The sequence below is a fragment of the Apium graveolens genome, chromosome 3 (assembly GCF_009905375.1).
Source record: "Apium graveolens cultivar Ventura chromosome 3, ASM990537v1, whole genome shotgun sequence".
NCBI lineage: Eukaryota > Viridiplantae > Streptophyta > Magnoliopsida > Apiales > Apiaceae > Apium > Apium graveolens.
This window is the reverse complement of record NC_133649.1, coordinates 76,688,630-76,760,718: the sequence shown is the minus strand read 5'-3', so window position 1 is coordinate 76,760,718 and position 72,089 is coordinate 76,688,630. Positions and strand designations below refer to the sequence as shown.

Sequence of the window (72,089 nt, the reverse complement as noted above, 5' to 3'; positions counted from 1 at the left end):
AGTCGTGACTCACTTACACTGAGAAGCCACTGTAAAAAGGAATTTAAAAAGATGCACAAAATTAGCACACAATAGTTGAGGTGGACTCAAGCATGAACTCATTCAACAGTAGGTTTCAGGATAATGACAGCTCTTTAGCAAAGTTTTAGTTATGCCTTATTTCTAAGATGTACTGAAGTGAATCAGACTTTACTCTTTGTCTGATATTTAGCTTAATGCACACACTAACCACTCCATATGAATGATGAAAATCACTGTGGTGATCTATGTTGTTTTAGATAAACAGTCATTGTGTCACATTGCACAAATTCTGAGGACAAGTTTTGATTGCATGTTCTGATGATTATGTTCTGAAGAATATAAATCAGAATTTGTGTGAGGATTTACTAAGATAGGCATTCATTTTTTGAGTTAAGAGATTATGTTCTGATGACTGTTAAGTTCTGATATAAGTCTAAGTTCTGATATTCACGTCTGATTCTTTACTTGACTTATTTGTGGATAAAATTTGACAACAGTCTCAGTTTAAACCTGAATATGTTGAAGTGGAAGATTAATAGTCACTATGGTTAGGGATAGTGGTACTCGTACTTGAATAGTCAACTTTTACTTGCTTCTTGTGCGCATTAAACCATGTTTTCTCTTTCCAATTAATGTTTTTCTTTTTCCAAGTCTGGGGAGACGAGGTAGAATTAATTCCACCTGTAAGCATTAAATTTCTTTACGTCTCCTGACATTCTTTTGCCTATATAAGCAACCACTTCACATCAGCCTTCCCATCAAATCTTTTCTCACAAACTCACCTTCATACTTTTTATATCAAAAACACCATGGTCAGATACAATATGTTTTTGAACTACGAAACTTTCAACATGGAGCTGAGCTGTGCTGATTGGCAGCAGGAATGGCACGTTACTGCCATTCCTGATGAGATATGGGACTCCGTTCCACAGGAGGTACTCACCCACCTCCTGTTCTTCTATATGGATTACCATCGCCATCTGGAGCAATTGGAGGAGGAAAGGCTGGAAGCTCTCCGCCAGCAAGAGCGAATTATTCGACTCGCTATTCTGTTTGTCGAGAGTAGGAAGAAGAAATGATTTATTTTCTTCTTCCTATTTTTCTTCATCATCAGCCTTGCCCTGCTTCTTGAGCTAGGACAAAGGCTGTTGATGTTAGGTTTAGCAGCTTAGGGAAATCTTGTACAAGTTCTGATGTAATTTAAATTTCATGAATGTATTCTCTTGATATATTAATGAAATTTGTTTTTGTTTCAAGATCTTGTCTCTGAGATATTTTGTAATGCATTGATAAATCCTGATATATATTCATATTCTGATGACCATATAAATTCTGTTTTAACTTAAGTTCTGATTTTATTTTATCAGTACTTGCTCATCTGATTTATTATGGTCATTTTCACCTGATTTTTTTTTAATATTGATGTTGCAGTGATAAATAATTAAATAAGTGGGAACGGTTTCAATTTTGAATTAAAACTGTTTCACCTTGATTAATGGAATAACTGGGTAAGTGCAACGGTTTTTCCTTGAAAAACTGCAAGTGGGTAAGTAATGATTACTGTTTTCTCGAGCCCAGTAACTATCCGTTATTACTGCATGTCTGACAGGTGTCCAACGGTTACATTTTTTTTAAAGGTATAAGTAAGATAGAGAGAGGATTTTTTAATCTTTTATTTCCTTTCACACTTTTTCTCTCTATTTGCTTTTCCTCTCTTACTTCTTCTAACGTTGATTTTTCATATAGACATTATATCAAACACCTAACAGGCACTTACACATCTCGATTAATTTCATGGCACCAAAGGATTTAATCATTGATGGAGCTAAATTTGTTCCAAATAATTATGCTGCTATTCTTGATAATGCTGAAGCTCCATCTGAATTGCATTTTGTGCAAGATCTTCTTGCACATAGTGAAATCGGGTATGCGTTGACCCAACCTTCCGTCTTCTCAAGTCAACAAGTTCTGACACTTTGGAGGACTGGAAACTTTGATAATGGTGGTCCAAATGGTACTCCTAGTATTGTTTTCGAAGTGGGTGATTCTTCATATGCAGTCACTCCTGGTACAATACGTAAGGCTCTACATCTCCCAGAAGGGTGTACTTTTTCAATTCCAGAGGAATCAGCTCTTCAGGAGTTAATGGCCAGTTTGGGATATGAACAGAGTTTGGCAAAGCTTGGGTAGTTGAAACGGGCTCATATCAGGAGGGAATGGAGCTTCTTCTTCGACTGCATCACTAAAGCTTTTGGGAACAAGTGTTCGAATTTTGATGCCATCCCCATAATGAGTCAGCACATCGGGTATGCCATTATAAACCAAACTCATTTTGATTTTGCAACGGCTATAATTTGTTTTATTGGGGATAGGATGACAGAGGATAGGAATGTTGTCTACTTTGCTAGATTCTGTCAACTTATATATACTTTTTGTACTGATGAACCTCAACTAATTAGTACCTCAACTCCACCTTTTAAAGTTGCAAAATGATACTTTAATGACCTGGTAAATGCTGACACTAAGAAATCAGTGGTTAGACCTTTACAGATTCCTCAGTCTGTAAAACAGATCTTAGTAAATGTTGATCCTGATACTTATAAATCTGTTTATCCTGATGTCCAATCAACAACAACCTCCCAAACACCACAACAACCATCATCACCTACCACCCATACTACTCAACCTACATCAAGGCAATATCTTAGATCATATCTCTCAACTTCACATACAGTTTAACCCTCATCCTCAGAACCTCCTGTGAACCCTTCATCTTCTAAGCCTAAGAGGACAAAGACTGTTCCTCAAACACCTCAAAAGAAAAGGAGGATTGCTTTGAGAGATGAATCTGATACTGAGGAACAGGTTCCTTCTTCAGGACCTGTTGTTAAAGAAGCTGAGAAACTGACTTCTCAGAAGGCTTCTGGAATTGGGGGATCTAGGCTTCTCAAGAGGCTTAGAAGAATGACTGTTCCTGAAACTCCCAAGGAATCCATATCTACAAAGAGATACAAGAAACAGAGGGCAAAAAGGCCAGTTTCAGATGATGAAAAAGCAGCAGCTAAGGAAGGGGATCAGGAATCTCTGATCTCACAAGAAAAGGAATCTGCTCCAGTCTCTACTTCTCCATCAACTCCAACTCAGGAAGCTGTTACTGAAAAGGCCACCACACCATCTATATCTCCTGTTCAAAAATCTGTATCTCCTGTTGATCCAGGCACAAGTGCTGATATTGATATTCAGACCTTGGTTGTGCCTGAAGTAATTATCTTAGAAGCTCCAACAACAACTAATCCTTCAACAACACCTGTTACTGATGCTGTTCAAACTCCAGAGTTATCTACTCACACTGTTGTTTTATCAGAAGATACTGATTCTGTAAGTTCTGATGCTGCAAATGCTGGAGATACTGGTGATGCTGCTCTACAAGCAGATGCTGATGAAGCAGGTCCTTCAGAACATGCTCCTCAACAAACAGTTCTTAAATCTGAACTTGTTAAGAAGTTTGTTACAAGAGAAGCACCAGTACCTTGGAGTGAAACTCCTGCAGGACAGGAGTGGACTAAGGAATGGAACTCAGTCATCTGTATTGAGTACTAAACATTTACAAGGTCTTCCATGCAGAGTTACATCTCTTAAGGGAAGAACTAATGAAGCAAGAACAAGTTCACAAGATTGATAAGAAAAAGTTCTTCCAACCTACCTTTGACAGGATTGCTTATATTGAGAAGACTCAAGAAACACAACAAGCTCAGATTGATGATATTCTGAAAAATCAAGCTTCTCAGCAATCTCAACTTACTGAAATCCAAGCCTCAGTGGAATTGCTTGTCTCTCTTCTACTACATGCTGATGCCAAAAAAGGGGAGAAAGTAATTAAGTCCAAATGCAAGACTGACAAGACACTGAAAGGGAAGGATGATGAAAAGGATGATCAAGGAAACCCTGGAATGGGTAGAGGTCATAGTCAAGGTAGAGGTTTCTCATCAAAAAAAGCTGAAATCACAAGTCACAGGACAAGTTCTGATGCTGGTAAAAGGATAAGTTCTGATGAACTTTTAGATCTTGATGAAAAAATGTCAAGATAGTTATTTCTTCAGGAAAATCCAGGAATGGACTTGGAGAGTTTAATAAAAGAAGAAGCCAGACTTAAATCAGAAAAAGTCACATCTAAATCTGAAGCTTCTGGTAAAAAGACACTTCCAAAACTCAAAGGCATTGTGATAAAAGAAAGGACATATACTGAAGCAACATTGGCTAAATCACAACCGCAGATAGATCCAAGAACCAAGGGTAAAGAAAAGGTTGGTGAACCTATCAAGGTTTATGTGCCTCCTGAGAATGAAGAAATCACTGATGAAAAGGATGATCTTGCTCTGACTTCAAGAAAAGTTCTTAACACAACCTCTGACATAGCTCAAGTTGTTCAGATTCAAGAGAAAGTAAGTTTTGATATTCCAAAGAAGCAAGTAACCTCTGATATAGCTCAAGTTAATTTGATATCAGAAGATTGTTGGGTCCCAATGTGTTTGTAGAAGGGGGGGTTGAATACAAACAGTACCGAATAATCGAATTAAATGCGGAATAAAAAATGTGAAACAAAATTCAAGTTAAATAAAAATATTATTAAACTTGAAAGGTGTTACAACAACTGTATCGATTACAAGGTATTAATCTCAAATCAATTATCACAAATCTAGAATAAATTCGACATGAACTTTTTCTATTTTTGTAATAATTAGAATCAAATGCTAAACGCGATTTGAGATTAAGTTCTAGGGATTTTGATCCGCTAGATTGTTACACAAGAACAAGATAAATAATTCTAGTGGTTTGGATTTAACATTAACAAACTAGAATTTTGATCTTGATGTAAGCAGATGAAAAATGAAATATTTGCTGCGGCTGCTGTGTTCTTGACTTGTGTATTGGATGGATAAAAAAGAACTGCTGCTTGTCTGCTTCTTTTTAATCAACAGAATAGAATTGAACTGGCAAGACAATCCTGAGCTCAGCAAGACAATCGGTAGGACAATGGATTGAACTAGCAAGACAATCTGAATGAACTAGCATGACAATCAGAATGAACTAGCAAGACAATCCTCCTCCTAGTGTAACTTTCGGTGAGACTATTGAAAATGGCCTAGCATGACAATCGGTATGACAATCCTGATTGTCATGCTAGTTCATTTTCAATTGTCTTGCTGATTTAATGCAGATTTTAATCCAATTAAAATTCTGAAAATTCCTAAAATTAATTCAGAATTAATTAATCAATTAATTCAATTAATAAATAAATTATTCTTCGCAGATATAATTTATTTTCTTAATAAAATTAGATGACTTAATTAATTAATAGAGAATTAATTCTAGTCTTGAGTAGCAACCATTCTTCTGCAGATCTTCTGAAAATCACTGAAAATTATGAATCAATTCCACCACTTCAACGTTGACACTCGATGTACTGTCTGGTTCATGAGTGACTAACTTCCGTGACGTTTCTTCATGTCTTGACTCTGACACTTTGATTTTCTTCAGATTAAATCCTTGTAATTAATTGATACTCTGACGAGATCTCTGTCACTTGATTAAATCCACGATCTTGACTTATATCACTGAGGCATGATCAATTTCTTGAACTTCTTCCAGTGAATTAATTCCTCAAGTCTGTAGATGAACCTTGTCTCTGAATCCTTTGACAGATATTACTTTGCGAGATCTCTCTGATGGTAGTTCCACTATTTACTTATTACATTCTTATTTGAGTTGAGTTGAATCCTCGAATATACAAATAGGCTATGACATATGACTTACAATCTCCCCCTATTTGTTTGTTAGACAATAACACACAAATACCTAGAGGATAACTCAACTAACAAATAAGAAAAAGATATAAACATACATGCAAAGTAAATAGTAGAAAAGTTCTGGACTAGATTTAACATTTTCCAGATTCCAAGTAGATGTTCCTCTAGACTGAACATATCTTCAAGTAGTTCCATCTTCATTTGTACAACCACATTTCCTGTTGAGAAGCCCATATCTCTTGCTTCTCCCCCTATGAGAATCAACTGATTAAAGAAGATCACCTTCATTTTACCACCTCTCCCGTACAATAGGATCCGCAGATAAAAACCAATGGTACTCCCCTAACAGCTTCTTCCCTTATCAGAAAATCACCTTGTGTTTACCACCTCTCCCGTACAATAGGATCCGTAGTTACAAACAACAATGGTGTGGTGTAGTGTACATTTTTAGGATCTTTTTCTTCCTCCCTGCTATTTCTCCCCCTTAGTTGAGGAATCCTCCAAACTATTACTTAAGCTTCTATCTCCCCCTTAAAGAAGGAATGTATGCCGTCGTCTGAAGGAGTTCTCATATTTCACTTGGTTGGAAAAGAAATAACAAGTAGTTTCTCTTTCTACCTCACTGTGAGTGTGTGATTCTGTTTAGTGTACCTCACATGTGTTTCACTCTTCTCTCCACTCGTGTTTACACTCATTCTCACAAGTGTATCACTCTTCTCTCATAGCTCCATAATCCAGCTGTACCTGCAAGGAAAATCACCTTAGCCATCCTTAAAGGAGGTCACAGGTGGTGCAATGGGAGTTCACAAATCCCCATCCTTGTTAAACTCGTCAGATAAATCTGAGTCATAATCTACAAGTTGCTAGTTTCCCTTTTAGGGTTCCAGATTTGAATTCTGGGAAGGTAAACAATGATCCAACGATTTTAGCATAAAGATCAAAGTTCCCTTCTAATGTCTGTGAAGACACTTCCTTGTGACTTATCAGGTAATATCTGTATCATTGTCAACAAGTTGCCGATCTGCACCTATGTCAGATCCACTATCCGCAGATGCATCCAGGGGATTTAAGCCTGGGGAGGTAGATACTGACCACTGACATATGGCTTTTGGATCAGTATCCTCTCCTAACACCTGTAAAGGCAATTGGTCCACTAACGAACCTTGAACAATCGAATCTGACCTTAAAATGGTCGAAACTCTTGTTTCCGTCAACTCATCCTTTGTGTGTGTAACCTCTCCTTGTGCATCAAGAATTGTTTATGTTTGAAGTGGTGACACTACATCGGATACCTTGGCCGACAGGCAAAATTCAATAGACTCACCCTGTTGAGAGAATGAATCTAGTAACTGTTTTTGTGCCTTTTCAGCCATTACATCTTTTTGAGAAGATGTATGGGGGCTAGCAGTTGTCTCGGTTTAAATACTACTCATCTATGTAGGAGACAGAGCTACTGGGTTGACTACAGAACCTTCCTTATGTGGTGCACTAGGCACTATCTCCCTCACGCTCATTCATACTACTTTTAGTGGTAAAAGAGTGTTGGTTGGTTCTGTTTTTGTGTTTGTCTTTACAGTCTGGGATAGATGTTGTGGGTTTTCAACCTCATGACTGTCAATGAAAGAAAGTCATTGGAGACTGAACCTGTAACACAGAACATATGGTGATAGAGAGAAAATGATTTACAATAGTGATTTCAAAAGATTTTACACGAAATAAGAAATCACTAATGTAGAAAGAAGTTTGATTTTGTTTTTCAATATGAATGAGTTTTTGATAAAACATTGATCACTTAGGGTAAAGTCTAAGTAATTCTCATTCATGTCAAAAGCTTACAAATATCTGCAACATAATGTTAACAAGATATCATTGACCGATACTTGTCAAGTACTTTAGATACTAATTGTTATGTTGCATAATCAATATACCACTGCACATATAAAACAATATGATTGTGCTTAGTGATAAAATAGTTATAAATATAACGACTCTACTAGTTCATATGAAATTATAACTTCTGTTAGAGTGCCATACCATGTCGTTGACGATTGCTTGAGCAGTATACTAGTTCATACCAACCTGAATTGAGATTGAAGAAGAGATTGCATAGTCCAATAGATCTACAACTGCAAAGTCCATGAACTGTGGTGCACTGACTTCCTCTTTTAACTCACCAACCAAGAGTACACTTGTACACATCTTACTAGAGTACAATTCCAAGTGTAATGTGCAGCAGGTGTCTGATATGTCGTAATATTCTCAAGTCTAATCACTGGTGCTATATGTTGGATACTGCTTCCTGATAATAACCTAGCACAATATACGAAATTACAATGATAACATTCCCAGCTTGCAAACAGCCATATCCCTCAGATAAACCTTTGCTGTTATCTCCAAAGGTAATCAGGGGGCCAGCTTTCTCAATCACATTTGATAGCAGGGCTCTATCTCCGGTCATATATCTTGATGATCCACTGTCAAGAATCCACACTACCGGTTACACCTGTATACTGCCCTGCACTTCAAATGGATTAGACCTTCTTCGGAACCCAAACTTGGTTGGGCCCGGCATACTTGTAGAACTGTCCTTTGTCAGACAAAACAACATTTTTAATTTTAACGATCTCAACATTTTCAATGACTGAACATTTGACCTTGTAAATAGCCTTAACAAATTTCTGGTTAGGCTTAGGCACAAATGTCTCCTTTCTAGCCTTAGAAGGACTAGCAGTCTTAGACCTATCATGCTTCTTGTTATTCACATGCTGACGAGGAGTAGTCTTATCATTAGACACATGCTTACCATTAAAATAAGCATACATCATATTAAAAGCACAAGACATACAATTAGCAACACCACATGCTTTATGAGAGTGATTAATAGCAGGTAATTTATGCATGGTAGATATGGCATTATTGTTATCCAACTCATGTGTGTCTGAGTTAGTCTCAGTTGCTTTCACAACTTTGACTGGAACTTTCGACTCACTTGACTTGGAAACAATCTTCTCATTAGCATGATCCTCAGCACGTATTTCTTCTTGAATAACAGAAGAGGTCGCATCAAATGGTTCAGCAATTGATGCTTTATAGAGGGGTTCATCAACACCCTTAAGCACATGTGGTACTTCCCTCCCTTTAGCACATACATGAGGAGGGGAGTTTATGCCTAATTCTCCAATAGCAACATTGTAATCATAACCTATTCCAGATGTTTGATTAACAGCTTGCTTACTGTAGAACTCTTTAGCCTTCGAACAAGAATTGAAGTAGGCTCTAACCTTAGTCTCAAGACCGGTGATCTTGTCTTTGAGAATAGTTTCGAGTTTTCTATAACAGTCAACTCTATTCTCTAGGAAAGATACCTGTTCTTTTAATTTGTCTTGATTAATGTGCACAAGTCTTAATTCATTGACCTCTTTCTCAAGGTCTGTGATCTGTAAACTTAACAGTTCATTATCACGACGTGCACAATCTAAGTTACCTCTTAGATGATAAACCATTTCAGCATCAGAAAGTTTTACCTCTATTCTTGACGATGAAGCTTTTCCATCAATAGCCATAAGAGCAAGATTTCCTTCATCTTCATCTTCACTGTCAGTATCATCCCAGCTTCTTCCCTTTGCCAGATAAGCCCTTTCAGAGTTCTTTCTTACTTGCTTTGGCTTCCTACATTCTGTGGCAAAGTGTCCCAACTCATTGCAGTTATAGCATCTAATGGTGCCCCGATCAACCATCCCTGTTTGGTATCCACCACTGCTGGTGTTAGAGGATGAAGATCCACCTTTCTGGAATTTGTTGTAGTTGGACTTGTACTTCAGCTTGGGATTCCTCTTGAATCTGACATGGGAGAATCTCTTGACAATTTGGGCCATTGACTCATCTTCCAATTGCTCCAGCTCTTCCAAGGAATAAAAATCATCACTTGATTGATTTGTAGTAGGAGGATCATATTCTGCTACTAACATATTTTCCTCAGCCTTGGAATACTGTACCATTCTCTCCAATTGTTGAGATTGCTGTTGTTGTTGACCTTCAGCTACAAGTGCAGTAGATGTGCTGACCATTCTATCCTTCCCGTAGACTTCCTTCTATTGAATCTGCTCCAACTCATAAGTTTTTAACACTCCATAGAGCCTGTCCAAAGAAATCTCACTCAGATCTCTAGCTTCTCTAATGGCAGTGATTCTATGTTCAAGATGAGCTGGCAGTGTTAAAAGGAACTTTTTGTTGACCTCCCTGGTTGAATAATACTTTCCATTGATGTTCAGGTTGTTGATCAACGCATTGTACCTCTCAAACACTTCAGTAATTCCTTCTCCTGGATTTGATTTGAAATGTTCATATTCAGAGGTTAGGATTTCCAACTTGTTCTCCCTAACTTCCTCTGTGCCTTCATTAATCACCTCAATAGTTTCCCACATGTGTTTGGAATTTTTACAGTTCATCACATGTCTGTTCATCAAGGGATCAAGGGAATCAATTAATATTAATTGAAGGCTGGCATCCAAGGAGGCTTCTTCCTTCTCAGCAGGAGTAAAATCTTCAGGCTCTTTTGGATAGGTTCTAGCTTCAGTAGTCACCACACCATCTATTATTACCTCCAGTTCAATAACCATCGGAGTTTTTATACCCTTCTTTAACAAGTTTGAATATTTGGGATTTGCAACTTGTAAAAATAATAGCATCTTCTTCTTCCACATGATATAATTCTCTTTATCAAATTGTGGAATTTTAACGGTTCCAACTTTATGTGAAGTCATTATGAATTTTTGAATAAATAAAAATTCAAGGAGTTGAAAAATCACAAAAGTCTAGGATCTTGATTTGTTCGTTAATCAGAAGGCTCTGATACCAATTGTTGGGTCCCAATGTGTTTGTAGAAGGGGGGGTTGAATACAAACAGTACCGAATAATCGAATTAAATGCGGAATAAAAAATGTGAAACAAAATTCAAGTTAAATAAAAATATTATTAAACTTGAAAGGTGTTACAACAACTGTATCGATTACAAGGTATTAATCTCAAATCAATTATCACAAATCTAGAATAAATTCGACATGAACTTTTTCTATTTTTGTAATAATTAGAATCAAATGCTAAACGCGATTTGAGATTAAGTTCTAGGGATTTTGATCCGCTAGATTGTTACACAAGAACAAGATAAATAATTCTAGTGGTTTGGATTTAACATTAACAAACTAGAATTTTGATCTTGATGTAAGCAGATGAAAAATGAAATATTTGCTGCGGCTGCTGTGTTCTTGACTTGTGTATTGGATGGATAAAAAAGAACTGCTGCTTGTCTGCTTCTTTTTAATCAACAGAATAGAATTGAACTGGCAAGACAATCCTGAGCTCAGCAAGACAATCGGTAGGACAATGGATTGAACTAGCAAGACAATCTGAATGAACTAGCATGACAATCAGAATGAACTAGCAAGACAAAGATAGACCAAAGAAATTCCTACCAGGATTTACTAAAGCAAAACAGACTCAACCTCTGAAGACTGCTGCAAGTGGTTTTGAAGCAAGAGTAGTTACTGGAAAGGAAGCAAGAGATAAAACTGGATTGGGAAGTGCTGATGAAAGAAGAATACAGAACACTACCAATGATCCAACTTTCTTGAGTGAACCAAGTATTAGAGCAACTCCTGAGAGATTGAATCAACTGGAATCTGTACAAATGGTTTACCATACCTATTTGAAAGAACACATCTTGTTGTACTTTATGACAGATGGTAGGGTTTATCATATAAGGCAAAATGTCATTCCATTGAAGTATTTTGAAGAACTGGAGCATGTACTATTCTTACTTCAAGTGGATGACAGATTGACAGGAAGTGCTGCAAACTATTTGAAGGATCAGATTCAGAGACAGAAAAGACTTTATTATGTTAAGTCTGACAACACATATGTTCCAAAGTACAGAGATCACAAGGGTGATATAGTTGAAATGAAGCCCAACACTGCTAAAATTATAACTACCTTTCTGGGTTACAGGGCTGTGGAATTTAATCTTGAGTCTGATAAAGCTTATTTGATCAGACTGGATCAGGATATAAGAAAAGCAAAGATTAATGATCTCAGGGCTGCAATCTTTTAAATTGGTGAAGATAATGCAGAGCTTAAAGATGCTAAAAGGAGAATGATTGATGAACTTAGATATGCTGAGAGAAGTTTGTTGAAGAACTATCTCAGAACAACTCCTGACATCAGAGAGATCAGAAAATAAAGCCAAGTCAAGATCTACAACTGCTTAAATTCTGATATTTGTACAGACTGAAGTTTTTATCAGAAGTTAAAAATTGGTAAAGCTTTAAGGACTGTAAGTTGTAGTTATCTAGTCTAATTCTCATGCATTTGTACTTAATGTTTTTGACATCATCAAATATCTGTTAAACTTGTATATTACGCTAATTTAAAAGTTGGGGGAGATTGTTAGATATATTTGATAATGTCATGGCTAATATGATTTATGTTTAGTTTTCAGATCTTACTTAAACAGGATAAATCAGTACTTACTGGAAGTCAGGACTTAAGGATATCAGTACTTATATTATCAGGAGATAATCATCAGAAGATGGATATCAGAACTTAAGTGCTGAAGTATGTTCAGATAAGGATAGTAGCTGATTAAAGGAAAGAAGATCGAGATAAATATAAGAAGAGATATACATGAAGAAGGAGTTCCGTGAAGAATGGAATACTTGGAAGAAAAGATATCTGATTGATATATTTTAGGAAGCAGAATTATATTCCATATCAATTAGAGATTATCTTGTAACTGTGTAGTATATAAACACAGACATAGGGTTTACACAAGAAGTGTTATCATATTCGAAGAGATTATTCATTGTAACCCTAGCAGCTCTCGTGATATTTGTTCATCACTGAGAGGTAACAGTTCTATACTGTAACAGAGTTTATTGTTTCAATAAAGTTTGTTTAAAAGTTCGATTTGATTGTATTTTACACTGTATTCACCCCCTCTACAGTGTGTGTGACCTAACAAGTTTCTTGTTAAACAACCAATAGAATTGGATATTCATTTTAAGTTTATAAAACCAAGGTTAGGCTGCTGATCAGTCACGCACTAACCCCGAGCAAAGCACACAACACTACTCTAATGACTGGATCCAAGGCACACATTGGCCTAACTTGACCATCGATATGGTCTGACCACGAATCTGGTCCACACAAAGATAACTATCCAATTCTAAAGCATTTCAATATGATAAACAATAGGGTTCAATAAAACCAGATCATAATCAATAACAATAAAACATTTGTAAAAGAGCATGGTAAAAATTCATGGTTACCGAAAGGGTATATCAAAGTACATAAAAGAAGTGGCCTTCAGCCGGTAGGATAATCGGGTATTAGATGAATAATGTATTTACAAGGTTTTAGTACTTTGATATCACAAGGTATGGTTGAGTATAAGAGTTTCTGTATGCTCAAACAATTCTGTTTCAGTATTTGGTATTTGATGGATATATATTTGTGGAGTAGTATTGTATTTATATGGTTTAATATCTGGTAAATCAACAAGAAATGGTTCACAAAGAATAAGGCTTGTGGCTTAAAGATCAAATAATGTGGCTCAGGTTCAAGGCTGAAGGATTCAAAGTATTTCCGATATAAAACAGAGCTATTTTGAGTATTAACAGTATGTCACAAGAGAATTTAGAAATATTTGCAATATATCTCGAGAAAAGTTTAGAAGTACTTGCCTTATCATAATCAATTTCAACTTCACTTGTACTTGTCTAATGACCCCATTCAACAATCACTCGTCTGCTTCTCCTATGCCTCGCTTCTATCCTCTGATCACTTGCTGTATTTTCTACATGCCAATTCTATTTTCTGATCACCTGCTTCTCTTTCCTACGCCTTGATTACTCTGCTAGGCATTGTAATTATCTATCAATATTTAACTCATACGATTCTATTCGACACATACTTTTATCTACCCTTCGTTTTACCCAAATCCGATTAACGAATTGAAAGTTATGCAATAATCAAGTAAACACCGAATATATAGACCGATAGTCAATCAACAAGTCACGTCTAACACATATACATCACGTAATCAATGACATATCATTTATAAAGAAGTCTCGGGTCATAAATAGGCTTTCGGATATTTAAAATGATTTTTAAAACATTTTTCGGAATTAAAACGGGTCGTTGGATCAATTTCGGGTAAATAAACAGGGTTCGGTTGGCCAATTCTGATTCCGAAACAATTTTATAATAATTATCGAGCCTTGGAAATAATTTAGAATAATATTTTAAAACTCGAAACTATTTTTCGGAATTTCTAAATCATTTTAAATAATTAAATCTAATTAAATAATTAATTAAAATCAATTAATAATTAATTAAATCAATTAATCAATTAATTTTCGAATTAATTGACCAATTAATCAATTAGAAATTAACTGAAATTAATTAACTAATTAATTCAGATTTATTTTTGAATTAAAAATAATTTTCGGAGTTAAAATAATAATTTTCAGAATTTTCAGAAATTAAAAATGAATTCTTATAATAAAAATAAATAGGAAATATGATTTTTAAACATTTTATAAACAGGAATCCTATTTTTGAAAACTTTTCAAACTACAGGAACTAAACTTCACCATCTTCAAAAATACAGGGACTAAATTGCAATTTTGCAGTTCCAGTCGCCGGAAAATCGGGGGTGGCCGGAGAACTCACTTCCGGCATCCTCCCACCACCATCACCTCCAGAATTAAACTACACAACACCAGGAACCTATATCTGCAATCAAAATTCATCAATAACCCCAGACTTGGCCGGAATTTGATCAAGAAACTCGCCGGTTTCCGGCGGGTTCAACGTAAACTTCAAAACACAACTCCCTTCTCTACAGACCTCGTTGATTGATGAAACTTATACGACTAGATTGCAAATTTCACAGAGAATACAATACACTATACCACAACATCAATCTATTTCAGAATAAGAAACCCCTAAATTTCAATTAAGAACATTCATACCGGTTATAAACCCTAATTTTAAAATTCGAAAATCAAACTCAAATTTGAACATGTTATTGAACTCCAAATCAGACGTATAATATATCAAAATCATCAGGAAAACAAGCTCTACAACATGCAATTATCAAATCATACAAACAATCATCCGAACAAAAATTCATATTTTTAATAAATTTAATTCGAAAATAAATAAAATTATAGAAAATAAACCTTGATTTCTGCAGTAAAACAAAGCTCAGAATCTGGTAGAACACTTCAAATCCTTCGTTTTGGTTACTCAAGCTTTGAAAACAGAGATCGGTAACGCCTTCGTTTTGCTGTTTGATTCTTAGAACAGTTTATGTAATTAGGGTTTTTCTCTGAAAATTATAAAATTAACTATCTGCAAATGATTTTGATACGAAATAAAATACGGTAAAAGGCTATTTATAATTACGGAAAATTAGTATCCCGTTGGATTATTCCGGATATAAAACGGTACGTTTATTTGTAAAAACTGATCCAAACGGTATCGGTTTTCGGGATAATTAGCCAAATCAGTACAATTTGTACTGCGGTCTTGGTCTCAGCGCCTGCTTACACGTATTACGAAGTGATAATTGGGATAGTTTAATAAAAAGCTCCCGTTTATCGAAAATACGGGTTTTATTGATTTATCGGAACAAATATTGTATCAAAAATGTTGCGCCGGGACCCGCGCCGAACAAACCGTACGCCAGATCGAAAAAGTCGAAACATGGAATATGCTCGGAATATTACAATTAGGTTAGGAAGGAGTTCTCGGAAGAGTTTCGGGTTCCAAAAACGTAACAACGGGTGACGTCGGTTGGTTCCCGTTTTTATAAAATAGATTTTAAATACTCGGAAAAAGATTTTAGAAATTTCATATGATTCTTATAAATCCATAAATCATCATAAAATTAATTAGGAAGATATGACAATTATCTATGTTTTATTTTGGACATATAAAAATTAAAACACTCAATTAATATTATTTTTGAATATCCAAGTACAGATAACATTTAACAATTAACTCACAAAATAGATACCGAACACACATAATAATTATTTAACAGCAAAAATAATCACACGATATATCCCGGATATTACACATCTAATTAGAGAAGTTAGACTTGGGGGACCTCAGCACCTTCGAAACATGTTCCCAATAGAGCGTTATCTTGCAAAATTGAAATCATACGTTCGTAATAGAAGTAAGCCGGAAGGTTCTATTGCAGAAGGTTACATAGCCGAAGAATGTGTAACCTTTTGTTCAAGATTTTTGGCTGCTGATAAAACAACAAAAAACAACATGTGCTCAACAGTTTTCGAAAGAGGGCCAACACAAGCTGAATATCATATCGGAACGAGAAGGAATAGAGATGGAACTATTATTCATTTGGAAGATGTTGATTGGAAGGCAAGTCATCGCTATGTTTTGTTCAATACTGGTAACAAAGAAGTAGAAAGGCTCCTCGAGTAAGTTTAATAAGCTCTAACGTAAATAATTTTAATTCATAATTCAAGAACTTTTTCTTTTCTGCAATGTTTTAACTTAGTATAATTTTAGGGAACATCAAGCCTTGGTGGACAGCCACGCAAATACGAATAGATACAAGAGGGCACGAAGACACACGGAAGAATTTTGGGACTGGTTACGAGAAGAGGTTGGGAAAATGGTGGAGGTTTCATCTGACTTGGGGGTGTTTGTGTTGGGGCCTAATCGAACAGCTAGAAGGTTTACTGGTTATGTTATTAATGGCTATCGATTTCACACAAGTGATAGAGATTCTCGATGCACAACACAAAACAGTGGTGTATATTTGACTGTACAAACAACTAGTTTCTCTAGTTCTAGAGACGAGAACCCTATAGTTGGGGATGTCAGCTACTACGGATTGATAGAAGATATCATAGAACTTGATTACTGGGGATTATTTACAGTTGTCCTATTTAAGTGTCGTTGGTACCAACAACAAAAAGATCCACACGGTCACATTCAAGTAAATTTCAATAGGTTATGCCATAAATCCGATCCTCATGTCTTGGCCAAACAAGTGCAACAAGTTTTTTATGTGGAAGATCCAATCGAAAAGAATGTACATTACGTAATTAAGAAACTACCGAGGGAGTGGTATGATAATGCAAACGTGGATGCACATGAAGATGTCAACGATACTGATCTCCGTGAGACTGAATTTGTTTGTGGACTTCAAACTCATGTTGATGAAATGAGTTGGTGCAGAGATGATATCCCCACAACAAGAGTTCCCATTCCCGATAAATGAAGCAACCAAACTGCTAAACATTTATAAGTTTAAAATTAATCACAGCAGTGAACTTCATTTTGTATTTTCTCTGTGTTTGGACTATTTAGATGTAATTGAATATCTTAATTTATTTCTTCCATGAATTATTCAATGAAATCCATCTTTGTAGTTTAAATTTGTTGTCGTCGTCGTCTGATTTGTAGTTTATATTTATTGTCTTGGTAAGTTCAGCATGCCCTAGTTATATTTCGTAGTGTTGGGATTAAATCTCCTTACTGTAATTTAGTTGATTCAGTAGATGCATATGATAACTATTTTTTCTTATTTTTATAATCTTGTATGTTAGCTGCAAATATCCTACACGTGTAATAAAAACAAATATAGGATATGAAGTAGATGCTTAATATCTTTTTGTGATCGAAATTGTGTTTGTTGCATTGCTTGCTGTGATTATTTGTGTCGAGTGCCAATTCATGAATATTTTGCTGTTTATTATTTGATCTAATATGTGTTTACCAATTAATTCGAGATATGTGTTTATGACATACTAGGATTTGGCAGAGATACATTTGAAATATTTTTGTTTAATGGTCAGCCATTGACATCTCTTTGAACTGTGTGCAGGATGGCAGAAAAACACGTTAATATTGGATTGTACCACGGTGGGGAGTTTCGGAGGACAAGTTACTCTGGTGGAGATTGCTTGACTATTTATAATGTAGATGCTGATATGTGGGCTTATAATGATCTAATGGAGGAGGTGAAGAATCTCCTCAAACTCAATGAAATCGGAGGAGTTTATGCAAAAGAAGGAAAACATGGTGGTTGGAAGCTGCTGAGGACTGACCTGGACATCATTCAAGAGATAGAAAAGTGCAACAATGGCGAAGAGGTCAAGCTTTATGTAGACATAGTTGTTGACCCTGGAATTGAGCCGTTGTGTGAGATGCAGCTACACGTGATTGTCAGGCCGAGGAAAAGCCTGTTGGAAGGTATACATTTATGTTGGACCTCTTAACTTGGTCACGTATTTTACAAATTATGTTGTGTATAAATATTTTTAGATTTTGTATTGAAAGGAAAGAAGATCGAGACAAACGTAAGAAGAGATATGCATGAAGAAGGAATTCTATGAAGAATGGAATACTTGGAAGAAAAGATATCTGATTGATATATTTTAGGAAGCAGAATTATATTCCATATCAATTACCGATTATCTTGTAACTGTGTAGTATATAAACACAGACATAGGGTTTACACTATAAGTGTTATCATTATCGAGAATATTATACATTGTAACCCTAGCAGCTCTCGTGATATTTGTTCATCACTGAGAGAGGACAGTTCCATATTGTAACAGAGTTTATTGCATTGAATAAAGTCTGATTTCTATTATTTGTGTTATTTGAATTCGATTTGATTGTGCTATACACTGTATTCAACCCCCTTCTACAGTGTGTGTGACCTAACAAGTGGTATCAGAGCCTATCTGTTAACACACAAATAGTTTAAGATCCAAAAACAATCATGTCTGAAGCAGAAACTCCAACCAAGCCCACCAAAATAGAAGAACCACCAAAGACTCAAATCCATAGTCGATATGAGGCTATTAGAGTTCCCATACTGAAGCCATCTGAATATCCCATATGGAATGTGAGGATGACTATGTTTCTGGAAGCTACTGATCCAGAATATCTTGACAGAATCCCTGAAGGACCTCACAAGCCAACAAAACTCGTTGTTGTAGTTGCAGGTGAAGCAGCAAAGTCTGTACCAAAGGAGAAGAGTGATTACACTGCTGAAGATATCGCATCAATTGCTAATGATGCTAAGGTACGACACTTACTACATAGTGCCATTGATAATGTAATGTCAAACATGGTAATTAACTGCAAGACTGCAAATGAGATATGGGATGCCTTGGAGACAAGGTGCCAGGGAACTGATTCGATTAAGAAGAACAGGAAGACAATACTCACTCAAGAGTATGAACACTTTGACTCAAAGCCTAATGAGTCATTGACTGATTTATATGATAGATTTGTCAAACTCTTGAATGATTTGTCACTAGTTGATAAGGAGTATGATATTGAAGATTCAAACCTTAAATTCTTGTTAGCTCTTCCTGAAAGTTGGGATTTGAAGGCAACAATAATAAGAGACAACTATAATCTTGAGGAAACAACTCTTGATGAAATTTATGGGATGCTCAAGACTCATGAACTTGAGATGGAACAAAGAAGCAAGAGGAAAGGAGGAAAGTCGAGGACAGTTGCTCTTCAGGCTGAAGAAGAATCCCCCAAGGCAGCTACCTCAAGGAAAGGCAAGGGAAAAGCGCTCATCACAAAGTCTGATACTGAGTCATCAAGTTCTGATAGTGATGATGACTCAGAAACTGAAAGCTTGCCTGAGATGGATGCTGATGAAGAGATGATGAAGTTGTGTGCTCTTATGGTGAAAGGAATCACAAGGATTGCATACAGGAAGTTCAGGAAGGGAAAGAGGTTTTCCAGGAAAGGTGCAAGTTCTGATAAGAAGAATTTCAGAAAATCTGAAGGCAAAGGAGGGAAGTCTGACAGAGGAGATCACTCAAATGTCAAATGCTACAACTGTGGTGAGAAAGGCCACATATATCCTGATTGCAATAAAATGAAGAGTGACAAAGGCAAGGCTCTTGTCACAAAGAAGAAAAGCTGGACAGACACTTCAGATTCTGAAAGTGAGGAGAACTATGCCTTGATGGCAAATGCTGATATGGCAAATGCTGATAGCAGTCCTGAAGCTGCTGAGTTAAAGGTACCTCAAACTACTTATGCCTTTCATACTGATGATATTAATGAGTTGAGAAGATATCTTAAAACTATGTTTATTAGTTATAGAGATCAAACTTTAACATGTGAAAGATTAACTTCTGAAAATCTTGCTTGTAAAAAGAGGAATGATTTTTTTAGAAAAAGAGTTAGTCTTGTTCCATCAAACTCAGAAAGATAGAGATGATGCTTTCTATGTTAGGGATGAAGTACTTAAAATGAATGAATCTCTAAAAACTGAGCCAGAAAAGGAAAGAGAGATTATCAGGACTTGGACTAACTCTGGCAGAACAACTCAGAATTTGTTAAGTAGTGGAAACTGGAAAGAGGGCTTAGGTTATGGAGATGATAAGAATGATAAAGGAACTGTAAAAATTAAGCCTATAGTTATTAAACAAAAGCCAAAGTTAAAACCTGTTAAGTTTGTAGCTGTAAAGTCTGAAACTGAAAAATCAGAAGTTAAAGAGGAATTAACTTATGACAAACTAAAACAGGAAAAGACAATTGAAGTAAACGTGGGCTTAATGACAAAGAAGCAGCTTAAGCATAAGCTGAAAGAAGTTAAGAATATAAACAAGGTAAAGTCTCCTAGGAAAAATAGGAATGGAAAGGAAGGTATAAATAAAAGCAATGATTATAAGTCTGTTCCTAATGCTCCTAGAAAAACATGTCATAACTGTGGAAGTTCTAACCATCTGGCTTCTTTTTGCAGGAAGAATAAGAACATAAACTCCTTACCTTCAAAGTCAGGATTTAAGAGTCAGTCTGTTAGATATAAGCCACAAAATCCTTGTTTTCATTGTGGTAGTTTATGGTATTCCATTTATACTTGTAAGGAATATCATAGTTTGTACTATGATTATTATCAAATAAAACCTTCTTTAAAGAAAGTTAGCATTGTTCCTTCTAGTGTAAGTTCTGATACAAAGTCTGATAGTATAAATACTGATAAGAAAAATGTTAACATAAACTCTGATGTTAAATCCGCTGCAAATGTTAACAAACTTAATAAGGCCACAGGATACAAGCAACTCTGGGTCCTTAAAACTAATCATTAGTGGTCTTTGTGATTGCAGGGCAACATGAAAAACATCCGAGTTCTGGACAGTGAATGTTCAGGACATATGACTGGAAATAAAGCCCTGCTATCAGACTTTGTGAAGAAGGCTGGCCCAAGTGTTTCTTATGGAGATGGCAACATTGGAAAAACATTGGGATATGGCAATATCAATCTTGGGAATGTCATCATTAAAGAAGTAGCTCTGGTCTCAGGACTTAAACACAATCTGCCGAGTGTTAGTCAAATCTGTGACAGAGGTTATCATGTGGATTTCATTGAAGAACACTGTGAAATTGTAAGCAAATCTACAGGAAAAGTTGTTCAGAAAGGATACAGGCATGGTAACATTTATAAAGCCAAGCTTTCAACAAGTACTGATGGGTCTGCAATCTGTCTGGTGAGTAGAGAATCAATTGAAAAAAGCTGGAATTGGCACAAGAAACTCTCTCATTTAAATTTCAACAATATAAATGAACTGGTCAAGAAAGGTCTTGTGAGAGGACTGCCAAAGTCAGTATTTGCTCCTGATGGCCTTTGTGATTCTTGTCAGAAGGCTAAACAAAGAAAATCTTCATTCAAGAGCAAGACTAAATCATCAATTCTTGAGCCTTATCACATACTACATGTTGATCTATTTGGTCCAGTGAATGTCATGTTTATTGTAAAGAAGAAATATGCTATGGTCATAGTGGATGAGTTCACCAGATACACATGGGTGTATTTCTTGCACACAAAAAATGAAAGTGCATCTATCTTGATTGATCATGTCAAGCAACTGGATAAATTGGTCAAAGATTCTGTGAAGATAATAAGAAGTGATAATGGCACTGAGTTCAAGAATTGGACAATAGAAGAGTTCTGCAAAGACCATGGAATCAAGCAGGAATTTTCTGCTCCTGGAACTCCACAACAAAATGGAGTTTTTGAGAGAAAGAATAGAACTCTAATTGCAGCTGCATGAACTATGCTTGATGAAGCAAAGCTACCAACCTATTTTTAGGCCGAAGCTGTGCAGACTTCTTGTTTTACTCAGAATGCAACACTTATTAACAAGCAAGGAAAGACACCATATGAGATGGTGAAGAAAAGAACCAAATCTGAAGTATTTTCATGTATTTGGATGCAAGTGTTTTGTTCTTAAGACTCATCCTGAACAGCTATCCAATATTTACTTAAAAGCTGATGAAGGAATTTTTGTTGGATATCCACTTTCCACAAAAGCCTTCAGAGTCTACAATTTAAGAACAAGGGTCGTCATGGAATCTATCAATGTCTCCTTTGATGATAAGAAGATTACTGGACTTGAAGATTTCAATGATCATGATCAGCTGAGATTCGAAAATGAAGACTTATATTCTGATACTGAAAATCCTAACAGTCTAAATCCTGATACTGCAAACTCTGATGGATTAAACTCTGATGTTACTGAAACTGTGGTGACTACGTCAAAGGAAGATGCACCTGTGTAGGGGGAGCATACTGAAGATATAACCACATCTCAAGAAGCATCAGAACATACAGCTGGCTCTTCAAGTTCTGATTCATCAAGTTCTGATAAGCCAAGTTCTGATAGTTCTGAAAACTTAAATTCTGAAGGATCCAACTCAGAGAGCATAGTTTCAGGGGGAGCATCAGAAAATGTTGATGAAGATAGCATGGCTCATGGAGAAAACCTTCCATCTGCAAGGAAGTGGACTAAATCTCATACACCTGAATTAATTATTGGAAATCCTGATGCAGGTGTCAGAACTAGAACATCTACTTCAAGTGAATGTCTCTATAATTTTTTTCTTTCTCAGACTGAACCAAAGAAAGTAGAAGAAGCTCTTTAAGATGCTAATTGGGTGCAAGCAATACAGGAAGAGTTAAATGAATTTGAAAGAAACAAAGTCTGGACCCTAGTGCCAAGACCAAAGAACAAATCTGTTGTTGGTACAAAGTGGGTGTTCAGAAACAAAACTGATAGTGATGGCATAATTACAAGGAATAAAGCAAGGTTAGTTGAAAAAGGATATTCTCAACATGAGGGAATTGATTATGATGAAACATTTGCACCAATTGCTTGATTGGAAGCCATAAGGATATTTTTGGCTTATGATGCTCACAAAAAGTTTACTGTCTTTCAAATGGATGTGAAAAGTGCTTTTCTCAATGGAAAATTGGAAGAGGAAGTATATGTTGAACAACCTCCAGGCTTTGTAGATCCCAAATACCCAAATCATGTCTACGGGCTTGATAAAGCACTTTATGGCCTTAAGCAAGCTCCAAGAGCATGGTATGAGACTTTAGCTCAGTTTCTTCTAGAAAGTGGATTTAACAGAGGAACTATAGACAAAACACTGTTCTACCTCAACCATGGAAAGGACTTACTTCTGGTTCAAATATATGTTGATGATATCATCTTTGGTTCTACAAATGACAGACTTTGCAAGAAGTTTGCCAAACTGATGCAGTCAAGATATCAAATGAGTATGATGGGGGAACTTAGCTATTTTCTGGGCCTTCAAGTCAAGCAGAATGAAGAAGGCACTTTTATTTGTCAAACCAAGTATACCAGAAATTTGCTAAAGAAATTTGGAATGCAAGATTGTTCAAGTGCATCCACTCCCATGGTCACTACAATAAAATTGGATAAGGATACTGGTAAATCAGTAGATATTACTGATTACAGAGGTATGATTGGCTCTATATAACTGCTAGTAGACCTGATATCATGTATGCTACCTGTCTTTGTGCAAGATTTCAAGCAGATCCAAGAGAACCTCACTTAACAGCTGTGAAAAGAATTTTCAAGTATCTTAAGGGAACAGCTGATCTGGGATTGTGGTATCCCGGAGAATCAGACTTTAAACTAATAGGTTACTTAGATACAGATTTTGCAGGTTGCAAAATTGACAGGAAGAGCACAAGTGGAAGCTACCAATTTCTTGGAGGCAGTTTGGTTTCTTGGTTTAGCACGAAACAAAAGTCAATTTCCACATCAACTGCAGAAGCAAAATACATTGCTGCAGGAAGCTGTTGTGCACAGATTCTTTGGATGAAGAATCAGTTACTAGATTATGGGTTAACATATTTTAAAATCCCTATTTACTGTGATAATCAAAGTGCTATTGCTATAACAGGTAATCCAGTTCAACACTCAATGACAAAGCACATCAGCATTATGTACCACTTCATAAGGGAACATGTGGATGAAGGTACGGTGGAATTGTATTTTGTTCCAACAGATCAACAACTAGCAGATATCTTCACCAAACCACTGTGTGAAACTACTTTTACAAGATTGGTAAATGAACTTGGAATGGTTTCAGGTTCTTTCTCTAAATCTGCTTAGCTTTTGTTCTGATGCATCAGACTTTATGATCAGTATTTATAGATATTCCTATCTTTGTGTATTATGTGCCTAATTGAAAATTGCTTAAGTACTGATTGTTGTCTGATGTGAATTTCTAAACTCTGATAATGATATAAATGTTTCTGTGACTATTCAATCCAATGAGGATAAATATGCTAGATGCTGACCTAGTAGTCTTTAATATACAAACAAATCCCATGTTAGAAGTAATTATTTATGTGGAAATCTATTGACGCAAGCAAATTCTGATATTGAGCTTAGTTAAGTTACTTTGTCTATCTTATTACTAAGTCAAAAACTAGAATAATGCTTCTCATCTGTTAAGTTCTGATGTTAGTAAATCTGATGAATGTACTAAGTGCTGATAAGCCTCACTTATCAAAACAAAAGGAAAAGAAAAAGAAATAAAAATCAGGTACTCCTTTGAGATCTAGAGTTAAAACTGTGGAAGGGAAGACCCAAGTGCATTGCTGGTATTAAGTAATATGCATCAGAAAAGCAAAACTAAATATTTTTCTTGGTGACTTTTCACACTCTATGATTACTGGAGAAATACTCTGATAATAGCATAAATTCCGATAAGCAGTCGTGACTCACTTACACTGAGAAGCCACTATAAAATGGAATTTCAAAAGATACATAAAATGAGCACAAAACAGTTGAGGTAGACTCATGCATGAACTCATTCTAAAGTAGACTTCAGAATCATGACAGGTTTTGAGCAAAGTTCTTAGTTATGCCTTATTTTTAAGATGTATTGAAGTGAATCAGACTTTAATCTTTATTTGATATTTAGCTTACTGCACACACTTTCACTCCATATGAATGATGAAAATTACTGTGGTGATAAATAATATTTTAGATGAACAGTTTATGCATCAGATTGCATAAAGTCTGAGGACAAGTTCTGATGGAAGTTCTGATGATTAAGTTCTGAAGAAATGAAATCAAAATTTGTGTGAAGAATTGCAGAAATAGGCATTCATTTTTTTAGTTAGGAAATCATGTTCTGATGACTGTTAAGTTCTAATATAAGTCTAAGTTCTGATATTACACTCTGTTTCTTTACTTGACTTATTTGTGGTTAAAATCTGAAACAGTCTTATTTAAAATCAGAATATGTTTGGGTGAGATATTAACAGTCAATACAATTTGGGTTAGTGGTACACGTCCATGCACAGTAATTTTTACTTGTTTCATGTGCGCATTAAATCCTGTTTTACACTTCCAATGGCTGTTTTTATTCTCATCAGTCTAGGGAGACGAGGTAGAATTATTTCTACCTGTAATCATTAAATTTTCCTTGCGTCTCCTGACATTCCATTGGCTATATAAACCAACACTTCATTCCAGCCAGCATATCTCTCATTTTCTCACAAACTCACTCTCGCCTTATTCTTATCACCACAAATGGCTGCATTTGGTTGGTTTTACAATTATGGTACTGAGACAGTACATGTCTTTCTCAATGGAATTCCAACTCCATACCATATCAACAACATCCCTCACAATCTCTGGATTCAATTTCCAGAGATCATTAAACGTGATCTGTTGACAGTCCGAAGAGATCTACATCTCCGTCGTCTCCGCAGCAGGAGCGAATCATTTGTCTCGCTGTTCTTTTTGTTGAGAGTAGGAAGAAGAAATAGTTTATGCTCCATGTTTCTCTTCACTGTCAGCCTTGTCTCGCTTCTAAGCTTAGGACAAAAGCTGTTGATGTTAGGATTTGTAGCTTAGGACAATCATGTACTTTTGTGATGTAATTTAAATTTCATGGAATGTATTTGCTCAATATATGAATGAAATTTTATATTTATGCAAGATTTTATCTCTGAGTCGTTTGATATTCTGATGCCTTTATAAATCCTGATTTACCCATATTCTGATGACCATTTTAACTCTGATACAAATCAAGTTCTGATTCTGACGTGTCAATATTTGCTAGTTGGTTTCTTTACGGTCATACTCTAATTGGTCATATTTTTACAGAATATTGGTCTCGCAGTGAAAATGATTTATTAAGTGGGAACAGTTTTACATTTTAAACTAAAACTGAACTACCTTAATTAATGGGATTACTTGGTAAGTATGTGATAAGTAATGATTACTGTATTCTCATGCCCATTAATTATCCTTTACTGCTGCATGTTTGACAGGTGTCCAACGGTTACTTTTTCTACCGTGTATAAGTAAAAGAGAGAAAGGATTCTAAAATCTTGTATTTACTTTAACATTTTATCTCTCTCTTTTTACTACTATTCTCTCTCATCTCCTGACGCTTTTTCATACAGACATTTTATCAAACACCTTACAGTCAACCTTATTTCTCAATTTTTCTCATGGCACCTAAGGATTTGATTATAGATGGAGCCAAGTTTGTACCCAACAACTATGCTGCAATCTTGAACCATGCTGAAGCTCCATCTGATTTGCACTTTGTGCAAGATCTTCTAGCACACAGTGAGATTGGGTATGCGTTGACCCAACCTCAAGTAATTTCAAGCCAACAAGTTCTGACGTTCTGACGGACTGGGCATTTTGATAATGGTGGTGCTACTGGTACTCCAAGCATTATTTTTGAAGTAAATGATGTTGAGCATGTGGTAACTCCTGGAGCAGTTCGTAAAGCTCTACACTTACCAGAAAGCTGCATTTTCTCAACAACGGAGGAACTATTCTACAGCAGCTCATGGCCAATTTGGGGTATGAGAAGAGTTTGGCCAAGTTTGGACAGTTGAAAAGAGCACATATCAGAATGGAATGGAGCTTTTTCTTCGACTGCATCACTAAGGCATTCTCCAATAAGTGTTCCAACTTTGATGTCATTCCAATTATGAGTCAACACATCGGGTATGCTATTATTCACCAAACTCATTTTGATTTTGCAAGAGCTGTGCTAGGTTTTATAGGGGATAGGATGACAGAAGATAGGAATGTAGTATACTTTGCTAGATTCTGTCAGCTTATATATAACTTCTGTTGTGCTGATGAACCTCAACCTACCACTGACTTATTTCCACCCTTTAAACTTGCAAAACGGGCTTTTAATGACTTGGTAAATGCTGACCTTAAGAAAAAGGTGGTTAGACCCTTACAGATACCTCAGTCTGTAAATCAGATCCTGGTAAATGCTGATCCTCAAACCTACAGATCTGTTTACCCTGATGTTCAACCCACCAACACATCCCATACACCAGAACACCCATCAGAACATACCACATATATACCTCAACCTACTCAACCCTCTATCAGAACATATATCAAACCTTCACAGATATATCAACCTTCATCATCAGCACATACTGTGAGGCCTTCATCTTCAAAGCCCAAGAGGACAAAGACTGTCCCTCAGACACCACAGAAGAGAAGAAGGATTGTTCTGAGAGATGAGTCAGACAGTGAGGAACAGGTTCCTGTGTCTGAACCTGTTGTCAAAGAAGCTGAGAAGGTCTCTTCTCAAAAGGATACTGGAATTGGGGGCTCTAAGCTTCTCAAAAGGCTTAGAAGGATGTATTCTGCTGAAACTCCCAAGAAATCTCCACCTTTAAAGAGATACAAGAAACAGAGAGCACAAAGGTACATGGCTAAGTCAGTTTCAGAGGATGAGGAAGCAGCAGCTAAGGAAGGAGATCAGGAATCTCTGATCTCACAAGAGCCAGAATTTGCTGAAGCTACTACATCTACACCTTCATTGTCATCAACTCAGGAAACTGCTCAAGATAAAGTATCTACACCACCTGTGTTTCCTGTAAATAAACCAGTATCTACTGCAGACCCAGGCACAAGTACTGAGATTGATATTCCCAACCTAATCGTGCCTGAGGTTCTCTACTTAGAAGCTCCACCATCTCCAATCAATCCATCAACAACACCAATTCCTGATGCTAATGAAATTCCAGAATTGTCTACAACACCTTCTCTGCATCTAGACATTGAAGATCAGACTATAGGTGAGCATCAGAATATGGCTGTTGATCATAACTTGGAAGCAAATCAGCACTTAGAGGATGCTGTTGATGTTGAAGCCTCAATAGCCTCTCATACTGTTCTTTTATCAGAGGATGTTGACTCTGTAAGTTCTGATGCTGCAAATGCTGATGATATGGGTGATGCTACTACAACTGCTGATGTTGATGAAGTTGGTCCTTCTGGACATGCACCTCTACAAGCTCCTTCAAAAGCTGAACTAGTTAAAAAGTTTGTTAGAGGAGATGCGCCAGTACCTTGGATTGAAACTCCTAGAGGACAGGAGTGGACTAAGGAGTGGAACACAGTTACCTTTGTTCCAAATGAAAGAATTCTTGCTGAGCACTTGGCAAAAGCTGATGAGATGCTAGTTAATGATGATTTCAAGAAACAGCTGAGAGTTATTGCATTGAGTACTAGACACCTTCAAGGTCAACACTCAACAACTCATGCTGAGGTGCATAAAATTCAAGAAGCTTTACTCAAGCAAGGAATGACTATGAAACTTGAAAAGAAAAGTTTTTTCCAACCTACCTTTGACAGAGTTGCTTACATTGAGAAAACCCAAGAGAAGCAACAATCTCAGATTGATGAAATTTTGAAAAATCAAGCTTCTCAGCAATCTGAACTCGATGAAATTCAATCCTCGGTGGAATTGATTGTCTCTCTTCTTTTACCTACTGATGCCAGAAAGGGGGAGAAAGTAATTAAGTCCAAATGCAAAACTGTTAAGACACTGAAGGGGAAGGATGATGAAAAAGATGACCAGGGAAACTCTGGAATGGGTGGAGGTCATGGTCATGGTCAAGGTAGAGGTCTCTCATCAAGAAAAGCTGGAACTACAAGTCATAGAACAAGTTCTGATACTGGGAGAAGAATAACTTCTGATACTGGTAAAAGGATAAGTTCTGATGAACTTTTGGATCTTGATGAAGAAATTTCAAGATAGTTATTTCTGAAAGAAAATCCAGGAATGGACTTCGAAAGTCTAATGGAAGAAGAAGCTAGACTTAAGTCAGAAAAAGTCAACTCCAAATCTGAAGCTTCTGTTGGTAAAAAGAAACTTCCTCCAGCTAAAGGCATTGTGATAAAAGAAAGGACAAATCCTGTGGCAACTAAGGTCAAATCACAATTACAGATAGATCCAAGGTCCAAGGGCAAAGAAAAAGTTAGTGAACCTATAAAGGTTTATGTGCCTCTTATGGATGAAGAAATTTCTGTTGAAGATGCTGATCTTACTCTGACTTCAAGGAAGATTTCTAAGACAAACTCTGACATTGCTCAAGTTGTTCAGAGTCAAGATTTAGTTAGTTCTGATATAAACATGAAGCAAGCAACCTCTGACATAACTCAAGTTGACTTGATATCAGAAGATAAATCAAAGGAAACCTCTGACATTGCTCATGTTAAATCTTCAAAGTTACTCCTACCAGGTTTCACTAAAGCCAAACAGACTCAACATTTGAAGACTGCAGCAAGTGGTTTTGAAGCAAGATTACTGGAAAGGAAGCAAGAGATAAATCTGGATTGGGTAGTGCTGATGAAAGAAGAGTGCAGAACACAACCAATGATCCAACTTCCTTAAGTGAACCAGGTGTTGGAGCAACTCCTGAAAGATTGAATCAACTAGAATCTGTACAGATGGTCTACCATACCTACTTGAAAGAACACATCTTGTTATATTTCATGACAGATGGTAGGGTTTACCATATAAGGGAAAATGCTATACCACTGAAGTATTTTGAAGAACTAGAATATGTTTTATTCTTACTTCAAGTGAATGACAGAATAACAGAAAGTGCTACAAATTATTTGAAGACTTAAATTCAGAGACAGAAAAGGCTTTATTCTATAAAGTCTGACAGCACATATCTTCCAAAGTACAGAGATCACAAGGGTGATATTGTTGATATGAAGCCTAACTCTGCTAAGATTATAACTACCTTTCTGGGTTATAAGGCTGTAGAATTCAATCTTGAGTCTGACAAGGCATATTTGATCAGACTGGATCAGCACATAAGGAAAGCTAGAATAAATGATCTCAGGGCTGCTATCTTCCAAACTGGTGAAGATACTGCAGAACTCAAAGATGCTAAAAGGAGGATGATTGATGAACTCAGATATGCTGAGAGATGTTTGTTAAAGAACTATCTCAGAACAACTCCTAACATCAAAGAGATCAGAAAGTGAAGCCAAGTCAAGATCTACAACTGCTCAAATTTTGATATATATACACACTGAAGTTGTTATCAGAAGTTAAAGTTGGTAAAGCTTTAAGGATGGTAAGTTGTAGTTATCTAGTCCATTTCTCATGCATTTGTACTTAATGTTTTTGACATCATCAAATATCTGTTAAACTTGTATATTATGCTAATTTACAAGTTGGGGGAGATTGTTAGATATATTTGATAATATCATGACTAATATGATTTATGTTTAGTTTTTAGATCTTACTTAAACAGGACAAATCAGTACTTAACTAAAATCCACACTTATACTGAAGTCAGAACTTAAGTGATCAGTACTTAAGGTTCAGGAGATATTTACCAGGAGATAATATCAGAACTTAAAGGAAACTTTCAGATAAGGAAGACGGCTGATTAAAAGGAAAGAAGATTGAGACAAACGTAAGAAGAGATATGCATGAAGAAGGAATTCTATGAAGAATGGAATACTTGGAAGAAAAGATATCTTATTGATATATTTTAGGAAGCAGAATTATATTCCATATCAATTAGTGATTATCTTGTAACTGTGTAGTATATAAACATAGACATAGGGTTTACACTATAAGTGTTATCATTATCGAGAATATTATTCATTGTAACCCTAGCAGCTCTCGTGATATTTGTTCATCACTGAGAGAGGACAGTTCCATATTGTAACAGAGTTTATTGCATTGAATAAAGTCTGTTTTCTGTTATTTGTGTTATTTGAATTCGATTTGATTGTGCTATACACTGTATTCAACCCCCTTCTACAGTGTGTGTGACCTAACATAGACTAATCTACAAGGCAATTCAACACGCGTGTATCTATGTATATTAATTTCAGATTTTTCGGGAACTATTTTTCGGACATATAGAAAACCTTTTTGGGGTGACCAGAAGTAATGTTGGGGTAGGAATTTCAAGATTTTAATTTTTTAATTATTATATTATAGCATGTTAGTGTATATATTAATTTCAACATTTTCAGAAGTCGTTGGAAGAGTCGTTGTTGGACGGGTTTTGTACTTCGGTGGTCGTATTCTTTGTTTCCGTGAGTTTATATGTGTAAATATACATCATAGTATGTTTGAAATTTATTTATTTTATTGTGGTGTAGAATGGTGGTGTTTGAGATTGATTTTGAGCAGTTGTAATTTCGGGAAAAAATCAGTTTTACAAAACCGTTATTTTAAAATATTTTCTTATGATAAAGTATTTATTTTTGGTTTAAATAATTATTTGATTAAAATGATTAATGAATTATTTTGATTAATTGACTTGTTATCGATTATTAAATTTGAAAAATGATATATTAATCGAATTATTTGTGATAATTCGATAACAATTAGACTGGTTATCCGTTTTAAATGAGACAAACGCGTCTAAACTCAGAAAATTATTTTTCTTTTAATAAAAATACTTTCAATACCAAAATTATTTTATAACAAAAATTTCGATTGATTTAAAAACACTTCTGAGTTAGATATTTTTCGAAAGGTCGAATTCGAGAACCCAGCCCCTTTCTTATCCATTCATTTCTGCAAGCAGGGAGGACCCGGAGCTAGAGTTAGGCCCCCGCCTATTCGAGGCCGGGAGGCCTCTCCCCACAAGCACCCAACCTTCATTTTGCTCTTCCTTCAGTTTTCTTTCACGAGCGCGCCACCTAGGAGCCCTACTCATATTCCAAATGCGACCTACTTTGAATACTAGTTGTTACTTTACGCTGACATTTTTTAAAAATTATTGAATAGCATGGCCTGGGGATAATCGACTAGATTTCAGTTTTAAACACACTGAGCCGCATATTTTGAAGAATTGAGTTATGTGTTACGTGCCTAATGTGTTTACGTGCTATGCGAATGGTGTGTCCATGTGGCTCTTAAATTTTCTATAATTAAATATGATTCTTATCTATTATCGTGGGGTGGGCAGACGATAAGGATAGACACATAGATTAGACAATTATATATGATCGATTGATTAAAATAATTTTTTTATGATAGATATACATAGTTCGGGGCTTTCAAGGCCAAACTGAGAGATTAAGAGTAAAGCTTGTTCATATATGAAATCGGAGATGAGTAGACTCAGAGATGAGATGGTCTAAGCAGGACATAATGAATGATGAGTAAAGATCAGATAACCTGTTATTTAGGACATAGGTAGATTAAAGTCGATCCGAGAAAGATTTATGTGGCAGATGGTTAAATATTAGATGCATGATCAATTAAGGCAAGTATTTTACCCGTATTCTAAATCCAGAATAGTTAAATGTTTTAAGTATTCCTTATTCCTGTTCTTTCATTATTAATTATTGATCTATTGAGCAAGTACCTATTATTCAGGGTTATTTTTGAACCCTTAATTATGATATTATAACCAAAATGGTTTATCATCAAATACTCTACGGACTGGATGGTTACGAAAAGAGCCAGTAATGGACTATACCCTATGATTTATTAGGCCAAAGTGTGTCTGGGTACCCGATACAATGGTAGGTCAATGCGGATGGGCATGGATCTAACTGTATTCCGACTGACCAGCGGAGTATAGTACATATGTTGGTTTTAGTGTTCAGTCTAATTTATTGTTAATCGCCTTAACGACATTCCTTCTTTGAAGGTTTCATGATTACAAAACCGAACAAGTAATTGATTCAGGAGATGAATGAGTGAATTGTTCGTAGTTCTTTTCCAGAAAAATGTGATCTAGGAGGCCGATAAGGGCTGATGTTTTATTCGCTCATTTATTTAAATGAATAAAGATGTTTATAAAATTATTCAAAAAAATTATTTCCGGTGATTTTTTTATATTGATACCTAGAAACCAAATTATAGTACTTGCTGAGCATTCTCGACTCACCGCTTTGTCATTTTATTATCCTTTCAGTGATATTGAGCATTACTATAAGTAGATCACCATAAGCAGCGCTCTAGAAAGAACCCAAATTCAAATATTCGGATATCTCAGAGCCTATAAGACGAGAAAGTTGGTCAAAAGGTAATAAAGTTTGAGTTAGTTGTTATAAAAATTTAGAGGTTTAGATTCTTGTTCCATACCATAAACTGTAATCGATCCGGATTTGAGGGGTCATCTGTATATTTATGTTAATAAATCGATTTATATTTCTTACAGTTGTTTAGTGACCAATCCTTACCATGAATTTAGAGCTGTCACGAAAAATGGGGATTTTAATAGTACATCATCGATCGTGGAATATAGTGGTGATTGTGTTTATCCATAAAAAATAATTCATAAGATGAAGAATGTTAGGATTATCTTCGGAATCAATCCATGCTTCAGAGGTGATACTCTTTGTAGTGTTACTCTGGCTATCTTCTAAAGCATTGTTAAGGGCCGGGATGAGATATCCTCGATCATTTTTTCCCTCACCCCTTATTATTTAGCGGTTACAGACTTAAAATGACAGTTATCACCATAATTAGATTTCAAGATTTGACACTCTAATTCGGTTAACATGGATTTTTATTAAGTGGTCAAATTTGAAATGGTAATGTAAGTTCTATCATCAAGATTTCAATCAAAAACCGGTAATTTTCAATTCATTTGCCAATTCATGTGTACTAGATTTAAAATGGTTGTTGCGATTGATGTGGTTGAGAATAGTCGAGAAAGTCGTGCATCGTGGCGGCGCCATATTTTGTTAAATCACTTAACTGATATTTATCTTATTTCAGCTTATCAATATTAAGTTTTAATCATTAAAATGGTTCTCTATAATGAATAACGTCCTCGTTAAATATGATTTTTCTCATCGAGACGTTCCCCGCTGAAACCGAAACCCCGACATTAACATGTATCATGGATATTTTATAATAGTAATTTTTACTATACTATTATAAGCATAACACCCTCTATTTGATAATTGTTGGTCGGTTGTTCGGTACAGTTGTTTGGTACGACAAATAACAAGTGTCAAATTTAAAGTCAGATAGATGGGAACCGTTGGATGCAATATTAATTAATATTATATTAATATTTAAACTGTTCTCATGGATTCAGAGTTCGAACCCCGTCAACAACTTATTATATTTAAACTTTTATATTTTTTATTTTAAGAATTTCTACAGGTTCAGGACTCGAGTCCTGTGAATTGGAAGCACCGCCTCCGATTCCCGATTCAAAGTCCCAAGAAACGGTGTCGTCACAACAAAAAGACTACTACTATCGGAGAAGAGGATAACGCTGTTCTTCCCTTACTAGGTCCACATAAATTGGTAATGTATCATTTTTTCTGTCCTCTATTTGTTTACATCATGTCTGTTTTCGACATTTTATTCTTGTAAATTAAGTATTTTTTTTATTATTATTGAATAGCAGAGAATTGGTAATGTTTATTTTGGGGTAATTTTGAAGGCCCTTTTGTGTTGCAAGTGTTTGTGTAATTTCTGTTGTAACAAATAGAATAGGAAGAACGGGGATTCATCGATAGCTTAGTGCTAGAAAGGTACTTTTTTTTTTCTTACTTAAAAAAAGGTCATGGATTTGAAGTATTCTGGACCCTTAAGGGGTAGGATATCTCTTCAACAATCCCACTTGTTTTACCAAATAAAAACCTATTTGCATTTTAATGATTGTAATTCATAATCATTTCGTGATAGATTACAGAAGATTCGCTCAAGTATGTTTATCAAAAAAAGAACCTAGTAATTCAGCGATAACCTAGTGCTAGAAAGGTATTTCTTTCTTTCTTATGTAGAACGTCACGGGTTTGGACTTTTTTAAGGGTATGAGGGCAAGAAATCTGTTTAACAATCCCACTTGTTTTACCAATAAAAAATCTCTTTACAATTTAATGATTCTAATTCGTAATCAGTTTCGTGATAGATTACAGAAGATTCGCTCATTTAATTTTCTCAATTACATTTTTTTCCTAAAAGGAGAACAAGGTACAAGGACTGGCAAGTCTTACTTCCACATCTCTAGATGAGGACGATTGAAGCATATTTTGGTTGAAAGAACTAAGGAACCAGGGAGGGAAACTCTATTCAATTTGTAAACAAATGTTGAATTTAGATAACCTTGCTAATGAATCATGCTAGTTTTGTTTTTTTACGTTTACATATGAAGCATAAATTACTTTCTGCTTGAAGCAGACAAACGGTTCCACTTACTATTTGACATCCATTTCAGGTTGTGTGTCGTATTTGCCAGAAATTGGTCCATCCCGGGACAGGAATTTTATGCTCTGCAAGTGGTTGTGAAGCTGTATATCATTTAATTTGTTCAAAGCGAAGACTTGAAGTTTCATCATCACAACAATTTATGTGTCCTCAGCATGTAAGTCATGTAGCTTTGTATTCAATGGTCCTAATAACATTCTATGTTATGACAATATATGTAGTTGTGGACCAACAACTCAACATGGGTAGAGGAGTATGTCATCAATGGACTAAGTATGTGGTGAAATTATTATATATATTTATTTTGTTTAGGTAAAGGTCAATCACTGTAAATTAAATGCATACGCACCCATGCCTTATCGCCTGTACTGAGGTTTGAAACCTTGACCTCCTACACGGTGTTCCCAAATCTAGCAAACAAAAGTTTAAAAAGTGAGTAAATATCTCTTCTCTCCCAATCTTTCCAAAAAAGGGAAGAATATTTTGGAGACAAATTTACAGAGAGATTCTTCTTAGTTCTTTAGGTTTCTTTTCCTTTTCTTCCAAAAAAATTATTCAGGAACAAGCTGTGGAAATAAATTTTCAATACAAGGATTAGTGGATTCAAGAAACTCTTTGGAGCATTTCATCTTTGTAAAGAGTAATGGAATAAAATTTATGAAAAACTTTAGCTCTTATTATAAGTAGTTTTCGAAAGAATTTCTTCTTAATATATTGCTGCTCTTGGTGGAATAAGTTTAATTTTTAAAGCGATATCTTTAGTTGGATTTCCATGTAGCTTCTCTTTGAGTATTAGTATACGCAGTTTTGTATTTGCTGTTCACTGTCTACAATAGTATAAATGACACATTTTCTTCTATAGGCTTGCTTTTTCTGCAAACGAAAGTTCCAGCTGTTGCGATGTGTAAAGTGCGAGTTAGCGTGGCATGCAAAATGTTCACCATCCTCGGAGCATGTTATGCATTTACAGGACCAACCTGGGCAAGCCATATGCTGGAAACACCCTACTGATTGGCATCAGGAGAACAAGGTCAATGTCTTATCAGGAATTTCACATACTAAATATCAATGGATCTTTGGAATCTCATCATAATTTGCTTATTTTCTTTAAAATGATATGGCGTATCATCTGTTACTATCTGAGTATGTTCTGAGCACTCACAAGGAATATGCATCTGAATCGTTTTTCTTGTATCATTAAGCTTGAAAGTTCAAATGAATGATTCATGCCATCTGTTTCTTTTCTTATTACGTTTTATTTCGTTGGTTTGAAAGATAATCCCTATCCTCTTTGTACCTTTTCCTTTTCTTAAAATTTCCACTTGTAAAGTTTTTGATTCTTTGATCTAGGAGAGATACCAGAGTAAATTGTTATGTTAGTTGTGCAGGACTTTTAGAATTGCTTGCTTGTTGTAATTTGTAAAAGGCCTTAAGCATGGAACTACCCCTTTAGAAGTTAAACCTTTACTACTGATCAAACTTTTCCGGTAAAGAATCTTATGTTACCAAGTAAGGGCATATGTCGCATGCTGTAACTATATGGTTGAGGTTCTTGTTTATTTTCACATGCGTTCACCTTCCCTTTTCACCTTCCCTTTTCCCTTCTCTCTTCTCTTATGCATATTGCGAATGATATAATTAGGGTGATATGCGATCTAGGATATGTGGCTCTTTGTGTAGTTAAAAGATCCTTGGATACTTTATCAGACTAAGCATCTTGAATGTGACACTGTATTGATATTAATAGTAATATATTGTCATACACTGTCTGCTACATTATGCGATGAAATTAGTGCATGCAGTTTACAGAAAGTATCAATTCCATTGGACAGGGTATTCTATAAGAGAAGCTTAATTTTGCTTTAGTAAATCATTCTTTCTTTTCCAAAAGTTTGACTAAGTTGTTTTTGTTCGAGAGCAGCTTGCAGTGCCAATGAACAGTGTTGAGGTAACTTCCTCTTTTGAAATTACATGAAATGCATTTTCTTCAAAATTTGTATATGTATAATGAATATGCATTACAGAGAAACTGAGAAAGCATTCAAGTTTCTAATGTTGTCTATTAAATTTCAATAGAATCAGGGCTGACCTATATATCCTGTTCTTAGGAACTATTCTGTCGCTTAGCACTACCATATGTTCCAGAAGAGTTTGTTATTGATAAAACTTGGAAAGACGCTATTGTGACAGAAATGGAGCCACCTCCTTATGTTCACATCAAACGCAGTATCCTTGTTTGCCTTATTATACTTATTTTTTCCTGAAAATTTTGTGTTTATTATTTGTATTTATAAATGACCAGTGGTCCTCAACTGTATTAGATATCTACCTTGTCAAGAATAAAAAATGTGATGCGGGTGATGCTGATACTGGATGTACAACTTGTGTTTCTTCTCATTGCTCCGATAATTGTGCCTGCGGGTACTTCTATTGCACATGTATCTAACAGGGTTTTATGCGGTTCTGTTTTAACTAGAAGTTGTGAGATGTGTCTTGTTTATGACTAGTGTTTAAACATGCTCTGATAGGGGTCAAAGTGTAAGCTGCTCAAAATCCTGTCGTTGCTCGGAGACGTGCACTAACAGACCATTTCGAAAGGAAAAAAAGATTAAAGTTGTAAAGGTAGAGTTTATTTGTTTCTAAACTTCTATGCACCGACTTTTATCTTTTAATAGCTGTTTAAACTTGAATATTTCCATCTTTAACTATTATTATTTTCAGACAGAAAATTGTGGTTGGGGCGTAGAGGCTGCTGAATTTGTGAGTAAAGGTGATTTCATCATCGAGTATGTTGGAGAAGGTAATGTCCTTAACGAATTATCACTTCAGGTTTGTCTGTACATAAGCGATCATAGTAAATATTTTACTCTTAAGACAGTGTACAGTCCAGTTTACTTGAGACTTTCAATCGGTCATGTTTTATTCTTTCCATAGCTTTTTTGTATGATTATTGTTTCATACTCTATTCTGTTTCAGTTATTAGTGATGTTATGTGCGAACAACGGTTGTGGGACATGAAGCACATGGGCACTCAGAACTTTTACCTAGTTGAAGTTGAGAAAGACTTGACAATCAATTCGACTTTCAAGGGGAACTCCTCCAGATTTTTGAACCACAGTTGTAATCCCAACTGTAAACTGGAGAAATGGTCAGTATGCTAATCAGACAAGTGTCTCCTTATTGATGCTGTGTCTTGAGTGTGTTGTTGAATCAGTTAAGAACCCAAAGTGTGGCTTGTTTATAATCCACGGAGAACCAAAAAGTTATATAGTATACCAGCCACCTCAGCCCGCTATGCATATATCTAGGAATAAGACATGTGTGAGAAAGTTATGATCTTGGTTACCATCACAAATACGTTCTTATTTTAATTTTTAAGATGAGATTTAACCAGTCAACACAAGTTGCCTTGTAACCTTAAGATTGCGGATATTTATTATCATGGATGCAGAGAGGAGTATGTATATTCTCTTGTTCACCAAAGTATAGTTTTACAATTGAATAATACTGTACTAATCAAGTCATCCTATAGATTAAGTTGATTGTTGTGACATTGCAAGGCGTGACTATTTAATAAGTAAATTTCGCATGGAATCCCCCTCTCTGTGGTTTGATGTCATTAACGGTTTTCATGTATTGTCTTTGTTATATATGTTGTACTCTTTAATCATATATGCATTTTTATAACTTGCTGGTATCTTTCCTTCTGTACTCTTTGTGTATGCAAGGTAACATTATGTCACTGCACAAGATGCCATGTTGCTAGGCCGGGGTCATTGTGTTACTGTCAGGATGTTTAGATTAATCGGATCTTTTTGCTACTTTCTTTTGGTGAAGGGCGCTTGTCTAAACACACTCTCTCTGGTTGTTTTTGCAGGCAACTGGATGGGGAAACTCGTATTGGTATTTTTGCTGCTAGGTCTATTAAAGCTGGGGAGCCGTTGACATATGATTATAAGTATGACCTTCAAGTGCTTCATTTTTGCATAATTTATGTATACCTTCAAGTGCTTCACTTTTACACAATTACCTACTATCTGAATGGTTATCGATATTCACATTATACTTTGTCAGAAACCTTTATCATGCTGTAATACTATCACTCTAGCTGCCTGCCTGATTTTTATGGTATATGTATTGCAGATTTATTCAATATAGAGCTGAGGTCAATTGTCAATGTGGCGCACCCAATTGTTGTGGCAGTCTTGGCGCACCTAATTCAGGATGATCAAGATCATAACAGCTTATACTGAAGCATATAAGCTGTGGAGCCTGATTTCAATGAGCAGATCGTCATATTCTAATACTTGTTTCTTACTCTTCATGTAGTCCAATATTAGTCCTGTTGTCCAACTATATTTTAAGGTTTTTTAGCGGACTATTATACCAACATAGTTAACGAGTCACATTAATAAATGTAATTAGGTCAAATAAAATTGTTAATCAATGCAATCATGTTTACTGATATTGGAAATCAAAGGTACTAATATACCAATTTGTAATTTATTGGCAATTTAATAAATTGGTCAAATAATCTTGACCGATATCAGTAATATATCATTAATATAAAAACTGACCATTTTTTATAACAATGCGTGTAATTAATAAATAAACCGTTCTTTTAATCTTAAAATTGAAACCAAATTAATGAATAGGAGTAAAATAAGATCTCGTCATTTGATTTATTTTGCACATATTCACAACAAAAGAAATCAAAATTTTAGAATTTTGATGTATTTAATGTAACAAAATTATCATGAAGAGTAAAATTTTAAATATTATTTAACTAAGTCAATAAAACTTGGACTCCATTAACATATATCTATTAATTATATCCTATATATAATTAGTATAAAAGAGTTAAAATGGTATGATTAGATGGTTTGGTTTAATAAGGTCATTTAAGAAATAAAGCTATCTATCCACTTTTTTCTGAGAAACAACTCAGCTTTGCAACGCCTTGATCAGCCACATCCGATGGAAATGCTCTACATTCAACAACACTACACTGTAAAACCGTCAAAAGAATAACCAGAACCAACACTAAGCACAGACTATGCCAATGTTTTTGCCATTTTCGTTTCTCTTCTGTATCGTTAATTGTAATCCTCTGCGCTATATCTAACAAAATGTACATAAATTAAAAGTACCCTATAATATTAGATTATACTATTTGGTTACCATCACCGAAAACCTACAAGAAAGAAAACAAGTTGAGTGTAAAGTAGAAATGAAATTACGGAATATGTCCATCTACATGCATGAGAACTGAAATATAAAATAACTTAATAATTCTTTTCACAATATTGTAGCTCAAATAGAAAAAGTTTTTGAAATAAGTACGAAGAGCCGGTCAATCAGTCAAGGAGAAGATGAGCTTAAACAGTTATACATATCAAAAGATGTGATCCTAAAACTTGAATTTTAAAAAATATTTGCGAAAAAACGTGGGTACTAGATTCTCTCCATGTTTTTGTGAGAGGGCTGTGATTTTCTCTTCACTCCTTGTAAAAGTAGTGTGAGAGGCGAGTTTCGCAATGGCAAACAACGTAGATTTGAATCAGTTAATGGAGAATCTGGATATCACAAATGCGGAAGAGGAAGAACTGGTGTTCGATGAGGATGTTGAGGAGTCTGGGAATAGATTTGAGTTGTGTTTGGTGGGTAAATTCTTAACGGAGAAGAATCTGAATGTACGAGTAATGAAGTCTAAATTAGCGGACATCTGGAGGCCAGCTATGGGTATCAGTATTAAGACTTTAACGGAGGGGTTGTACTTGTTTCAATTTTTTCATAAGGATGATATGCAGTGGATGATGAATAACGGCCCATGGTCATTTGACAATGCTATTCTAGTCACAAACACGATCCCAACAGGGGAGGATCCAACGAAGGTACCACTGAATGAAGCCGAGTTTTGGGTGCAGATATATGACCTTCCAACCAGTTTCATGACGGAAGCCGTACGACGACAGCTGGGGAATTTTTTTGGAAAGTTTGTGTCATATGATAGTACTAATAATACGAGCATATGGAGAGAGTATATGAGACTGAAAATTAGGTTGGATATTAGGTTGCCATTGAAGAGGAGGAAGAAAATCTGTAGGAGAGATAGAACGGAGTTTATAGTCACATGCAAGTATGAAAAGCTGGGTGATTTTTCTTTAGATGTGGTGTTCTTTCTCATACAGAACGATCATGTAAGAAAAGGATGAATGCTGATTTGGAGGAGGAGGTTAAAGGATGGGGTGGTTGGCTCCGAGCACCACCGCGTAGGGGAGCGGTACAAGGGCGGAGCAAGTGGCTGCGAGAAGAAAACTCAGATGATTGGGGCGGGATTTCAGGAAAGGATAAGCATCAAAATATTCAAAATTATGATGTAACGAAATCAGGGGGATCTCAGCGAGGGGGAAGGAACGGATTAGCAGATAATATGGGTTTAGATAATTCTGGCATTATTATAGGAGGGCAAAAGGAGGGAAATCAGGTTTTAACTCAACCTAATGGGCCTGGGTCTGAAGAGCTAGATGGGCTGATTGTTGAGGATAGAAAAAGACAAAGGACTGGTCCAACAGTGACTATGGACCTGGATAAGGATTACAACATGAAATTAACAGATTCTGGGCTTTCTAATGTGGATTGCACTGAATCTTCTTCTTCTGTATTGGCTAAGCTTGCAATGCAAGCTAGACAGGAACAATGAATTGCTTAAGTTGGAACTGTAGGGGACTAGGGAAAGCCCGTACAGTTCGAGTTCTATGTAATCTTGTAAAAGATTGCAATCCCGATGTGTTATTTTTAATGAAAACGATTTCGGTAGCTAGTAAATTAGAAGAGTTACGGATAAAGATGGGTTTTGCTAATTGTTTTTCAGTAGATCGTATTGGTCGGAGTGGAGGATTGGCAGTTTTATGGCATAATAGAGCAGAGTGTAATATCTCTGGGTATTCCCAGAATCATGTGGATGTTATCTTTAATGAGAATAATGTGCCAAAATGGAGGATGTATTGTTTCTATGGTATGCCAGAGAGAACCAGAAGAAAGCAATCCTGGGAGTTAATTTATAAGCTTTCTACGGTGTCGACTCTTCCCTGGTGTATAATGGGAGATTTTAACGATCTTCTATACCCAACGGATAAGGAAGGTACTCATCCGCACCCTAATTATCTTATGAATGGTTTTTGCAATGCTCTGGAGATGAGTTCACTGTCAGAGATTGATCTGAGTGGGGGTCGTTTTACTTGGGAGAAAGGTCGAGGAACGAATGCATGGGTTAAGGAGCGTCTAGATCGAGGGTTTATAAATGCTAATTTGTGGAGTTTGTTTCCCCTGTGTAATTTAAAAGTTGTTGCAACAGTAGTTTCAGATCATGAAGCTATTTTCCTTCAACTGGTAGAAGCCACGGTGTCGAAGAAAACCTTTAGGTTTAAATTCGAAAATACTTGGCTTAAGGAGCCTTCATTTATTTCAGATGTGAGAAATTGTTGGGAAAATCTGCCTATGTCTCATTTGATGATTAAGTTGATGTCAGTATCTCGCTTTATGGAGAAATGGGGGAGAGACTTTTTCAATAAATTTAAAGAGAAAGTAAGGAGGCAAAAGGCTATTATTGATTTGCTGAGGGAAATAACTGATGACCATAGTGTTCGGGAGTATCTGAAGGCGAGAGACAAACTCAATGATATTCTGTTGCATGAAGAGCTGTACTGGAAACAGCGTGCTAAATTGTTTTGGCTCAGAGAAGGGGACGAAAACACTCGGTTTTTTCATACATCTGCTACGGCAAGAAAGAAGGCGAACAAGATTAATTTTCTAGTTAATGAGGATGGAGTTCGAGTGGATAAGGTGGAAGATATGGGAGAGTTAATCAAAGGTTACTATCAGAGAATTTTTGCAGCACCAGAGGAGGCAACTTCGAACGATAGCACTGCTAGCCCAAGGATTGTAACTCAATCTCAGAATAATGAATTAGTAGCAGATGTAACTTTTGAGGAATTTACGGAGGCTATGAACCAAATGCATCCCGACAAAGCGTCAGGACCGGATGGATTGAACCCAGCTTTCTATCAAAACTTTTGGAAGGTGTTAGGTAATGATGTTTTTGAATGCTGTCGTGACTGGTTGCAAGGTACTTCATTCTCTTAAGGATTTTAGGCCTATAGCCTTATGTAATGTGTTATACAAGATTATGGCTAAAGTCCCAGCAAATAGGTTGAAGCATGTGTTACCTGGTCTTATCTCGGATCAGCAATCAGCATTTGTACCGGGTAGATATATTACGGATAATGTAGTGGTAGCATTTGAATTGATTCATCACATGAAAGGGGACAAACGGAGTAGTGAAGGGGAGGTGGCTCTAAAGCTAGACATTAGTAAAGCTTATGATAGGGTGAATTGGGACTATTTGAAGAACAGGATGCAAGCTCTTGGTTTTAGTTCGAAATGGATTAGTTAGGTTATGCGCTGTGTTACTACTGTGTCATATGAGGTGTGTTTCAACGGTATGTCTGTAGGCCCAATAATTCCTAAGAGAGGGCTGCGGCAGGGAGACCCACTCTCACCGTACTTGTTTCTCTTCTGTGTAGAAGGGCTGTCGAATTTGTTAAATGCTGCGGCAAAGGAGGGACATATTCATGGTGGTCGTGTCTGTACAGCTGCTCCGAAAATAACTCATCTCCTCTTTGCAGATGATAGTTTCCTTTTTTTCAAAGCTACGAGGGAGGAGGCTCTTCGAGTTAAAGGTATCTTGAATGATTATGCAGATAGTTCAGGGCAGTCGGTGAATTACTTGAAATCGGGGGTGTTTTACAGTGCAAATGTTAGATCGAGTATGCAGGAGGAAATATCAGGAATTCTAGGTGTTCATGGAGATATTACAACAAGTAACTACTTGGGGTTGCCTTCTCTTATAGGACGATCGAAGAAAAGAGTTCTTGGTTTTGTGAAGGAAAGAGTTTGTAAGCGCATTGATAGTTGGAAGGCTAAGCCAATCTCCCGAGCAGGGAAGACAGTTCTTATTAGGAATGTGGCTCAATCTTTGCCATCTTATTGTATGATGTGCTTTTTGCTGCCCAAAACTATGATACAGGATATTGAACGGCAATTTAATGCGTATTGGTGGAGTTTAGGATCTGCTGGGAGCAAGGGATTGAAATGGCTGTCATGGGATGCAATGTCGGAACCAAAATATAAGGGAGGTATGGGGTTCAGAAACATGTATGGTTTCAATATAGCCTTGTTGGGAAAGCATATATGGAGGTGCATTCAAAACCCGGAGCTTTTGGTAACTCAGGTATTAAAAGCGCGCTATTTCTCAGATAGTAGTATTCTATTGGCTAGGAAAGGTATAAACCCCAGTTTTGTGTGGATGAGCATTTGGCAAGCAAAAGAAAAGTTATCTGCAGGCTACCGTTGGGTAGTTGGTGATGGTCGATCAGTAACAGCGATAAGAGATCCTTGGCTAGCTCAGAAGTCGAATTTCAAGGTTGATAATCTGCAGATGTATGAGGGTCGTCAAGAGAAGGTGGCAACTCTTTTTTATCCGGATTCAAAAACCTGGGATCCTGTGAGAGTTCGTGAGTCATTCAGTAGTGGTGATGCTTTAGCTATTCTGGCAACGAATGTGCCACAACGTCAAGTTGAAGATCGAATAGTATGGTCCAAGTCGGTTGATGGGATATATAGTGTGAAGACTGGATACTATGTTTGGCAAAACCTTTATGCTGGTGATTCTGGATGTGCTCAATCAGAAGGCTGGAGACGAATTTGGCGTTTATCTATTCCGCATAAGGTGAAAATTTTTGTGTGGAGATTCTGCAGAAATAATGTTCCTATTCGCGATAGGCTGAGTAGTAAAGGAGTTAACGTACCAGATACATGTCCTATGTGCAACAGCAATGCAGAGCAACTTCTTCATCTATTTTTTCTCTGTCAATTTGCTGATTCTTGTTGGCAATCGGTGGATCTTAGATATGACATGGGGGAAGTGCATTCAGTTACAGATTGGCTTCTTCGGAAATTGGCGAGTGCAAAGCATGAGGAAATTGTGGCTATCTGTCTTGTGTTATGGGGAATATGGAATTGGAGGAATAAACGAGTCTGGCAAAACCAATTTATAAACCCAAGCATAGCCATGGAGAGCACTTTTAGAATGTACAAGGATTGGAAGTCTGCTCGTAAATCAGGGGGTACTGAGAGGACAATGAGCAATACTGGGGTTAGCATTCTGAAGAAATGGCAACCTCCGGACCCAGGGGAGCTGAAACTCAATGTGGACGCTTCATTTTTCCCAGATCAAAGGTCTTTCTCTGTAGGTATGGTTCTTCGAGATCAGGAGGGCAGTTTTGTAGCCGGGAAATGCATCTCTCTTCCTCGTCCTGCAACTGTAATGGAAGCTGAAAGCATAGGTGTGAGGGAGGCATTATCTTGGATGAAGGAGCAACCGGAGAGAAGGGTGACTCTCGAAACTGACTCGTTGTTGGTGACGAGAGCTGTGTTGGGTGGTACGGTGAATTTGCTTGAAGTTGGTCATGTGCTGGAGCATTGCAGGCTGCTTCTTCGACAGTCCTCCCATGTTCGTCTTTGTCATGTTCGAAAGCAAGCTAATAGGGTAGCTCACTGTTTAGCAAGAGTTCCCTGTTCTTTAAATTGCTTTATTGTGTTTACATCTCCTCCTACCCATTTGGTGGAGATTATTCTGAATGATTTGAAGTAGTAATGAAAGTCTTTTATTTCAAAACAAAAAAAGTACCCTATAATAACTACTCATTTATTTTTATAGATATAAATATTACATAAATATAAACAAGCTATAAAACCAAATAAATAAATAAAAAATAAATACATAAACAAAAATACCTAAAAAATATATAAATAAATTATATTAATTTTTTAATACATCAAATATTAACAACAAATAAACATTCAATTAAAAATAAAAATAAAAAACAAAAAATAAATTAAAAAAACCATAATAGGTGTGAAATCACTATAAAAAAGTTATATATTATTTACATACATACGGTATTTTAAATAAAAACACAAAGTTATTTCATTTATTCTATTATTCTACTATAATATCTAATAATTTATAACAAACATAGTAGTTAATTAATTAATAAATTGAACTATAATTATATATTCTTAAATGATATAAAATAATATTAAAAGTTTTATATTCCTAATAAAATAAATATAAGTAACAATTATCAAATCATTTATAATTGGGTTAAAATAGTATCATTTTTTTAAAAAAATATTGAAATTGATACGTTTGATTTTAAATATTTTTGAATAGATAATTTTGTATTTTTTTCATAATAGGGAACCCGCAACCGTTATCTTATTAAATAAGGAAAATATTTAGATTATATTTAGGTATAAATATTTCATTTTTTTGTTTTGTTTTGTAAAAAGGGAAATTACAAGTTTTCTTTTAAAAAATTTAGAGTATATGAATCTTATAAAACATAAAAATGAGGAATAAATAATAATAAAAAATCTATTACAATTCAAAATTGAAATACAAATCTAATAAAATATAATTTAAATTATTAAATTATAAAATGAGGAACACATTTAGATTGTATTTAATTATAAATATTAAATATATTTTGTTTCATTTTGTAAATAAGAGAATTACGGACTGTCTTTTATAAAATTGGGGTACATGAATTCTATAAAATATAAAAATTAGGAAGAAATATAATAATAATACAAAACTATTACAATTCAAAATTGGAATATAAATCTAATAAAATATATTTAAATGTACTATGACAATTAAATATAAAGTACTTTTTTTAAAATCATTACATAATAATTTTTTTATAAAATATTGTTATAAACACGCAAATACATATGCTATATTTAGGTTATCAAAGTAAAATATGAAAATACAATAATAACTAAATATAAAAGTACAAATAGCACATTTTTTGGAAAATATATTATTTACTAAATATGTAAAATTTATTTAGGGAAAGAATGATTATATTAAAATTTTATTAAATAAAAAATATTCAAAAAATATATTAAGAAATGATAATCATTGCACCGTACAAAGTATAATAAACACAATAAATAACTAAATTAAGAAATTGAACTATAAATATATATTCTTAAATGGTATAAAATAAAAATGAAAATATTATATTATATATATGTGAATAATACAAGAAACAATTATCATAATAAAAATAAATATAAGTAACAATTAAGAAATTATTTCTTAATCGGGTTAATGTAGTATCATTTTTTAACAAATAAAATGAAATATGTAATTTTGATTTAAAATATTTTTAAATAGATGATTTTATTTTTATCTTATAAAGAAGAAACACATTTAGATTATATTTAGGTATAAATATTAAATGTGTTTTGAAACATAAATATGAGGAAGAAATCATGAACTATTATAATTTAAAATTGAAAAGCAAACTAACAAAATAAATTTAAAAGTATTATCACAAAAAATGTAAAGAATTTTTCTTCAAAATCATTACTAGAACAGAAAAATTATAAAATATTGTCACACGACAAGATGCAACTTTTTATTAGACATATTTTTGTTGTTAGTAATTTGAAATTAACAAATATTAAAGTTTTATTATTTTTACTCAATATAGTGTTATACTGCACATAATAATTTTTTTTATTTTTTCTAAATAAATTATTTTTTAAACTTTTTTACAACAGATTTATTTCATTTATGACTTTTACGAAAATAATAATTTGAATATATCTAAATATACACTTTTATATGATTTTGTCAAATATTTTGATGTGTAATTAATATTTTAATATAAATATTAACAACATACATGTTTTAAAATTTATAATATAAAAATTTCATGTCAACCTTTAATATGATATATTTTTTATAACACGTCTTTTATAATAAAAATTTAATTTTATATTAATACAAATATTGTGTAAAATATATTTCAACATGTCATGTAATTTGTTTTATATTTTAATTTTTTATTTATTTTTAATTTCAGTTACGCACGTATGCATGCATGTAAGTAATATAAAAAATTTCTATGGTGTTTCACATCTAGTATAATTTTTAATTTTTTTTTAATTTTTAATAAAATATTTATTTGTTGTAATATCTGATGTATTTATTAATTAATATAATTTATTTTTACATTTTTTTGGTTTTCTTGTTTATGTATTTGTTTTTTTATTTGTTCATTTGGTTGTATAGTTTTTTGATATTTGTGTAAGGTTTTTATCTAAAATAATTTCATATTATAAATGATTAGAATGAGTTTAATTTAACAAATTATATTTTTATTATATTTTATTATATGAGTTAATTACGAAAACTATTTAAAAAAAATTGATTAGTTTTTTTTTATTTTGAACTATGTAGAACCCAATAGTGTGTAAAGTGGATAGTTAGTTTTAGATTTTAAATGACCTTTTAAAAGTGACGACGAAACCATTTAACCATACTGCCTTACACCAAATCCTATAAAACATAAAACGAGGAATGATAATAATAATAATAATAATAATAATAATAATAATAATAATAATAATAAAATCATTACAATTTAAAATTGAAATACAGATCTAATAAATATATTATATACTATATTTATTTCATCTAATAATCTGTATAACAAACACAATAGGTAATTAATAAAAAATTAAACTATAATTAAACATTTTTAATTGATATAAAATAATATTAAAAATATTTATATATATTACAAACAATTATGTTAATAAAAATAAATGTAAGTAAGAATTAACAAATTATTTATTAATCGGGTAAAAGTATATCATTTTTAAAAGAAAAAACAATGAAATGTGTAAGTTTGATTAAAAATATTAATAAAAAAATTAATTTTAATTTTTATCATATAAAATAAGAAACACATTTAGATTATATTTAGGTTTAAATATTATAGGCGTTTTGTTTGAATTTGTAAAAAGGGAAAGTTATGAATTATCTTTTAAAAAATTTAGAGTACATGAATTTTATAAAACATAAAAAAAGGAAGTAATATAATAATAATAATAATAATAATAATAAAAAGAAAACTATTATAATATAATAAATTGGAGTAAGGGGGTTTTGGTGATATCATTTGGCAACATGGTTGCACGTGTAAAGTATAGCTATAATATAATATAGATATATTCATTTCATTTATTCTATTATTCTACTATAATATATGATAATATGTATAACAAACATAATAGGCAATTAATTAAGAAATTGAACTATAATTATATACTCTTAAATGATATAATATTAAAATTAATATATTATATATATATATGATAAAAGCAACAATTATCTTAATAAAAATAAATATAAGTAACAATTAACAAATAATTTATAATCGGGTTAAAGTTGTATCATTTTTTTTAAAAAATATTGTAGTGGGATAGTTTGATTTAAAATACTTTTGAATAGATAATTTTCATTCGTATCTTATAAAATAACGAAAATAATTAGATTATATTTAGGTGTAAATATTATATTATTTTGTAAAAAGTGAAAATTACGGATTGTCTTTTAAAAAATTTAGAGCAAATTAATCATCTAAAAGATAAACGTGTAAGATCCGGTAATTTAATAAATTGATATGTTAGTAGTAACAGTTCTCAAAGGGCATGTGTATATCTATATACCATATGTGCGCGTATACAAAACCTTAAAAGTGTAAGATCGGTGAATTTCGAGATTATTTTATGATACATTAAGTGAAATATTATGTGTTTATCTCAGTTGGAATGTTTCTGATAATAAATTTTACGTGTTATATACCGTCCCTTGAGGGAAATAATATTTTTCGTATATTTTATTATGTGTTATAATGTAATTATACAAAATTTTACGGTACATGAATTGATTTTGATGGTCTGTATTATGAATAGTGTATTTGGAATTGTTTTGCGTGAGTTGTCACTCGTAATATGTGTTTTCAGAATATATTATGAATTAAAAAAATATTTCATTTTTATGGAAAATGATGGGACCGGGCCCCTATCGGGATGTCAAAGCCCACGAAATTCGTATTTTTATTTTTATAAAATTACGGGACTCTCAAATAGTCTATATTTTCATATTTTTGAAAATTTCATACTTTTTGAGGATTTCGGTATAATTTTAATATTTATTCGAAAATAATATATTAAAAATTATTCCCTGTTAATTATTATTTTGGGCTAGTTAAATAAAATTTGCGGTCAAGAGAATTCTAGGGGAAAATACTTTTATTATATATATATATATATATTGTTGCGTAACCATCCATCGCTGCCTCAATCATCTGGCTCTCTCTCCTCTTGTGTCTCTCTATTCTGTACACATCTATATATCTAAAAAACCCCAAAAAATCTATATCTTACAAAACTTTCATCCAAATCTCAATATCTATATATAGAATTGACCAGCTCTGCAATATCTATGCACATACAAAGATATTGCAAGCTTTCGAGAAGAAATTTTTCTACGCAAATCTTCTATTTTAATTTATTTTCGGGCTATACAAAGGGAGTTTGATTATGCAGACTAATTTATAAGGCAATTCAACACGTGTGTATCTATGTATATTAATTTCAGATTTTTCGGGAACTATTTTTCGGACATCTAGAAAACCTTTTTGGGGTGACCAGAAGTAATGTTGGGGGAGGAATTTCAAGATTTTAATTTTTTACTAGTTATATTATAGCATGTTAGTGTATATATTAATTTCAGAATTTTTAGAAGTCGTTGGAAGAGTCGTCGTTGGACGGATTTTGTACTTCAGTGGACGTATTTTTTGCTTCAGCGAGTTTATATGTGTAAATATAAATTACGGTGTGTTTGAAATTCATTTATTTTATTATGGTGTAATTGAATGGTGGTGTTTGAGATTGATTTTGAGGAGTTGTAATTTCAGGAAAAAAATCAGTTTTACTATATATATATATATATATATTCTTGCGTAACCCTCTGTCGCCGCCTCAAATATCTGGCTCTCTCTCATCTTGTCTCTCACTCTCTCTCTTCTGTACACATCTATATATCTAAAAAACTTCAAAAATTCATATCTTACAAAACTTTCATCCAAATCTCAATATCTATATATTATTGACCAGTTCTTCGATATCTACGCACATACAACGATATTGCAAGCTTTCGAGAAAAAAAATTTCTACGCAAATCTTCTGTTTTAATTTATTTTCGAGCTATACAAATGGAGTTTGATGATGTAGACTAATCTACAAGGCAATTCAACACGTGTGTATCTATGTATATTAATTTCAGATTTTTCGGGAACTATTTTTCGGAAATATAGAAAACCTTTTTGTGGTGACCAGAAGTAATGTTGGGGTAGTGTTAGATATATTTGATGATGTCATGGCTAATGTGATTTATGTTTAGTTTTCAGATCTTACTTAAACAGGATAAATCAGTACTTACTGGAAGTCAGGACTTAAGGATATCAGTACTTATATTATCAGGAGATAATTATCAGAAGATGGATATCAGAACTTAAGTACTGAAGGACGTTCAGATAAGGAAGGTAGCTGGTTAAAGGAAAGAAGATCGAGACAAACATAAGAAGAGATATGTATGAAGAAGGAATTCTATGAAGAATAGAATACTTGGAAGAAAAAATATCTGATTGATATATTTTAGGAAGCAGAATTATATTCCATATCAATTAGCGATTATCTTGTAACTGTGTAGTATATAAACACAGACATAGGGTTTACGTTATAAGTGTTATCACAATTGAGAAGATTATTCTTTGTAACTCTAGCAGCTCTCGTGATATTCGTTCATCACTGAGAGATAACAGTTCCATACTGTAACAGAGTTTATTGTTTTAAATAAAGTTTATTTTCCGTTACTTGAGTTATTAAAGTTCGATTTGATTGTGCTATACACTGTATTCACCCCCCTCTACAGTGTGTGTGACCTAAAAAGTGGTATCAGAGCCTATCTGTTAACACACAAACAGTTTAAGATCCAAACACAATCATGTCTGAAGCAGAAACTCCAACTAAGCCCACCAAAGCTGAAGAACCTCCAAAGACACAAATTCAAAGCCTATATGAGACTATTAGAGTTCCCATATTGAGACCATCTGAATATGCCATATGGAAGGTGAGGATGACCATGTTGCTGGAAGCTACAGATCCATAATATCTTGATAGAATCAAGGAAGGGCCTCACAAACCAACCAAGCTCGCTGTTGCAGTTGCAGGCGAAGCAGCAAAGTCTGTACCAAAGGAGAAGAGTGATTACACTGCTAAAGATATCGCATCAATTGCTAAGGATGCTAAGGTACAACACTTACTGCATAGTGCTATTGATAATGTAATGTCAAACATGGTAATAAACTGCAAGACTGTAAAGGAGATATGGGATGCCTTGGAAATAAGATGTCAGGGAACGGATACGATTAAGAAGAACAGGAAGACAATACTCACTCAAGAGTATGAACACTTTGACTCAAAGGCTAATGAGTCATTGACTGATTTATATGATAGATTTGTCAAACTCTTGAATGATTTGTCACTGGTTAATAAGGAGTATGATCTTGAAGATTCAAACCTTAAATTCCTGTTAGCTCTTCCTGAATGCTGGGATTTGAAGGCAACAACAATAAGAGACAACTATAATCTTGATGAAACAACTCTTGTTGAAATTTATGGAATGCTCAAGACTCATGAACTTGAGATGGAACAAGGAAGCAAGAGGAAAGGAGGAAAGTTAAGGACAGTTGCTCTTAAGACTGAAGAAGAATCCCCCAAGGCAGCTACCTCAAGGAAAGACAAGGGTAAAGCTCTCTTCACAAAGTCTGATACTGAGTCATCAAGTTCTGAAAGTGATGACGACTCAGAATCTGAAAGGTTGCCTGAGATGGATGCTGATGAAGAGATGATGAAGCTGTGTGCTCTTATGGTGAAAGGAATCACAAAGATTGCATACAGGAAGTTCGGGAAGGGAAAGAAGTTTTCCAGGAAAGGCGCAAGTTCTGATAAGAAGAATTTCAGAAAATCTGAGAGAAAAGGAGGAAAGTCTGACAGAGGAGATTATACAAATGTCAAATGCTACAACTATGGTGAGAAAGACCACATATCTCCTGATTGCAAGAAAGTGAAGAGTGACAAAGGCAAGGCTCTTGTCACAAAGAAGAAAAGCTGGACAGACACCTCAGATTCTGAAAGTGAGGAGAATTATGCCTTGATGGCAAATGCTGATAAGGCAAGTGCTGAAAGCAGTTCTGAAGCTGCTGAATTAAAGGTACCTCAAACTACTTATGCCTTTCATACTGATGATATTAATCAGTTGAGAAGATATCTTAAAACCATGTTCATTAGTTAAAGAGATCAAACTTTAACATGTGAAAGATAAACTTCTGAAAATCTTGCTTGCAAAAAGAGGAATGATTATTTAGAAAAAGAGTTAGTCATGTTCCATCAAACTCAGAAAGATAGAGATGATACTTTCTATGTTAGGGATGAAGTGCTTAAAATGAATGAATCTCTAAAAGCTGAGTTAGAAAAGGAAAGAGAGATTATCAAGACTTGGACTAACTCTGGCAGAACAACTCAGAATTTGTTAAGTAGTGAAAACTGGAAAGAGGGCTTAGGTTATGGAGAGGATAAGAATGATAAAGGAACTGTAGATATTAAGTTTGTAGTTGTTAAACAAAAGCCAAAGTTAAAACTTGTTAAGTTTATAGCTGTAAAGTCTAAAAATGAGAATTCAGAAGTTAAAAAGGAATTAACTTCTGACAAACTAAAACAGGAAAAGACAACTGAAGTAAATGTAGGCTTAATGACTAAGAAGCAGCTTAAGCATAAGCTGAAAGATGTTAAGAATGCAAACAAGGTAAAATCACCTAGGAAAAATTGGAATGAAAAGGAAGGTGTGAATAAAAGCAATAATTATAAGCCTGTTCCTGAGGCTCCTAGGAAAACGTGTCATAACTGTGGAAGTTCTAATCATCTGGCTTCTTTTTGCAGGAAGAATAAGAACATAAAATCCTTACCTTCAAAGTCAGGAGTTAAGAGTCAGTCTGTTAGATATAAACCACAAAATCCTTATTTTCATTGTGGTAGTTTATGGCATTCCATTTATACTTTTAAGGAATATCATAGTTTTTACTATGATTATTATCAGATGAAACCTTCTTTAAAGAAAGTTACCATTGTTCCTTCTAGTGTAAGTTCTGATTCAAAGTCTAATAGTGTAAATTCTGATAAGAAAATTGTTAACATAAACTCTGATGTTAAATCCGCTGGAAATGTTAACAGACTTAATAAGGCCAAAGGATCCAAGCATGTCTGGGTCCTTAAAACTAATCATTAGTGGTCTTTGTGATTGCAGGGCAACAGGAAAAACATCCTAGTTCTGGACAGTGGATGTTCAGGACATATGACTGGAAATAAAGCCCTGCTATCAGACTTTGTGGAGAAGGCTGGCCCAAGTGTTTCTTATGGAGATGGAAACATTGGAAAAACATTGGGATATGGCAATATCAATCTTGGGAATGTCATCATTAAAGAAGTAGCTCTGGTCTCAGGACTTAAACACAATCTGCTGAGTGTCAGTCAAATCCGGGACAGAGGTTATCATGTGAATTTCTTTGAAGAACACTTTGAAGTTGTAAGTAAATCTACAGGCAAAGTTGTTCTGAAAGGATACATGTGTGGTAACATTTATGAAGCCAAGCTTTCAACAAGTACTGATGGTTCTGCAATCTGTCTGATGAGTAGAGCATCAATTGAATAAAGCTGGAATTGGCACAAGAAACTCTCTCATTTAAATTTCAACAATATAAATGAACTAGTCAAGAAAGATCTTGTGAGAGGACTGCCAAAGTCAGTATTTGCTCCTGATGGCCTTTGTGATTCTTGTCAGAAGGTTAAACAATGGAAATCCTCATTCAAGAGCAAGACTGAATCATCAATTCTTGAGCCTTATCACCTTCTACATGTTGATCTATTTGGTCCAGTAAATGTCATGTCTATTACAAAGAAGAAATATGCTATGGTCATAGTGGATGAGTTTACCAGATACACATGGGTGTATCTCTTGCACACTAAAAGTGAAACTGCATCTATCTTGATTGATCATGTCAGGCAACTGGATAAATTGGTCAAAGATTCTGTAAAAATAATAAGGAGTGATAATGGTAGTGAGTTCAAGAGTTTGATAATGAAAGAGTTCTGCAAAAACCATGGAATCAAGCAGGAATTGTCTGCTCCTGGAACTCCACAGCAAAATGGAATTGTTGAAAGAAAGAATAGAACTCTCATTGAAGTTGCACGTACAATGCTTGATGAAGTAAAGCTTCCAACCTATTTCTGGGCTGAAGCTGTGCAGACTGCTTGTTTTACTCAGAATGCAACACTAATTAACAAGCATGGAAAGACACCGTATGAAATGGTGAAGAACAAGAAGCCAAATTTGAAGTATTTTCACGTATTTGGATGCAAGTGTTTTGTTCTTAAGACTCATCCTGAACAGCTATCCAAATTTGATTTAAAAGCTGATGAAGGAATCTTTGTTGGGTATCCACTTTCCACAAAAGCCTTCAGAGTCTATAACCTAAGAACAAGAGTGGTCATGGAATCTATCAATGTCTCTTTGATGATAAGAAGATTACTGGACTTGAAGATTTTATTGATCATGATCAGCTGAGATTTGAAAATGAAGATCTAAATCCTGATACTGCAAACTCTGATGGACTAATCTCTGATGTTATTGAAATTACGGTGACTACGCCAAAGGAAGATGCACCTATGCAGGGGGAGCATACTCAAGATATTACCACATCTCAAGAAGCATCAGAACATACATCTGGCTCTTCAAGTTCTGATTCGTCAACTTCTGATAAGCCAAGTTCTGATAGTTCTGAAAATCTAAATACTGAAGAATCAAACTCAGAGAGCATATTTTCAGGGGGAGAATCAGAAAATGGTAATGAAGACAGCATGGATCATGGGGGAGCATCCAGTTATAGAGAAAACCTTCCGTCTGCAAGGAAGTGGACTAAATCACATACACCTGATTTGATAATTGGAAATCCTGATGCAGGTGTCAGAACTAGAACAGATACTTCAAGTGAATGTCTTTACAATTCTTTTCTTTCTCAAACTGAGCCAAAGAAAGTGGAAGAAGCTCTTCAAGATGCTGATTGGGTGCAAGCAATGCAGGAAGAGTTAAATAAATTTGAAAGAAACAAAGTCTGGACCCTGGTGCCAAGACCAAAGAACAGATCTGTTGTTGGTACAAAATGGGTATTCAGAAAAAAAAACTGATAGTGATGGCATAATTACAAGGAATAAGGCAAGGCTGGTTGCAAAAGGATATTCTCAACAGGAGGGAATTGATTATGATGAAACATTTGCACCAGCTCCTAGATTGGAAGCCATAAGGATATTTTTGGCTTATGCTGCTCACAAAAAGTTTACTATCTTTCAAATGGATGTAAAAGTGTTTTTCTCAATGGAGAATTGGAGGAAGAAGTATATGTTGAACAACCTCCAGGCTTTGTAGATTCCAAATATCCAGATTATGTCTACAGGCTTGATAAAACACTTTATGGACTTAAGCAAGCTCCAAGAGCATGGTATGAGACTTTAGCTCAGTTTCTTCTGGAAAGTGGATTTAACAGAGGAACTATAGATAAAACACTGTTCTACCTCAACCATGGAAAGGACTTACTTCTGGTTCAGATATATGTTGATGATATCATCTTTGGTTCTACAAATGACAGACTTTGCAAGAAGTTTGCCAAACTGATGCAATCAAGGTATCAAATGAGTATGATGGGGGAACTTAGCTATTTTCTGGGCCTTCAAGTCAAGCAGAATGAAGAAGGCACTTTTATTTATCAAACTAAGTACACCAGAAATTTGCTGAAGAAATTTGGAATGCAAGATTGTTCAAGTGCATCCACTCCCATGGCCACTGCAACAAAACTGGACAAGGATACTAGTAAATCAGTAGATATTACTGATTACAGAGGTATGATTGACTCTCTACTCTATCTAACTGCTAGTAGACCTGATATCATGTATGCTACCTGTCTTTGTGCAAGATTTCAAGCAGATCCAAGAGAACCTCACTTAACAGCTGTGAAAAGGATTTTCAAATATCTTAAGGGAACAGCTGATCTGGGATTGTGGTATCCCAGAGAATCAGATTTTAAACTAACAGGTTACTCAGATGCATATTTTGCAGGTTAGAAAATTGACAGGAAAAGCACAAGTGGAAGCTGCCAATTTCTTGGACGCAGATTGGTTTCTTGGTTTAGTAAGAAATAAAAGTCAATTTCCACATCAACTGCAGAAGTAGAGTACATTGTTGCGGGAAGCTGTTGTGCACAGATTCTTTGGATGAAGAATAAGTTACTAGATTATGGGATAACATATTTTAAAAACCCTATTTACTGTGATAATCAAAGTGCTATTGCTATGGCAGGTAATCCAGTTCAACACTCAATGACGAAGCACATCAGCATCGGGTACCACTTCATAAGGGAACATGTGGATGAAGGTACAGTAGAATTGCACTTTGTTCCAACAGATCAACAACTAGCAGATATCTTCACAAAACCACTGTGTGAAGCTACTTTTACAAGATTGGTAAATGAACTTGGAATGGTTTCAGGTTCTTTCTCTAAATCTGCTTAGTTTTGTTCTGATACATCAGACTTTATGATCAGTATTTACAGAAATTACTCTCTATGTGTATTCTGTGCTTCATTGAAAATTACTTAAGTACTGATTGTTGTCTGCTGTGAATTTCTAAACTTTGATAATGATATGTCTGTTTATGTAACTATTCTATCCTATGAGGATACCTGTGCAAGATGCTGACCTAGTAGTCTTCAATATACTAGAAATCCCATGTTAGAAGTAATTATTTATGTGGAAATCCATTGACACAAGCAAATTCTAATATTGAGCTTAGTTAAGTTTACCCTGTCTATCTTATTACTAAGTCAAAAACTAGAATAATGCTTCTCATCTGTTAAGTTATGGTGTTAGTAAATCTGCTGAATGTACTAAGTGCTGATAAACCTCACTTATCAAAAGAAAAAGGGAAAAGAAAAAGAAATAAAAATCAGGTACTCCTTTGAGGTCTAGAGTAAAAAGGTGGAAGGGATGACCCAAGTGCATTGCTGGTATTAAGTAATATGCATCAGAAAAGAAAAATATTTTCTTAGTAACTTTTCACACTCTATGATTACTGGAGAAATACTCTGATAATAGCATAAATTCTGATAAGCAGTCGTGACTCACTTACACTGAGAAGCCACTGTAAAATGGAATTTAAAAAGATGCACAAAATTAGCACAAAACAGTTGAGGTGGACTCAAGCATGAACTCATTCAATAGTAGGCTTCAGAATAATGACAGATTTTTAGTAAAGTTTTAGTTTTGCCTTATTTCTAAGATGTACTGAAGTGAATCAGACTTTACTCTTTGTCTGATATTTAGCTTAATGCACACACTAAAAACTCCATATGAATGATGAAAATTAATGTGGTGATCTATGTTATTTTAGATGAACAGTTTATGTGTCAGATTGCATAAATTCTGAGGACAGGTTCTGTTGAACGTTCTGATGATTAAGTTATGAAGAATCGATATCAGAATTTGGGTGAAGAATTACGGAGATAGGCATTCATTTTTCGAGTTAAGAAATCATGTTCTGATGACTGTTAAGTTCTGATATAAGTCTAAGTTCTGATATTAAATTCTGATCCTTTACTTGCCTTATTTGTGGATAAAATCTAAAAACAGTCTCATTTTAAATCAGAATATGTTTGGGTGGAATATTAACAGTCAATATAATTAGGGATAGTGGTACACGTACATGCACAGTAATTTTTACTTGTTTCTTGTGCGCATTAAACCCTGTTTTACCTTTCCAATGACTATTTTTATTCTTCCAAGTCTAGGGAGATGAGGTAGAATTATTTCTACCTGTCAGCATTAAATTTCCTTGCGTCTCCTGACATTCTCTTGCCTATATAAACCAACACTTCACATCAGCCTATACATCAATTCTTTTCTCACATACTCACTCTCCTTTCCTTTATACCAACAAAACCATGGTCAACTACAATCTGTTTTTGAACTATGAGACCTTCAACATGGAGCTGAGCTGTGAAGCATGGCAGCAGGAATGGCACGTCACTATCAATCCTGATGAGATTTGGGACTCGGTTCCGCAGGAGGTTCTCACCCACCTCATGTTCTTTTACATGGACTACCATCGCCATCTGGAGCGATTGGAGGAAGAAAGGCTGGAAGCTCTCCGCCAGCAAGAGCGAATCATCAGACTCGCTATTCTTTTTGTAGAGAGTAGGAAGAAGAAATAACTTATTTTCTTCTTCCTGTTTTTCTTCATCGTCAGCCTTGCCCTGCTTTTTGAGCTAGGACTAAGGCTGTTGATGTTAGGATTAGAAGCTTAGGACAGTCTTGTAATTCTCTGATGTAATTTCAATTTCATGAAAGTATTCTCTTAATATATTAATGAAATTTCTTATTTTTGCAAGATTCTGTCTCTGAGATGTTTGCACATTTAACTGCACTGATAAATCCTGATATATCCATGTTCTGATGATCATTTTAATCATTAATTTAAATTAAGTTCTGATTTTAAAATATCAGTACTTGTTTACTTGATTTATTTTGGTCATTCTCACACTCGAATTTTTTTTTCAGAATATTGGTTTAGCAGTGAAAATAATTGAATAAGCGGGAACAATTTAAATTTTGAATGAAAACTGACTTACCTCAATTAATGGAATTACTGGGTAAGTGGAACGGTTTTTCCTTGAAAAACTGCAAGTGGGTAAGTAAAGATTACTGTTTTCCCGTGCCCATTAACTATTCATTATTGCTGCATGTCTGACAGGTGTCCAACGATTATATTTTTTTTACCAAGTATAAGTAAGAGAGAGAGAAGATTATACAATCTTTTATTTACTTTTACACTTTATCTCTCTTTCTTTGCTTTTACTCTCTCTCTCATCTCCCGACGTTGGTTTTTCATACAGACATTTTATTAAACACCTAACAGGCAACTCTTAATTTTCGATTTTTCTCATGGCACCTAAGGATTTGATCATTGATGGAGCTAAGTTCGTTCCAAATAACTATGCTGCAATTCTCAATAATGATGAAGCTCCGTCTGAATTGCATTTTGTGCAAGATCTTCTTGCACACAGTAAAATTGGGTATGCATTGACCCAACCTTCAGTCTTTTCAAGCCAACAAGTTCTGACGTTTTGGCGGACTGGGCATTTTGACAATGGTGGTGCTAATGGTACTCCCATCATTGTTTTTGAAGTGGATGATACTGAATATGTGGTAACTCCTGGTACAATTCGCAAGGCCTTACATTTACCAGAAGGCTGTATTTTCTCAACACCGGAGGAATCAGCTTTACAAGAGTTAATGGCCAGTTTGGGGTATGAGCAGAGTTTGGCTAAGCTTGGACAGTTGAAACGGGCACATATCAGAAAGGAATGGAGCTTCTTCTTCGACTGCATCACTAAAGCTTTCGGGAATAAGAGTTCCAACTTTGATGCCATTCCTATAATGAGTCAGCACATCGGGTATGCTATTATTAACCAAACTCATTTTGATTTTGCAAATGCTGTGATAGGTATTATTGGGGATAGGATGACAGAAGATAGGAATGTTGTCTACTTTGCTAGATTTTGTCAGCTTATATATAATTTATGTTGTGTTGATGAACCCCAACCTACCACTGACTTAACTCCACCTTTCAAAATTGCAAAACGAGCCTTTAATGACTTGGTAAATGCTGACCTTAAGAAAAAGGTGGTTAGACCTTTACAGATTCCTCAGTCTGTAAAATAGATCTTGGTAAATGCTGATCCTCAAACCTATAGATCTGTTTATCCTGATGTACAACCCACCACCACATCCCAAACACCACAGCAACCATCAGAACATACCACTCATACATCTATTCCTCAACCCTCTCTCAGAACATATCTTAAAACATATCTCACACCTTCACAGACAGCTCAACCTTCATCCTCAGCACCTACTGTGAAGCCTTCATCTTCCAAGCCCAAGAGGACAAAGACTGTTCCTCAGACACCTCAGAAGAGAAGGAGGATTGTTTTGAGAGATGAGTCTGATAGTGAGGAACATGTTTCTTCATTAGAACCTGTTGTTAAAGAAGCTGAGAAACTGACTTCTCAGAAGGATTCTGGAATTGGGGGATCTAAGCTTCTCAAAAGGCTTAGAAGAATGACTTCTTCTGAACCTCCCAAGGAATCCCCACCTTCAAAGAGATACAAGAAACCGAGAGCTAAAAGGCTGGTTTCAGATAATGAGGAAGCAGCAGCTAAGGAAGGAGATCAGGAATATCTTATCTCACAAGAACCAGAATCTGCTGAAGCCACTGCTTCTCCATTGACTCTAACTCAGGAAGCTACTACAGAACAAGCCAACACACCATCTGTGTCTCCTGTACATAAGGCTGTATCTCTAGTTGATCCAGACACAAGTGCTGATATTGATATTCAGAGCCTGGTTGTGCCTGAGGTACTTTACTTAGAAGCTCCAACAGCAATTTATCCATCAACAACACCTGTTACTGATGCTACTCAAAGTCCAGAATTGTCTACTACACCTTCTCTACATCTAGATATTGATGATCAGAATATAGGTGAGCATCAGGATATGGCTGTTGATCAGAACTTGGAACCAGATCAGCACTTAGAGGATCATGTTGAAGCCTCAATTGCTTCTCATCTGTTATTCTATCAGAAGATACTGATTCTGTTAGTTCTGATGCTTCCAATGCTGATACTACTGGTGCTGATGCTTCAAATGTTGATCCTACTGGTGATACTGCTATGAATGCAGATGCTGATGCAGCTAGTCCTTCAGGACATGCACCTCAATAAACTGTTCTTAAATCTGAACTAGTTAAGAAGTTTGTTATAAGAGAAGCACCAGTGCCTTGGAGTAACAATCCTGCAGGACAGGAGTGGACTAAGGAATGGAACTCAGTTACCTGTGTTCCATCTGCAAAGACTCTTGCTGAGCACTTGACAAAAGCTGATGAGATGTTAATTAATGATGATTTCAAAACACAGCTTTGTGTCACTGCATTGAGTACTAAAAATCTGCAAGGTCTCCATTCCACAACCCATGAAGAGTTACATAAAATTCAGGAAGAATTACTCAAGCAAGAAGCATTTCAGAAAATTGACAAGAAAAAATTCTTCCAACCTACCTTTGACAGAGTTGCTTATATTGAGAAGACCCAAGAGAAGCAACAGTCTCAGATTGATGCTATTTTGAAAAATCAAGCTTCTCAGCAATCTCAACTTGATGAAATCCAAGCCTCAGTGGAATTGCTTGTCTCTCTTATGTTACCTGCTGATGCCAAAAAGGGGGAGAAAGTAATTGTTAGGTCATACACACACTGTAGAGGGGGTGAATACAGTGTATAGTACAATCAAATCGAACTTTAATAACTCAAGTAATAGAAAACAAACTTTATTGAAACAATAAACTATGTTATAGTATGGAACTATTCTCTCTCAGTGATAAACAAATATCACGAGAGCTGCTAGGGTTACAATGAATAATCTTCTCGATTGTGATAACACTTATAGTATAAACCCTATGTTTGTGTTTATATACTACACAGTTACAAGATAATCGCTAATTGATATGGAATATAATTCTGCTTCCTAAAATATATCAATCACATATCTTTTCTTCCAAGTATTCTATTCTTCATAGAATTCCTTCTTCATGCATATCTCTTCTTATGTTTGTCTCGATCTTCTATCCTTTAACCAGCTGCTTTCCTTATCTGAACGTCCTTCAGTACTTAAGTTCTGATATCCATCTTCTGATGATTATCTTCTGATAATATAAGTACTGATATCCTTAAGTCCTGACTTCCAGTAAGTACTGATTTATCCTGTTTAAGTAAGATCTGAAAAACTAAACATAAATCACATTAGCCATGATATTATCAAATATATCTAACAATCTCCCCCAACTTGTAAATTAGCATAATATACAAATTTAACAGATATTTGATGATGTCAAAAACATTAAGTACAAATGCATGAGAATTTGACTAGATAACTACAACTTACAGTCCTTAAAGCTTTACCAATCTTTAACTTCTGATAACAACTTCAGTCTGTATTCATATCAGAATTTAAGCAGTTGTAGATCTTGATTTGGCTTCATCTTCTGATCTCTCTGATGTCAGGAGTTGTTCTGAGATAGTTCTTCAACAAACATCTCTCAGCATATCTTAGTTCATCAATCATCCTCCTTTTAGCATCTTTAAGTTCTGCAGTATCTTCACCAATTTGAAAGATTGCAGCCCTGAGATCATTAATTCTAGCTTTTCTTATATCCTGATCCAGTCTGATCAAATATGCCTTATTAGACTCAAGATTGAATTCCACAGCCCTGTAACCCAGAAAGGTAGTTATAATCTTGGCAGTGTTGGGCTTCATCTCAACTATATCACCTTTGTGATCTCTGTACTTTAGAAGATATGTGCTGTCAGACTTAACAGAATAAAGCCTTTTCTGTCTCTGAATCTGATTCTTCAAATAGTTTGCAGCACTTTCTGTTATTCTGTCATTCACTTGAAGTAAAAATAATACATGCTCCAGTTCTTCAAGATACTTCAGTGGAATGACATTTTCCCTTATATGATAAACCCTACCATCTGTCATAAAGTACAACAAGATGTGTTCTTTCAAGTAGGTATGGTAAACCATTTGTACAGATTCCAGTTGATTCAATCTCTCAGGAGTTGCTCCAATACCTGGTTCACTTAGGGAAGTTGGATCATTGGTAGTGTTCTGTATTCTTCTTTCATCTGCACTTCCCAATCCAGTTTTATCTCTTGCTTCCTTTCTTGTAACCACTCTTGCTTCAAAACCACTTGCAGCAGTCTTCAAAAGTTGAGTTTGTTTGGCTTTAGTGAATCCTGGTAGGAGTCTTTGATTTATCAGAACTAACTATTTCTTGACTCTGAACAACTTGAGCCATGTCAGAGGTTGTCTTAAAAACTTTTCTTGAAGTCAGAGCAAGATCTGCATCTTCATCAGTAATTTCTTCATTCACAGGAGGCACATAAACCTTGATAGGTTCACCAACTTTTTCTTTGCCCTTGGACCTTGGATCTATCTGCAGTTGTGATTTAGCCATGATTGCTTCAAGATTTGTCCTTTCTTTTATCACAATGCCTTTGAGTTTTGGAAGTTTTTTTTTACCAGAAGCTTCAGATTTAGATTTGACTTTTTCTGATTTAAGTCTGGCTTCTTCTTCCATTAGACTCTCCAAGTCCATTCCTGGATTTTCCTAAAGAAATAACTGTCTTGAAATTTCTTCATCAAGATCTAAAAGTTCATCAGAACTTATCCTTTTACCAGTAGCAGAAGTAATTCTTTTTCCAGCATCAGAACTTGTTCTGTGACTTGTGATTTCAGCTTTTCTTGATGAGAAACCTCTACCTTGACTATGACCTCCACCCATTCCAGAGTTTCCTTGGTCATCTTTTTTCATTATCCTTCCCCTTCAGTATCTTATCAGTTTTGCATTTGGACTTAATTACTTTCTCCCCCTTTTTGGCATCAGCAGGTAAGAGAAGAGAGACAAGAAATTCCACTGAAGCTTGGATTTCATCAAGTTGAGATTGCTGAGAAGCTTGATTTTTCAGAATTTCATCAATCTGAGATTGTTGTTTCTCTTGAGTCTTCTCAATATAAGCAACTCTGTCAAAGGTAGGTTGGAAGAATTTTTTCTTGTCAAGTTTCTGAACTTGTTCTTGCTTGATTAATTCTTCCTGAATTTTATGTAACTCTGCATGAGTAGGGGAATGGAGACCTTGTATATGTTTAATACTCAATGCATTGACTCTAAGCTGTGTTTTGAAATCATCAGTAATTAACATCTCATCAGCTTTTGTCAAGTGCTCAGCAAGATTCTTTGCAGATGGAACACAGGTAACTGAGTTCCATTCCTTAGTCCACTCCTGTCCTGCAGGAGTTTCACTCCAAGGCACTGGTGCTTCTCTTGTAACAAACTTCTTAACTAGTTCAGATTTAGGAACAGTTTGTTGAGGTGCATGTCCTGAAGGACCTACTTCATCAGCATCTGCATTTAGAGCAGCATCACCAGTATTATCAGCATTTGCAGCATCAGAACTTACAGAATCAGCATCTTCTGATAAAACAACAGTATGAGAAACAATTGAGGCTTCAGCATCATCCTCTAAATGCTAATCTGGTTCCAAGTTCTGATCAACAGCCATATTCTGATGCTCATCTGGATTCTGATTATCATCATCTAGATGCAGAGAAGGTGTAGTAGATAATTCTGGAGTTTGAGTAGCATCAGTAACAGGTGTTGTTGATGGATTAATTGCTGTTGGAGCTTCTAAGTAAAGTACTTCAGGCACAACCAGGTTTCGAATATCAATTTCAGCACTTCTGCCTGGATCAACAGGAGATACAGTCTTTTGAACAGGAGACACAGATGGTGTGTTGGCCTTTTCTGTAGCAGCTTCATGAGTTGGAGGCAATGGAGAAGCAGTGGCTTCAGCAGATTCTGGTTCTTGTGAGATCAGAGATTCCTGATCTCCTTCCTTAGCTGTTGCTTCCTCATCATCTAAAACTGGCCGTTTAGCTCTCTGTTTCTTGTATCTCTTTGAAGGTGGGGATTCCTTGGGAGGTTCAGCAAAAGTCATTCTTCGAAGCCTTTTGAGAAGCTTAGATCCCCCAATTCTAGAATCCTTCTGAGAAGGAACTTTCTCAGCTTCTTTGATAATAGGTTCTGATGTAGAAACCTGGTCCTCACTATGAGACTCATCTCTCAAAACAATCCTCCTTCTCTTCTGAGGTGTTTAAGGAACAGTCTTTGTCCTCTTAGGCTTGGAAGATGAAGGCTTCACAGTAGGTGCTGAGGATGAAGGTTGAGTTGTCTGTGAAGTTGATAGATATGATTTGAGATATGTTCTGAGGGATGGTTGAGGTATAGATGTATGAGTGGTATGTTCTGATGGTTGCTGTGGTGTTTGGGAGGTGGTGGTAGGTTGGACATCAGGATAAACAGATCTATAGGTTTGAGGATCAGAATTTACCAATATCTGTTTTACAGACTGAGGAATCTGTAAAGGTCTAACCACCTTTTCCTTAAGGTCAGCATTTACCAAGTCATTAAAGGCTCGTTTTACAATTTTGAAAGGTGGAGTTAAGTCAGTGGTAGGTTGAGGTTCATCAGCACAACAGAAATTATATATAAGCTGACAGAATCTAGCAAAGTAGACAACATTCCTGTCCTCTGTCATCCTATCCCCGATAAAACCTATCAAAGCATTTGTAAAATCAAAATGAGTTTGGTGAATGATAGCATACCCGATGTACTGACTCATTATAGGAATGGCATCAAAGTTGGAACACTTATTCCCAAAAGCTTTAGTGATGCAGTCGAAGAAGAAGCTCCATTCCTTTCTGATATGAGCCCGTTTCAACTGCCCAAGCTTTGCCAAACTCTGCTCATACCCCAAACTGGCCATTAAATCTTGAAGAGCCGATTCCTACGGGGTTGAAAAAGTACATCCTTCCGGTAAATGTAGGGCCTTGCGAATTGTACCAGGAGTTACCACATGTGTAGAATCATCCACTTTGAAAACAATACTGGGAGTACCATGTGTACCACCATTATCAAAGTGCCCAGTCCGCCAAAACGTCAGAACTTGTTGGCTTGAAAAGACTGAAGGCTGGGTCAATGCATACCCAATTTCACTATGTGCAAGAAGATCTTGCACAAAATGCAACTCAGACGGAGCTTCAGCATGATCGAGAATTGTAGCATAGTTATTTGGAACGAACTTATCTCCATCAATGATCAAATCCTTAGGTGCCATGAGAAAAATCGAAAATTAAGAGTTGCCTGTTAGGTGTTTGAGAAAATGTCTGTATGAAAAAACCAACGTCAGGAGATGAAAGAGAGTAAAAGCAAAGAAAGAGAGATAAAGTGTAAAAGTAAATAAAAGATTGGAAAATCTTCTCTCTGTCTTACTTATACTTGGAAAAAAATATAATCGTTGGACACCTGTTAGACATGCAGTAATAATGAATAGTTAATGGGCACGGGAAAACAGTAATCATTACTTACCCACTTGTAGTTTTTCAAGGAAAAACTGTTCCACTTACCCAGTAATTCCATTAATCGAGGTAAATCAGTTTTAATTCAAAATTGAAACTGTTCCCACTTATTCAATTATTTTTCACTGCAACACCAATATTCTGAGAAGAAATTGAAGTATGAGAATGACCAAAATTAAATCATGTAAATAACTACTGGTATTGTAAGATCAGAACTTAATTTAAATCAAAATGGAAATGGTCATCAGAATATGGATATATCAGGATTTATCAGTGCATTTAAATTACAAACATCTTAGAGACAAAAACTTGCAAAAAGTAGAAATTCCATTAATATATTAAGAGAATACATTCATGAAATTTAAATTACATCAGAACTTTACAAGATTGTCCTAAGCTTCTAAACCTAACATCAACAGCCTTTGTCCTAGCTCAAGAAGCAGGGCAAGGCTGACGATGAAGAAAAACAGGAAGAAGAAAATAAGTTATTTCTTCTTCCTACTCTCGACAAAAAGAATAGCGAGTCTGATGATTCGCTCTTGCTGGCGGAGAGCTTCCAACCTTTCCTCCTCCAAAACGTCAGAACTTAAAGAATCAGCATCTTCTGATAAAACAACAGTATGAGAAACAATTGAGGCTTCAACATCATCCTCTAAATGCTGATCTGGTTCCAAGTTCTGATCAACAGCCATATTCTGATGCTCATCTGGATTCTGATTATCATCATCTAGATGCAGAGAAGGTGTAGTAGATAATTCTGGAGTTTGAGTAGCTTCAGTAACAGGTGTTGTTGATGGATTAATTGTTGTTGGAGCTTCTAAGTAAAGTACTTCAGGCACAACCAGGTTTCGAATATCAATTTCAGCACTTTTTCCTGGATCAACAGGAGATACAGTCTTTTGAACAGGAGACACAGATGGTGTGTTGGCCTTTTCTATAGCAGCTTCATGAGTTGGAGGCAATGGAGAAGCAGTGACTTCAGCAGATTCTGGTTCTTGTGAGATCAGAGATTCCTGATCTCCTTCCTTAGCTGTTGCTTCCTCATCATCTAAAACTGGCCGTTTAGCTCTCTGTTTCTTGTATCTCTTTGAAGGTGGGGATTCCTTGGGAGGTTCAGCAAAAGTCATTCTTCGAAGCCTTTTGAGAAGCTTAGATCCCCCAATTCTAGAATCCTTCTGAGAAGGAACTTTCTCAGCTTCTTTGACAATAGGTTCTGATGTAGAAACCTGGTCCTCACTATGAGACTCATCTCTCAAAACAATCCTCCTTCTCTTCTGAGGTGTTTAAGGAACAGTCTTTGTCCTCTTAGGCTTGGAAGATGAAGGCTTCACAGTAGGTGCTGAGGATGAAGGTTGAGTTGTCTGTGAAGTTGACAGATATGATTTGAGATATGTTCTGAGGGATGGTTGAGGTATAGATGTATGAGTGGTATGTTCTGATGGTTGCTGTGGTGTTTGGGAGGTGGTGGTAGGTTGGACATCAGGATAAACAGATCTATAGGTTTGAGGATCAGAATTTACCAAGATCTGTTTTACAGACTGAGGAATCTGTAAAGGTCTAACCACCTTTTCCTTAAGGTCAGCATTTACCAAGTCATTAAAGGCTCGTTTTGCAATTTTGAAAGATGGAGTTAAGTCAGTGGTAGGTTGGGGTTCATCAGCACAACAAAAATTATATATAAGCTGACAGAATCTAGCAAAGTAGACAACATTCCTATCCTCTGTCATCCTATCCCCGATAAAACATATCAAAGCATTTGCAAAATCAAAATGAGTTTAGTGAATGATAGCATACCCGATGTACTGACTCATTATAGGAATGGCATCAAAGTTGGAACACTTATTCCCAAAATCTTTAGTGATGCAGTCGAAGAAGAAGCTCCATTCCTTTCTGATATGAGCCCATTTCAACTGCCCAAGCTTTGCCAAACTCTGCTCATACCCCAAACTGGCCATTAAATCTTGAAGAGCCGATTCCTACGGGGTTGAAAAAGTACATCCTTCCGGTAAATGTAGGGCCTTGCGAATTGTACCAGGAGTTACCACATGTGTAGAATCATCCACTTTAAAAACAATACTGGGAGTACCATGTGTACCACCATTATCAAAGTGCCCAGTCCGCCAAAACGTCAGAACTTGTTGGCTTGAAAAGACTGAAGGCTGGGTCAATGCATACCCAATTTCACTATGTGCAAGAAGATCTTGCACAAAATGCAACTCAGACGGAGCTTCAGCATGATCGAGAATTGCAGCATAGTTATTTGGAACGAACTTAGCTCCATCAATGATCAAATCCTTAGGTGCCATGAGAAAAATCGAAAATTAAGAGTTGCCTGTTAGGTGTTTGAGAAAATGTCTGTATGAAAAAACCAACGTCAGGAGATGAAAGAGAGTAAAAGCAAAGAAAGAGAGATAAAGTGTAAAAGTAAATAAAAGATTGGAAAATCTTCTCTCTGTCTTACTTATACTTGGAAAAAAATATAATCGTTGGACAACTGTCAGACATGCAGTAATAATGAATAGTTAATGGGCACGGGAAAACAGTAATCATTACTTACCCACTTGTAGTTTTTCAAGGAAAAACCGTTCCACTTACCCAGTAATTCCATTAATCGAGGTAAATCAGTTTTAATTCAAAATTGAAACTGTTCCCACTTATTCAATTATTTTTCACTGCAACACCAATATTCTGAGAAGAAATTCAAGTATGAGAATGACCAAAATTAAATCATGTAAATAATTACTGGTATTGTAAGATCAGAACTTAATTTAAATCAAAATGGAAATGGTCATCAGAATATGGATATATCAGGATTTATCAGTGCATTTAAATTACAAACATCTTAGAGACAAAAACTTGCAAAAAGTAGAAATTCCATTAATATATTAAGAGAATACAGTCATGAAATTTAAATTACATCAGAACTTTACAAGATTGTCCTAAGCTTCTAAACCTAACATCAACAGCCTTTGTCCTAGCTCAAGAAGCAGGGCAAGGCTGACGATGAAGAAAAATAGGAAGAAGAAAATAAGTTATTTCTTTTTCCTACTCTCGACAAAAAGAATAGCGAGTCTGATGATTCGCTCTTGCTGGCGGAGAGCTTCCAACCTTTCCTCCTCCAATCGCTCCAGATGGCGATGGTAGTCTAGGTAAAAGAACAGGAGGTGGGTGAGAACCTCCTGGGGAACCGAGTCCCAAATCTCATCAGGAATGGCAGTGACGTGCCATTCCTGCTGCCAGGCTTCACAGCTCAGCTCCATGTTGAATGTTTCATAGTTCAAAAACTGGTTGTAGTTGACCATGGTTTTGTTGGTATGAAGAAAATGAAGGTGAGTTTGTGAGAAAAGAATTGATGTGTAGGCTGTTGTGAAGTGTTTGTTTATATAGGCAAGAGAATGTCAGGAGATGCAAGAAAATTTAATGTTGACAGGTAGAATTAATTCTACCTCGTCTCCCTAGACTTGGAAGAAGAAAAACAGTCATTGGAAAGGTCAGTGTTCTAAAAATCGGTACTTGGTTCGACTCGGCGAAGGTATGGAGTAACGAGTACTCGGAGTACTCGGGGAGTACTCGGAAAGAGTACTCGGATGATAAAATATTAATTTTTAATTTTAATATTTATTTAACTTAAAGTATTATATTAATAGATGATATATAAGATAATTAATTATGTTTGCAAGTATCTCGAAATAGTACTCGATATAAAACTCGAAATTTTAAATGACTGGTAACTTTTATTTAGTATGAATTTAACTTATAATATTTTATAAATGATATGCAATATAATTAATTATTATTTTCTTTTTTGGCTAGCCTTTTACAATCATTTTAACATTAAAAATTGTATTTATTTGTTACAAACTATTACGAGTTTTTTTTGGAACATTATTCTTTTTTTCAAATTTTTTCTTCTAAAACCGAGTTTTTTCCGAGTAATCCGAGTTTTTCCCGAGTTTGACCCGAGTCAAAATAAAAAACCGAGTTATGGACGAGTACACCAAAACCGGATCGGAAATACCTCCGAGTCCGAGTACTCCCCGAGTACTCGTCCGAGTACTCCCGAGTTTTAGAACACTGGGAAAGGTAAAACAGGGTTTAATGCGCACAAGAAACAAGTAAGTATTACTGTGCATGTACGTGTACCACTATCCCTAATTATATTGACTGTTAATATTCCGCCCCAACATATTCTGATTTAAAATGAGACTGTTTTTAGATTTTATCCACAAATAAGTCA

General features: G+C 35.2%; 2 protein-coding genes across 10 annotated transcripts; both read left to right on the top strand.

Moving 5' to 3' along the window:
* The first annotated feature begins 35,180 nt into the window (after positions 1 to 35,180).
* Positions 35,181 to 40,176, top strand: LOC141712460 (histone-lysine N-methyltransferase ASHR3-like). Of its 9 annotated transcripts, none has more exons than XM_074515408.1 (10): positions 35,208 to 35,225; positions 35,430 to 35,829; positions 36,535 to 36,702; positions 37,594 to 37,620; positions 37,781 to 37,898; positions 37,994 to 38,093; positions 38,201 to 38,294; positions 38,394 to 38,472; positions 38,649 to 38,820; positions 39,550 to 39,809. In XM_074515408.1, exons 2-10 carry the CDS (start codon positions 35,815 to 35,817, stop codon positions 39,764 to 39,766), a joined length of 990 nt encoding a protein of 329 aa, XP_074371509.1. In that variant the 5' UTR covers positions 35,208 to 35,225; positions 35,430 to 35,814; the 3' UTR covers positions 39,767 to 39,809. The 9 variants fall into 9 exon arrangements, with proteins under 9 accessions (XP_074371511.1, XP_074371509.1, XP_074371510.1 ...); XM_074515411.1 differs by lacking the exon at positions 35,208 to 35,225 and adding an exon at positions 39,816 to 40,176 and having other exon boundaries at positions 39,550 to 39,630; XM_074515410.1 differs by lacking the exon at positions 37,594 to 37,620 and having other exon boundaries at positions 35,181 to 35,225.
* A 1,033-nt stretch (positions 40,177 to 41,209) lies between these two features.
* On the top strand, positions 41,210 to 41,887 carry LOC141714359 (uncharacterized). The gene has a single exon (XM_074517882.1). It carries the CDS (start codon positions 41,210 to 41,212, stop codon positions 41,885 to 41,887), a length of 678 nt encoding a protein of 225 aa, XP_074373983.1.
* The last annotated feature ends 30,202 nt before the right edge of the window (positions 41,888 to 72,089 follow it).

Excerpts from the sequence above, each read along its gene's own strand:
- LOC141712460 (XM_074515408.1), top strand. Across the intron at positions 36,703-37,593 it reads ATTGGCATCAGGAGAACAAG|CTTGCAGTGCCAATGAACAG; the intron begins GTCAATGTCTTA and ends GTTCGAGAGCAG. Across the intron at positions 37,621-37,780 it reads TGCCAATGAACAGTGTTGAG|GAACTATTCTGTCGCTTAGC; the intron begins GTAACTTCCTCT and ends TCCTGTTCTTAG.
- LOC141714359 (XM_074517882.1), top strand. The coding sequence starts at position 41,210 with ATGGCAAACAACGTAGATTTGAATCAGTTAATGGAGAATCTGGATATC.